Source organism: Populus nigra, chromosome 12 (assembly GCF_951802175.1).
Source record: "Populus nigra chromosome 12, ddPopNigr1.1, whole genome shotgun sequence".
Classification (NCBI taxonomy): domain Eukaryota; kingdom Viridiplantae; phylum Streptophyta; class Magnoliopsida; order Malpighiales; family Salicaceae; genus Populus; species Populus nigra.
This window is the reverse complement of record NC_084863.1, coordinates 11,590,198-11,647,545: the sequence shown is the minus strand read 5'-3', so window position 1 is coordinate 11,647,545 and position 57,348 is coordinate 11,590,198. Positions and strand designations below refer to the sequence as shown.

Sequence of the window (57,348 nt, the reverse complement as noted above, 5' to 3'; positions counted from 1 at the left end):
TTTTTTATTTTAAAAAACTAATATTGAACAATGAAAAAAAAAAGACAAAAGGTAAAAGAAGATGTCAAGGAAAGTAAATTTTTCAAACTCGTAATCTAGATTATGAGATCGAAATACCTTATATGGAAAAGCAGTGAAATTCAATTCCCAACAAATCTAACATTAAATGATGAATCATCACTATTATTATTATAACTATTACTAGTCTCATCATTATTATTATCATTACTATTACTATTACTATCATTATAGTTATCACCGTTAATATTATTATCAATAAGTAATATTATTATTATTATTATATTATTATTATTTCTGTGATCACTATCACTATTATTATTATCGTTATTATTATCATCGTTATTATTATTATTGTTAATACTACTATTATAATAATAATTATTATTATTACTACAACCATTAATATTACTATTATTTTTATTCTTATCACTATTATTATTGTTGTTGTTATAATCACTACTACTATTATTACCATTATTATTATTGCTAATAATATTATTATTAGTATTGTTATCATTGTTACAATTATTAGCACTACCATCATTTTCATTATTACTACTATTATAACTACTACTGCTGCTTCTGTTGCTATCGTTATTATTATCATTACTACCATAACTATTATTATAATTATAATTATACTATTGTTATCATTATCACAATTATTATTGTTCTTGTTATTGTTACATTTGTCATTATTATCATCATCACCATCACCACTACTATTGTTATTTTAATAAACTATTATTATCACCACTATTATCACTATTATAATGGCAATTAGTAGTATTATTATTATCATAATTATTATTGCAATCCTACTAATATTATCATTTATTACTATTATTACTACCGCCATTAACATTACCATTACTATTAATAATATTATTACTATTACTATCATACTTTTTACTATTATTATTATAATCACAATTATTACAACAATTATTATTGTCATAAAAAACTATTAATATTACTACAATTATTATCACTATTATTAGCATTATTATTGGTTTCATCGTTACTATTACTTTTATTACTATTATTATTTTAATTTTAATTATAATTATTATTATCACTATCACTATTATTATTATTATTATTATTATTATTATCACCACTATTACTATCATATTAAACTATTATCATTACACCATTATTAATATTACTATCACTATTAGTACTATTACTATTATTACAACTACTATAATTACCATTATTATTATTATTATTATTATTATTATTATTAAAATAATAAAAATCATAAACTTGATTTGAAGGATAAAATTAAAAACTATAAAAACTTTGACAAAAGAGCAAAGGAAACAAATAAGAAATTAAAAGAAGAAGGACCAAACTGAAATAAATATTATTACTATTGAAAACAAAATCATAAATTTGATTTTAAGGTTAAAATTAAAAATTATAAAAACTTTGACAAAAGAGCAAAAAAAAAAAAAACCAAAAAAAAAATACAAAAGTTGAAGGACCGAATCAATAAACATTATATACACAAATTAGAATTGAAGGAGTAAATTGAATACAAATAAAACTCTAACAAAAAAGAAAATGACTAAAATCAAAAATAAAAACTAAGAGGATTGATTCTGAAACACCAACACAAATCAAGGATAAATTTAGTTTTTTGGAGATAGGAGAGAAAAATGAAGGGAAAAAAGGGGAAAGAGTTACCAGTGATAAACTAACTTTCTTTAGATGACATGCACCACCTATAAAGGAAAAGGACACGGTGGAAAACAAAATGATACGACAAAAACATAATTTTTAGCATGGGGGGACTCCACATGCACTATCATTCCCAAAATGCACGACACCTCTCACTCATTAACATGTGCAAGATAGCTTTTTCAACTAAAAAAATAATAATAAAATGGTAAATTATGTTATCACCCTTGACAAACCTAACAACTACAAAAAAAAAACCAAAAACAAAATACAAATATACCCCTGTGACAATGACTTAAAATTTTGTAACTCCAAGGTTAAATTTATAATTTTACTGTATATCAAAATGTAAATGCTTGAAAAGACCCTTAACCAGAGTTAAATGATTTTTTGTTATAAGGGTAGAAAAGTAATTTTACTGTGTATAACCATGATAAAAGACAATAAAATCTTTGAACAATTATTAAATGATAAATTGACCAAAGAAAAATATTATTTTACCCCTATAAAGACAACATTTTAATAGTTTTTTCAATGGTAAAATCCATAGTTTTCAGACCCGACCCCGTGGCCGACCTGGTCCAAGGCCCGGGTCCCAGGTTTTGACTGGGTCACCGAGTCGCTTCTTCATCTTAGTTGGGTGTGAAAATCCAGTCCAATAAAATGAGCCAAGTAATGGCTTTCTTTGTCTCAACCATCAGATTCTCCTTTGGGTCTCTCAACTAGTTCCTTTGGTGTTTTTGCTAGATCTATCACCGAGATATCTATTCATGACTTCTCTGTGAAGGTTGTAATTATTTTGAGAAACTTTTTTATTAGTTTCTGTCCCCAAGATTATAGTGTTTGTGGTTGTAAGATTTGAAGTTTTTGATTCATAATTGGCTATGAAGTGTAAAGAGTGGAATGACTTTCTATTTACTCAAAGTCTACACATGTTGACAAACAAAATGGAAGCATTGGAAAGCATATGAGAGGTTCCTCTTGTTGATCTCATAATCTTCACTTATAGAATGCAATAACTCTTTATCTTTTATTATTGAATGATTTTAATGTCAAGATATTTTCTTTATGCTTTATTATATATTCCTATAAAGAAACTCCATATAGATTTTCTTTAAATCGGTTAAAGAAAGCTATTTTTTTATTGAGTTGAATTTACTATTCAATACTTTTTATTGGGTTTAGGGTTTGATTATGCTTATAGGTTAGAAATTTTAAAAGGGTTGTTGTATTTTTTTTTGTGATTATGACAATTGAGGTTTTTGATAGCTATTATGACATAATATGTGTTTTTATTTTTTAAGCACCATCCTCATGGAAATGTTTAGGAGTAGCTATTTTTTCTTTGAATTTTAGCTATTATTACACCACCTTAATCTTGTAAGATTATCATAGATTATGTTTGTATATCATAGACGAAGTCTTCAAAGTTTGAATGTTTGTAAGATTGGTCCATAGTGTTTGAGATAAACAGCTTATATCAGGTTCTCACTTCTCTAATAAAACTAGAATTTTCATAGAAAGTAAATTGGTTCATAGTTTGTAATGATCATATATTTATCTTAGTGGAAAGCATGGTTGATGCTAGTAAAATTAGTGGTAAAGTTGGTAGTTACATGGAGTTGCTAAGAGGTAATGAGTAGGGAAATCGATCTATAACCTCTATTGAGGACCAAATCATATGCAAGGAAATGACTATCTACAAAATGTGTGACAAGTGAATGCTCTTAATATTTGTTGATTTTTTTTTAATGAATGATGGTTTAATGATTGAAACATTGTTAACGGTAATGAAATCAAATGATTTATTCTTAGTAAACTTAACTAAACTTATAAAAAACATGTTGTCAAGGATATGATATTATATATATTAAGGTGGATTAGGATCTGAGGTCTCTTTTCCCACTAAGATTAGGAAGAATATATCTATTTTTCCTCGTATCCTAGCCATAATATATCATTTCAAAGTAAAAGTAGTAGTTATATTTTTAGTTTTTATAAACTAGTTTAACTATAAACTTGAATTTGGTGTAATTGATTCCATACCTGTTCATCCGTTGTACTAACAGGTTACATGGTAAAATTATGAGCTACTTCTTCTAAGCTATTTCAATTTTAAAGGATATATCAGTTTTAGTGGGATGGAGTAGAGGATCAATTTCTAGATAAAGCTTTCAAGTGAAAAATACTGGAAATTAAATGAAAAAAAGATGTAATTATGCGCATTAGATTGTAAATGGACTTTTTGAGTTTTATTGTTCTCTAACTCTCAGCATGATATTGGATCACATTCATAACATTCTCAAGATGAGAATAGTTTAGATTCTTAAACATATCTCATTATTATGGTTGGATATTTTTAAATTAAATCACTTAAAACATTATGTTGGTCCAGATGTTTTGCATAGTGGATCCTCTTTATGACAAGTCAGTCTAATAGTTGCAATGTTTTGTTTTTATCAAGTTTAGTTTATGAAGAGAAGTTAAAACTAAGAAATGAGGATGTAAAAGTTGGTATTCTTGTAATTCACCCATCAACTCATGAAATAATGAACACTTTTATTATTGTCTCATTATAGTTTTAGTGTTCAAATGTAAAAAGACTAATAATTCAAGATGATAAAAGACTCCTTATCATTATTGTGCATAGTTCTTTAACCAGACCATATAATAAGTGCCAAGGCCATCTTTTTGTCTACAGTTCTTTAAATATATAGTTGCTTAATATATCATTAATACCTCTAAGATGAGGAATGTTATTTTTTGAATGAAATTAAAATTCATTGAGATAGAAGATAAAAATGGCTTAGCATTTGATAGTTTTTTTTTTCATGAGGATGTTAGGTTTTTATACAATTATCATAGCATGTTAGAGTTCATAAGAATTTATCGGACTTTCTTTTCAATATTAAGTGCACATTTTATATTAACATATTTTTATGTTCTACATAATTTGAGCCTTAATTGTTCTTCTAGAATAAAAAAACCTAAAATGCATATGGCGTGTTGATCTTACTCTTAATGGTTCTTTTGTTGACATGGTTCTTTTACCTAGTGGTGGTGTGATGGGAACTTCAAGCACTTTGGTATTAAGAACATGTTTGTTTTTGTGTTTTAAAAATATTTTTGCTTTTTTTATTTTTTTTACTTCAAATTAATATTTTTTTTAGTATTTTTTTAATGTGCCGATATAAAAATAAATTTAAAAAATATTATCTTGATTCATTTCTAAGCGAAAATCATTTTGAAAAACAATCAATAGATAGAAAAGTAACAAAAAAGTAAGTTAAAAAAAGTTAATGGTAGCACAAGTTCTTATGTTGGATCGATCTTAGAAGACTACAAAGAATATAAAATGAAAATGAAATGTAAGAAGATGAGAATTTATGGAAAAAAAATGTTTTAAAGAGAAAGAAAGCAAAAGCAAAACATTGCATGACAAAGACAGAATAAGACAAGATTGATATTATAAAAGAAGAATTTTTATTGAAAAAAAAACAAGATAAAAAGAGAATAATGATGATAGATACAAAAGGCATGCCTCAATATTTGTGAATATTATAAGATACCTTAGATAGAGATATTAATTAAATGATGTATTAGTAGTTTTAATTAGCTTGCATTATTTAAATTTTAATTATTTCTTTAAGTGTATGCATGTCCTTTAAAAAAACATTATCCTATAATAAAAATAATAATTTTCAGAAATGGATCACTAAATAATTAGAATTTTTTAACATAATTTGGAAGAAATTAACAACTTAAAATAACACATCTTACATATAATTTGATTATGAAAAAATAATAATAAAATATTCATGACTCCTTATTTTAGAGATCACGAATATATTTTTTAGAGGGATAGCTAAAATGACTTTCTAGCTATTTTAGTTGAAATCTTGCTAAAAAATAGTCGGTGACAATGTGGATGCTTTAAATATTGTTATAAGACTGATCTCGGTTCATGATTTAAATTAAGTTTTGGATCATAAGTTAGGTGGGTTGATCCATGGATTATAGCCCGAATTATTAGTTGAACGGGGTAAATGGTTCAATCCAAAGTATTGTTTTGATAAAAAAAATTCTTTATTTTAAAAAAGTTAATGCATGTTCCTAACTGGATATAACTAATGAACTCACAACCTAAACTAATAATCAAGCAAGTATATTACCAAATTGACCTGCCGGATCAAGTTTAATTAACACCTTCAAGGCAATTTACACGGTGGCTCATGGGCAGCTAACTAGTTATGAGCGTACCAAAACTATATTTCCTGCTCCAGCTAGCAATTAGGTGAGAGTGGAGGATATACTTAAGAAGAGACCGCGTGGGTGATGTCAATTTCGTGGGAGGAAGGAACAACGAATTTCTTCTTTGCTTCCTGTAAGAAAACACCAAACAAATAGGTCAAAGAAAAACTAATTATTCTTATTATCCGAAAAAAGAAAAAAAACTTATTCTTTGGTACGAAGCTGGTAGAATACTTGCAACGTGCTTGCTATTATTATTTTCCTTACTTTACTCCATTTAATTCACATTTGATTCTTTTTATCCTTTCTTCCTGATGTAATATCCATAAGATATTATTTCTACCAAATTTGAATCCATGTATAAATTAATAATATAAATTATATTTTAAAATTTTATTTAATAATTTAAGTTTAAAATATTTTTTAATATAGTATTAGAGTCTTGTTAATCAACCGATTACAAGTTCAAACCTCGTCACCTCAATTCTATTTAATGAAAGATAAGTAAAAGTAATGCAGTGTAGATCATAAAACTAAAAGTAAGCTCATATTTTGGTGAACTAGGACAGGAGATGATTGCTAGGGCCAATTAAATCTCATTCTTTGGTAAGCTCATTCTTCCCGATTTAGATCTAATATTCATAAGATATAATTTTTACAGATTTCAAACCCTCATATCTAAATCATATCTTAAAATTGCATTAAATAATTAATGTTTAGAAGGTTCTTCAACATGGTATTAAAATATTATTAATCAACTGATTATAGTTCGAATCTCATCATCTCAATTTTATTTGATAAAAAATAAATATAAAATAATACAGTATTGACATGTTCAAGTTTCTAGTAAGAAAACTTTTATTTAAAAAAATATATAAAAAAATAATATACCATCACGATTGTAAAACTTAGATTAAAGAATTCAAAATACCATCACGATCGTAAAACTTCTCAATGGGTATAAATAAATAAGCTCATTCTTTGGTTAACGAGGACAGGAGATGATTGCTAGGGCTAAATCTTTGACTTTTCTTCTCTCTTCCTGCCTTTGAGTAACCATAGCTCTCCTACAAATTATGTGTGCGCAATCAGGCCAGGGCGGGGTCTAAGCTTATGGATACAAAATCCTTGCCCAAGCAATTATATGGGGTTGACCTGTTGGGCTGCCTAATATACATACATTTATTTACTTTAGTTCAAATCAAAATTAAAAAAAGTACTAAAATATATGGGGTTTGTCATATGTGCTTCACTATTCATGTATAAATAAGGAAGAACCGTAACATTTTTTTTTAATTTTTTTTGGCTATTTTTAAATGTATTTTTAGCATGATTCTATTATATTTATTAATTTTTTAGCCTTCAATCACATACGAAATATGTACACATTGTTTTGATAAATATTTTTAAACTTACTTTGACAACAATTAAATATTTTTTGTTTAATGGTGACTCTAGTTAAAAAAATATTGTTACTAAAATAATCAAGAGATATGTTAATAATAAAATTGAATTTAGATTTGAGAAATATATGTTCCAGGCCCGGGTCAGCCGGTCCGGATTTCAAAACTATACCTTTTATTTTAAATATTGCTCTTTTTTATTAGAAAAGTGTGTTTCTAATTAAAAAAAAGCAAAAATTAAAGGATAAAGATGAAAAATGCCAAAATACTGAAAGGAAGAAAAATATAAAAAGCATGTCATAAACAGTAATAAAAATTCAGCGGTTTTACATCTAATATCAAATTCGATCCCTGAAGTTTCAACATTTTTAAGGCAACAAAATTGAGTGATTTTGACTATTGAGCATAAAAAATCGAGACTTTTTTCTAATATCTCAAGAATTCCATGGCAAGCTAACATAAACTATTTCTAAGGTCCAAATTCTAAATAACACAGCGTGAGAGGATTAAAAAACAAATGGTTACCCAAATAGAAAAGGCATAAAAAAATAAAAAAAGGAGGAATTATTTTGGTGAACAATGCACTGTGAGAAAAAATTCAAAGAGTTTTCGCCATCCCAATTAATTTTTATTCTTACAAGTGTAAAGTTCTCAAGCTCTATAGCAATTGCTAAGCAAAGCAAAGCAATCCAAGGGGGATTGATTGAGTCGCACCACTTATATTGGGCAAGAAGGACGTTGGATTCCCAAGAAAATCTTCTTTGTCGAAATTTGTATGGAAATGGTTAAGATTTTTGTGGCTCTCAATTACACACAACTCAGAAATCATTTTTTTTTAATTTTTTTTTAAAGGTAAGGTATAATATATTCTTTCACTATAAGATTTCACAGTTTTACCGACGGAAATATTTCATCGGTGTGTGATTACCAGTTCTTCAGTGATTTATTTACTGACGTCTTCACCGATAGATTACATCCGTTGGCTTTACCTTCGTCAGTGATTCCACATTCCATCGCTATATCGGTCGGAAATACAAAAAAATCATTTGCCGATGGTTTTACAGACGGAATTCGCGCGCCAAAAAAAAAGTTTCCCGCTTGAAATATACTGACGGATTTTATTCCGTTGGTGATATCGTGATTTACCGACGGCTAAATTTGTCGGTGAGTGTTTGAAATACCGACTGAATATATCCGTCTTTAAATTCGTCGGTAATTGTGCCAGCTGCTGTCAAATGCCAACAGATTCATTTTGTCAGTAAAGCTGTCGGTGAGTGTATGAAATACCGATCGAATATATCCGTATGTAAATGTGTCAGTGAATGCTACTATCAAATGCCGACGGATTCATCCCGTCGGTAAAACCCTTTGTAATAGTTTTTTTCTAAATTTGTTTTTAAAAAATTATTTAGAATAAATAATACAAAATTATATAAATTAATGGTAATAAAAACCAATTATGCAAATAAAATTTATATTAAACATCAAAAACAAAAAATCAAAGTTAAATAATATTCATTACAAACTAAATGTATTTCAAAAAAAATATTAAATGAAATTTTAAAGGTAAATAATGTTTATTTCAAATTAATATAAAGGAGGAGCTCCTGGAGGAGGAGGTTGGTGGTTATGCGGCCAAAAAGGATTAGGCGCACATGTTCCACTCTATGTTGCCATGTTCATGACCATTTCACGAAGCTGTTCATAAGCCGCTTTTTGTTGTTTAGACTCCGCTCTTTGTTGTGCATGAAACGCTTTGAATTGTGTGTACTTCGCTGATAGGTGGTCGTAGTGAGCTGAGTTGTGTGTTGCTGCAAGGCCATGAACTCCTTAGATTGGGAGCTCGATATTGATTGGGAGCTCCCAACGGTTGAAATACTACGGGCCATCCGCAAGTTGTCGGCCGTAGTGTTGGAGAGCATGTACACCCGATTTTTATCGGGTCCACCTGATGATCCAACCTCCATCCACAAATCCGGATTGAATTTTGGATGGGTCAAAATATCATCCCCGTATCTCTCCCTCAACCGATTATTATAGATCTCCTAAAAAAAAAAGTAATCATCATATTCAATTCAATAAACATAATAACTTACAAAATAAAATGGTTGAACAAACATACCACAAAATATTAAGCACGGTTATCAACGAACTATTGCGCCCCCTTTTGGCTCTTGACTCCGCACGTGTGTCTCCACAAACAGCTCCATCGGGCTCGGCTCACGTCCAAGAGATGTAGCCTATAATGAAAAAAGATTTATTAACAATAACTTAATTCAACGATATATTTCATTTAAATGAAAAAAGATTTATTAACAATAACTTAATTCAACGATATATTTCATTTAAATTAATCTTACCATCCGTTTTGCATGTGCAACAAATGGAACGGAGCTGCTAGTGTGCGTTGTCACCGAGCCATGAATTGGCTGATTCCGGTTGCCAGCACCGGACTGTGAGAGTTGTGTAAACCACTCAGACGTCACGTGCTCAAGATAGTGCGGCCATATATCTTCCGGGATGTATATCGATTTGAAATCCCTCCAAACCGCAACATCGTTCCAGCCTTGAAAACCCCTATCTCTCGTGTTTTTTTGCCTTTTTTTGTGTTTCATACCAAAAATCACGCAACCTACTTCACGCAACCAAAAATTACATTTCAAAACATAAATTTTTGTCTAAAAAAAATCTTGTATTGTTTTCGATGTTACCTAGTTGTCGCGTGATTTTCCCACACCCTCCTCACAACAGTGTTATGCTCACTGTCCCAGCAGAATTTGTCCTGTGTATAAATAATTAATTTTAAATAAAAATAAATAATTTATTTACAATTATATTAATAATTTATTAGAAATAAGCTGAAAATTATAAATTAACACCAACCTCAAATCTGTCAAACCATGCATTGATTTGAGGGATCCATTCATGATGCTTGGATAACTGACTCCATTGAAACAATGGAATCTCTATTGATGATTTAAATGCCGATGATATTACTCGGGCAACCTCAATGTTTGTGAACCTTAAAATAAATGAAATAAATTCAATAGTGATTACTTCATAAATTATGTTGTAATTTTTTTTAAAAAAAAGTAAAACCTTAACAAACTTACATTGAAAGGGTGTCCTTCCATTGTGCCTTGTACTTGCAGGTAAATTGATTGCGTTGTGAAGGCACGCTGTCTCTGTGCTGTGAAGTAGCGTTGGAAGAGGCAGCATCGGTTGACGGCGCAGGTGGTGTAGGTGCCACTTCTTCGCTACTAAGGAAATATCATCTTCGCTGCTAGACGAACTAGCTGCGACCATACGTGAGCGACCAGCTCTGGTTTTCATTCTACGCATCTACATAATTTTATACAAATAATTATATAATTAAATTCAAATGTTAAAAAAAAATTTCGACAGCATCTCCCTATACTGGATACTACTCAAATCCACAAACCTGCACATATTAACAATAGCCACAACCAATTGACTCAATCTATACTAATTATTCCAACATATTCAAGTACTAATCCTAAGGTAAATTCAACATTAAGAATTACAATTCAACAAATTATTCAATAATTATACCAATACAACAATAAAATATATTCAATAAATAAAAAAAACTCTAGATTAACAATTAAAATTAATGGAAAAAATTAAACATAAATTATGCAATAATAGACTAAAATTAACAATTATTCTGAAATATTCAATTACTAATACTAAGGTAAATTCAACATTAACAATTACAATTCAAAAAATTATTCAATAATTATGCCAATACAACAAATTAAACAATAAATTCAAAAAAAACTCTAGACTAACAATCAAAATAAATGGAAAAAATTAAACACAAATCATGCAATAATAGAGTAAAATTAATAATTATTCCAACATATTCAATTACTAATTCTAAGGTAAATTCAAAATTAACAATAAATATTCAACAAATTAACTAATAATAATTATGCCAATACAACAATAAAAAATATTCAATAAATTCAAAAAAAAAACTATAGACTTTAGAAATGAAATATGTTTACTTTAATAATGTGTTGAATTCAATAATTTATCTACATTACAAAAAATACACCAAAACAAAAAAATTGCAAAAAAAAAAACCTTTAAAGTAAAATGAAATAGAAGAAACACATACATTTTAAACTGATGAAGATTCACAAGAAAACTTGCTAGAGATTGTAGGTGAAAGCATTGAAGAATGGAGAGGAAAAGAATTGAAATTTAAGGTGAAAAAAAGAGGAGAAGAAAAAATGAACTGAATGGGCGATCGCTGGAACTTATATGCCAGTTTTACCGACGGATATAAAATTAATTATTATTTTAATTTATTCCGTCGGTGAAGTGTCAAAAAGCCGTTGGTAATTTTTGAATTTCACATCAAAATTTTTAATGACCCTCCATATTTTTCGTGGTCCGTTGGTAATTCCGTCGACTGATGACCCAATCAAAGATGCATTTAATGCACAACTCTTTGGAATTTGCACAGTCTGTCGATAATTTTGTCGGTAAAATTGACCCGCCGACAACTTACCGATGGACATATATCCGTCGGTATAAACATCGGTGATTGTGGCATTTCAAGTAATTATTTTCAAACTCTCTATGAAATGTCGACAGACTTATTTCGTTGGTATGTACATCGGTGATTGTGGCATTTAAAGTAATTATTTTTTAACTCTCTGTGAAATGCTGACAGACCTATTCTGTTAGTATGGACATAGGTGATTGTGGCATTTCAAGTAATTATTTCAAGTAAAAAATATTTCATGTTACAAAATATATCATCCATAATCTAAATTACATGAAAAAAAGGGTTTTACACAGGGCTTCATTTTGATAGTTAGTCAGGATTTTCTTCTTCTTCATCATCAATTGAATAGTCATCACCTTCATCGCAATCTTTAATATGAATATCATATTCTTCATCGACATTTGCTTATCCGCTAGACCTAAAAACAACATTCAACTTCTCTGCATCAACATCAACAAGACTATCATCGAAAACATGAAAATTTGAATTTTCTTCCAATTCAATCAAAGGAGCAACTTGATATGGTTCAACAAACTCACTAACTTGAAAGACTTCATCTCGCATACTTGTGTCTTCGTTCTCATCCTGAACAACCTCGACACGACCCCGGGGTTTCGTTTTTAAAACGAACAACCAATCCACTCTTAATCAATCCTTTTTAAATGAAGGGGTGTATGTGTAATAAACTTGTTGATATTGCTTTGCGAAAACAAAGACATCGTTTATGTTGCGGAGTCTAGCTTTTGAGTTGATTTCGACCAGACCATAGTGCAGATCAACTCTGATTCCTCTGTCAGTCGTGTCATACCAATAGCATTTGAATAAAAACACTATATTCTGCTCGTTATGATATTGCAGTTCGACGACCTCTTCTAATCTACCATAGTAGTCAACTTCTAACTCATTACTAGTGGATCCCTTAACACAAACACCGCTGTTGTATGTCTTTTTTCCTTGCCCGTATTCTTCAGTATGGAAAACATATCCATTGACAAAATACTCGTTGTAGCACTTACATTTTCTTTCAGACCCCAGGCTTAGTGAAGACAATGACTTAGGCACACTCCTTCCCATTTGATAAACCTTGTACGTAATGTCATCAATAAACAATAAATGAACAAGAATCTCGTAATGACATGCATACGTACAGTAATTTTGCAAGTTAGAATGAGTTTGTGATAGTGCTTACATGTGTTCTGAACCACGTGGCAAATTGTTAATCTTGTAATTGAAAGATCTGGGATTCGGTCAGCTGTGAGTTATTGGAGAGCAAATATTTTCGATGTTGCCTGCAAGTGATAATGAGTGTATGATATTACAATATATAATTAACAATATATTACTAACAAAGTTTAATTAGTATTATATATATATATATATATATATATATATATATAAACTTACTGAATAAAATGTCTCAGCTCATCACAGTTAAATAGAACATAGTTGTGTGTTTGTTTGAACTCTATTTCCGACAAATATCTTCCTCTTACGGCATTTTAAGGTGTGGGTCGTCCAGTATTGGAGAATATTGACAAGTTCCCACTAGAAGGCACTTCACCGCCATCATCATGTCGTGGAACGCGATTGATTCTCGTTCTTAGATGAGGTTCGAAATAGTACAAGATAAATGTTGAAATCTCCTCAACAATATAGGCCTCACATATCGAAGCCTCAACATGTGCCTTGTTATTAACCTTTTTCTTAAGATTAAACAAGTACCTGTATTGAATTAATCAAGTATTTTCAATTAAGAAAAACATAGAAAATACTTTTATATATGAATTACATTGCAACTGTAATATCTAACCATTCGAATGGGTATATCCATCTATATTGAACCGGTCCTCCAGCTTTTGCCTCGAACGGTAGATGTATATGGAGAAGCTCCATTAAGTCAAAAAATAATAGAGTGAATATCATCTCAAGTTTGCATAGTGTCTCGACGATATTCGTTTGAAGCCTCTCAATGTGCTCAACATTCAACTTGCTGGAGCATATATCTCTGAAGAAATGATTGATCTCCATGAGTGCATCCCATATTCCCTTTAGCAACAAATCATGAAAAGCTCATGGGATGAGTGTTTGCATAAACACGTGACAGTCATGACTCTTCATTCCATACAATCTGCAGTCCTCTATATTAACCAGTCTTGATATGTTCGATGCATATCCATCCGGAAAACACAGACTCTTAAACCATTTGTAAATTAGCAGTTGTGCGTTTTTCTCTAACACGAAGCTTGCTCTTGGTTTTGCGACCCGTGACTCATCATAAACCAACTCCATATTTTTACGGTTACAGTATAAAGCTTTATCCAATCTAGCCTTGATGTTGTCCTTTGTCTTCCCCTTCACATCCATGACGGTGTTGAAAATGTTCTTAAACATGTTCTTTTCGATGTGCAAGACGTCAAGGTCATGGCGGAGCAGATTGGTCTTCCAATAAGGAAGCTCCCAAAAGATACTTCGTTTTACCCAATTATGGGTCAAACCAAAACCAGGAAAATTTTGCTTACCTGATTAAAGGCCAAACACAATGTCACCGTACTCTGATACAACATCATGCAATTCTTCACCAGAAAGACGCGGGGATGCAACATCTTTTTCAACTCTGCTAACAAAGAAATCTTTTCTGTGCTTTCTGTACCTGTGATTAAGTGGCAAGAAGCGACGGTGACAGTAAAAAAAAGAAGCTTTACCTCCGTTTGCTAGCGTGAATACCTTGTTGTTTTCCATGCAGTATGGACATGCAAGTTTCCCATGCGTGCTCCAACCAGAAAGCATTCCATAAGCTGGAAAATCATTGATAGTCCACATCAAAGCCGCCCTCATAAGAAAATTTTGTTTCCTCGATATATTATAAGTCAGAGCTCCGGAGGACCACAATTGCGCCAACTCATCAATCAACGGTTGAAGACAAACATCTATATTCTGCCCTGGGCTGCTTGGATCGGGTATGACAGTAGATAAAAACATGAACTCTGGCCTCATACACATTCCCGGTGGCAAGTTATAAACTGTGAGTATGACCGGCCAACAAGAATAAGGAGCAGCAAATGACCCAAATGGGTTGAATCTGTCTGTACACAACCCAAGACACATTTTTCTTGATTCAGCTGAAAAGTGAGGATGAACACTGTTAAAGCGTTTCCACGCTTCACCGTCAGAAGGATGCACCATCACACCATTAACCGCATCATGTGCTTGGTGCCATGTCATATGCTCAGCAGTCCTTGGTGACATGAATAACCTCTGCAGTCTAGGTGTGATCGGGAAGTATCTAAGTTTTTTATATACCACTAGAGTCTTTCCCCTGCCAGTTCTAGGTTTGTAACAGGAATGCCCATATGTCATGCACTCGGTCATCTCAGCATTTTCAAGGTAGTATAACATGCAGAAGTTATGGCACATGTTAATTTTTTGGTATCCTAAACTAAGGGGATTCATCATTGACTTTGCAGCATAGAAGTTCTCTTTCAGCCTGTTCCCTTCAGGTAAAATGCTTCTCGCCCATTCAATAATCTTGTTATACCCGGCCTCACTCAACCCATGATCTGACTTGATGGTGAACACCTGTGCTACAGCTGATAATTTACTATGGTTCATGTAACCATCCCATAATAGTTCGTCAGAATCTTTCAATAAATCAAAAAACCTAGTTGCATCTGCATTAGGTTCTTCTTCTACGATTGGACATTGACTGACATTACCTTGATTCATTCTCATTGCATTCATAACTATATTTCTGTAAGGATTAGTGTTGTCATTTGCCGCTTCATGCACGTTGCTAGCACTAGAAGTAGACCCAACCATCGTTTCTCTTATTCTCCTCTTACTAACAAATACTTCTCCATGTGTATACCAACACTGGTAATTCTCCATAAACCCTTTGTGTAGAAGATGTATCATTAAAACATGGATGCAGATATTTTTTATTTTGACACTTCCTGCATGGACATCTAATACCGCCTCCAGTAAAATTTCTGAGAATAGATGTTGCAAAATTAATAAAACCCTGAACCCCGTTACAATAATCAATCCTCCGCAATCCTTGGGGTAAATCTCGATACATCCATGACTTATATCGAACCTCTATAAAATTATGATGACATCATGTATTAATTAACTAAGTTAGGTAAATAAACTTGCAAAAATATTACTTTACCTCAATATTATCCAACAAACCAATCACAACTTCTCAAAAAATATTAAATATTCATCATCATTTATCAACGTCCATACAAATTAATATATATAAATTTACAGAAATTACCACTCGGCAATGCCATTGATAAAACTTTAAACAAACCCATTAAGCAAGCTATTAATTATTTCAAAACAGCACATGTAATTCGGTAATTCCATAAAGTTTTAACAATTTACAAACAAATACAATCTTATAAAATCTAAAACAAACCATAACAGGTATAGAATTATACATTCATATACTACAAGTTTGTTTGAAAAATAACAATAAAACATGTACATCTACTAACAAAATACATATACTAAAAAAACAATAAAATTGACATTTAATTAAATGTTAAAATTTAAAAGATAGAATTACTTACAAAAATTGAGAAAATCCGTCGGTAAATCAGAACACGGATGCTTTGACCACAAAACTTCAAGAAATATAACTTGTTGTGCTGAGATGAGGGAGATTTTTGTTTAGGAGGGAGGGGGGCTGGTTGTTTGCAGATGGAAAGAGTTGAGATTTGAAAGAAGAAGGAGAAATAGGGGAGGAGAGGGTCGGTAGAGAGGACATATATTAACTTTTTCCGACGGTTTCACCGACAGAAGATCTGTCAGTGATTCCGTCAGCTATTCTAACGAAAAAATCGACACGTCACCGTACAGATCTGCCATTTCGAATCCCTCGGTGATTCCGTCAGCATTTTAAATGGTGAACCGGTCACGTCACTGTACGAGCTGTCGTTTTGAATCCGTCAGTGATTCTATCAGTAAAAATAACCCCGCCAAAACCTTCACGTCAGCGACCCGTCTTTTTTTTAATTCGAAATGTTTTCCATTTGTAATTCAGTCAGTAACTACCGACGGACACTTTTCGTCGGTAGTTATCGACTGAATTACGGATAGAAAAGTTTCCGTCGGTAATTTTGACCTCAAATTACCAACAGAAATATTCAATCGGTAAATCCGTTGCTATTGAGCGAATTTCTGGTAGTGTTTTATTTTTAGTATATTAAACTTAGGTTCTTCTATTCATGAGTTTAAAGTATTAAATAACCCATTTATCTTGTTTTATTTATTAAGAATAAAATTATATTTTTAGTTTAACCTATATATAAGTTTTTATATTTAGGTTAAATGTGGTACTTTTTCACAAAATAAACAAAGAAGAATTCTAGCTTCCTTTTCTTTTGTGTTCGTAATTTTTTTTGTGTTAATTGAATTATTTTAACATAAAAAAGATCATTTACATTCAAATCCATCATTTTCAAAAGATTAATTTTTTTATAATCACTCGTAAGATTTTAAAGATTCATCTCACCTAAAATTTTATAGGTAAGATCTCTAGATATAATTTATATATTTATTTAATATATTTCTTCAAGTGAAAGTCTTTTAAACTTAAAACTTGCACGAACTCATACTATCTTGCACTTATTTTTATCAAATAAAATAGCAGTGATGGATTTGAATTCGTGACCGTTCGGTCAATATACAAGGCTTTTATATCATGTCAAGTAATTATCTCACTTAAAAATTTAAATTACTAAACAAGATTACAATATATAATTTATATAATTGTCTCGTGATGATAAAACCAAATGTGTTGCTACCATTTATGAGACCAGCAAATAAGCTTCAAATTGGTAATTAAGGCATAAAAAATGTACGAGTTCTTGTTGGTAATTCAGTTACACCATTATAGCCTTCATCTACACGTCCTAACTAGTGCACATAATACGTGGAAAAGCAGCACCAAACCCTAATCTTCCAAAGACATTTTCCTCTTCACATGAAGTGTCGGATCAATCTCTCAATCAGCACATCAACCATTATTTCAGCTAGAACAACCACATTTCATTTCATCTAGGTTTTTGAAAAAAAACACCAAATTCCCATGTCCCTTGTGAGAAATCCAATTTTTCACTCTTTCACTGCCCTCTTTTTGAAAAGTTAAGAGAAGAAAACAACAACAACAACAACAACAACAATAATAATAATAATCTCTTTTCTCTTCTTGTTTCTATGTCTAGATAGACGAAGGAAAGTAGAGGCTATAAATAGGGCAGAAGAGTCTTGAAGTCATAATAAGCACTTCCACTTTTTTCAGAAATCTAAACATTTTTCCGAAAGCTGAAGTGGCCGGAGATTAAGCCTGCAGGTCTGTGCTCCTTTCTTCTAAAAATATGCAAATGTTCTTATAAATGCATGGTTTCGTGCATAAATAAGCAAAGATTTTATCATAGATTTTTCTGCCAGTGAAAAAAACTCAAAACAGAATCTTCTTCTTTACCTTACATGTGAACACCTCCCCCCCCCCCCCCCCCCCCCCAGTTTTTTCTCTTTGCTTCAGTACCCATTCCCTAGATTTGCTTCATTTAACGTTATTCCCTTTTGTTTTCTTTCCCTTTTCTTCTGTGCAAAATCCATGTGTTGTTTAATTTGACCTGGTTTCTTCAGCTGACCTTTTTCCCCTTCTGTGTTTCTCTTTTGTACTAAAAAAACATTGAAGAAGCATACAGTTAAGAATGAGAGGGAAGATTAAAGAGAAGGGTTTCTTTCTTTATTTTTTCCATGTGTTTTTGAAGCTCTCTATCTTCAGTTCGACTTCTAGATCAGCTGGTCTTAAGTGATGCGCTTGAGGTTTTATTTTTTGAGGCAATTAATTCATGTCATTTTCACTCCAGCCACATATACAGTCATCATCAACATGGCTGGATAAATACTTGAGAGGAGAAACAGAAGTGACAAGAAATGGGATAGGAAAATAATTAGTAACTAAATCTTGTTTAACTCATGCTAGATTCTGCTCTGATTTTCATCAGATGAGGGTGTGCATCCACTTTTCTTGTAGCCCTTCTTCATATTTCTTATTGTGGTTTAAGTCTCTCTGAACCTAGATCTTTTGAGCTCAACCTCTTGCTCGAGATCTCCCGGCCCCGCCTCTATTTCCTCCCCTTTCTTAGTCATTCTTCACAGATCTTCATTAAACACCTTAAGCTTCTAATATATATATATATATATATATATATATATATATATATATATATATATATATATATATATATATATATATTTATTTCTTTATTTCTTTGTAGTTCTTTTTGACAATTTTCTTAAACATTTTCCCTCACCTCATAGCTTCTTCTTGAAATCAAGTTTCGTTCTTTGTTTTTTTGGGAGATTCTTGTTAGCCTAGCTAACTACTTCATATTTCTTAGTGGTTTACATCTTTCTGCACCTAGATCTTTTGAGCTAAAACGCATTGCTCAAACTCTCCCCCGTTCCCTTTTCTTAATCATTTTTACACATCCTTCTGATATTTCTTTCTTTAATTTGTAGTTCTTCTTTGCATTTTTATTGAACATTTTTCCTCGCCCCACCTTCTTAAAATCAAGTTTCTTTCTTTGTTTTTGGGGGACAATATTGTAGTGTGAACTCGTTGATTTATTTCGTCCAAAAAAATATTCTTTGACTATATTTAGCATAGGAAAAATGCAAGTGAAATTCTTGGAAACAGCTTTGCACTTCCTTAAACTGGAATAATACACTCTCTTTTGTTTTTATTTGCCTAGCTATTCCATGCTTTTTTTGGTAGACATGAAATGTAAAAGTCAGATAAGCTAGCTATTAGGTCAAGAAAATTGCTTGATAAGAGCATATATAATATAGAAGCTTCTTTGGGTTGTGAAAGAATTAATCTTTTGTGTAGACATGGGAAGAGGAAAGATTGAGATCAAGAGGATCGAGAACACTACGAATCGTCAGGTTACTTTCTGCAAGAGAAGAAATGGGCTGTTGAAGAAAGCCTATGAATTATCTGTCCTTTGTGATGCTGAAGTTTCCCTCATCGTCTTCTCTAGCCGTGGCCGTCTCTATGAGTACGCCAACAACAAGTAACTTTACCTTCCCTAAATCTTCATACCATAGGGTTTGTTCTCTCTTTTTTTTTTCGATCCTGAGATTTTCTTTTTTCACAAATCATTAGGTCTTGTTTCTTTTGTAATACTATACGTACATTTACTTCTTTTATAGAAGAAGAAGAGACAATGAAGGGTGAAATATTAGGAGGGTAGATCCTAAATCATGCAAACTGTCCGTGAGTTTTGGCTTTTCAAGGAGTTGTTTGTCAGATCAGAACATTTGACTAATTAGATCTTAGTTGGCTGGAACTCATATGTTCTTTTCTTCTTTATGCTGATGTAGAATAGTGGCATCATCACTTTCTTTCTACTCCATTTTGGTGGTTTATCTGCAATATTAAGCGCATGCTTTCGTTTCATGATTTTTCCGCCTCAAGTTCCTTCAAATTTATCAAATGGGATCTAGTGATAATAAACATTTTGGCTGTTTGTAAACTGTAATCATGATTTTCATATGAAAGGTGCTTCCTAAATTTAGGTTTGCCCTCTGCTATTTTACTATTTATAATGACCATTATGTTCTAAGGATGATAGTGATTTGCATATATAGATGCATTATAGAGGCTTTCCATCTTGGAAATTATGCAAATGTAAGTATGCTAGTTGATTGAGTCCATGACAGGTATTCTCTTTTATTAGTCATCTGCCATGTTTTTTCAATCCACCCTGCTTATTTAAATGATCAATAAGGGTCTTAAGGTTTCAAAGTTTAATTAGGGCTTCCATGAGCAATTAGTATAGTTATATTATTGAGAATTATAAATTGACTAGATGCTAATTAGTAATTTATAAGACTAATTTAACAGCAAAAACTATGTTTAGTACTTCATTTAAAACATTTGCTACCTTGTTGAAGAAAAGTTAATAACAAATTTATCAACAACAACACATAATACAGTACAATAATAATAATAAAGCATAGTATGGTCAGCTGCATGCATGATGAGGCTTTGCCAGGGATGAAAAGAAAGCAACACGTTCTTTCTAATCTCTTAACATAACTCTTCTTCCCATGGATCTAGACCTGGGATTGTAAAGCAAGCCCTCGCTATTGTCTTGATTCTCTTTTCTCCTTTTGGTGCTGCCCTATTAGAGGTTCCATAATGTATAGCAGTACAGACACAGAACTTTGAATGATTAAGCCTGATCCTTTCCCATTCCATTGCTAGTATGGGTTCTCAGTTTTTCATTACCTTCTGTTTCCACTTTGAGCTCTCACTGCCAGCATGCAGCTTAGACTTTTATCTTTTGACAGGACTCTTGTTCATTCTATACGAGAAGTTTTATAACAAGTCAGTGAGGACAAACAAAAATGAAAGCTCAAAGTGAAGACTAACCTAGACATATTTTAAAAGTTTCTTTAATGATCCATTCTATCTTTCTTCGCTTAGATTCAATTGTGGGGGTTGAATATGCTCTACCAACCAAATAAAAAAAAAGAACCATGGACGAAGTAGAAAGTAGAGCACTTTTAGGTCCTTGTGAAAAGGCACGTGGGGAGATACATTTGCCATTGTCTTTCCTACAAAGAAACCTGAACTGAATTTGATCAGTCCCATGATAACCTTTTTGTTCAATCTCTTGTAGTGTCTTCATTGATCACTCCTCTAAAGTTTAAATACTTAAATCAAAAAACAAGTCGTGGTGTAATTGATTGCAGTCTATGGGCTCTCAAGCTGCTTAAAATCCCCCCTCCAATGACCACAAGAGAGAAATCATTATTCATCTAAACTCTTCTTTCACTTGCTACAGAACTATCTATCAAAAATATATCCTTACTTTCAACTCACAACTGGACATGTAACTAAGAAAAAGATGTCAACTAATGCAGTACTGGTTTGGCGTCCTGTTTACGTACAGATAACTCCTTTCTCTTCCTTCAGTGGTGTAATTGATTACAGTCTTTACTTTTCACAGCACAGTATTTAAACAAATCTCTGATCGTTTTCCTCTCCCATTGATTGCAGATCCCATCTCTTTTTGGTCTTCCTGTTTCTATTTTCAGCTTTGAAACTTTCACATCTTTTGCTTGTTTCCCATGCATGTTTTACTTTCAGTATCCTCCTTGCTTGTCTTCTGTTTTTCCTTTCTTATGTTGGGGTGTAATAAATGAAGCAGAAAAGTAAAAACACTGCTTTTGCTAGGGTTTCTTCATCTTAGTGATAGAAAGTAAGAAGTCAAGGCAAGGTTTTGCAATAGTTAACTGGCACGTCAGGTGCAAGAAACTACAGGAATGGAATAATATTGTTTCTCTGTGCATATGAACTGAGCTGTCTTGGAAAGTTGACAATAACATTAGCTGATGTTTCACTGCTGTGTGATCTTTTTCTATATCTTCTCCACGTAGAATGATATACTAGGTTTGGGTCGGTTGACTAGGAAATCCTGTAAAGAAACCTTTCCATGCACTGCTTTTCATTATTATTTTTCATGTGATTTGATTTTCAATTTTAAATTGACAATAGGTCAAGTTGTGTATTTCATGCACGTGAATTAACATGGTGAAAACAAATCAATATGTTCATGATGATCAGTTTGAAACCCTAATGATGCTTCGAAGAATTTGAAACAGTGATGATGTAAAAACTAACCATGCATCTCAGTCCTGTTCTTTTGTGGTTTGAACTTAGAAACTTCTTCGTTTTTGGTAGCAGTATAAGATCAACTATAGATAGGTACAAGAAGGTCAGTTCAGATAGTTCAAATACTGCCTCTATCACAGAAATCAATGCCCAGGTATGCTTTTTGTTCCTCCCCTGTATTCTAATCTTTATCAATTTTTCCAAGTCCTTGAATTTTTGCTCAATTCATTTCCTGACTTACTTTTTCCTGTATTAAATGGATGAAATATAGTATTATCAACAAGAATCAGCAAAGATCCGTCAACAAATTCAGTTGCTACAGAATTCTAACAGGTACAATCTACACGGTACAAATTTACATTATTAATTGATTCAGTTTTTGTAATAAAAAATTAAAGGTAAACTTTTTAATTGATATATATATATATATATATATATATATATATATATATATATATATATATATATATATTATGAAATACGAGAGATTTATTAATCAACTTCTATAACTATTAAGAGGATTAGTTAGAAAAGTACAAAAAAAACTTAAAAGAGTAAGAAAACGTGCTAACAAAATTAAACCAATAATCAAAATCAAGCATAAAAGAGCCTGAATAAAAAAAAAATCCAAATAGTTTGCAATATAATTTTTCTTTTTATAAACATGATCAAAACATAAAAAAAAAAAACCCTATTGCATGCATTAAAAATATCATTGAATTCAGTTTGCAAACATCAAGGCTGCATAACATTTTATCTTTTAATCCAAGTAATGGTATTATAAGAATTTGATTCAACAACTCATTGATTTGTAAAAGCATAGCAATAGTCAATACTCAAAAGCATAGCTTTTTAAATAGCCAAGAACTTAGCTTCATTAAAATTCTTATTTCTTATTGGACAAGAAAAAATACAAAGGAATTTTCCTTTATGGTCTTTCAGAACACCACTAATTCCTTAAGGTCTTAGTTTATTATTTGAAGACGCATCAACACTCCACTTTAGCATACCTATAAAAGGAGGTAGTTAAGGAGAATCACTTCTCATATTTCTCCTCTTTTTTTTTTGGATAATCATCGAGAGGATATTGAAAAGGCTATTAAACCAATAGCCAAAGTAAAATATAGGGACAAGATAAAAAGAAAAAAGGAAAAAAAACTGATCTGCTACAAAAAAACACAAAGAGACCACCTAAGATTTCTTATTACACCATAATTTGATGTCATCAGAAGATTTTAAAAGGTCATTTCCTGTATAAATGAAGTTTGAATTCAGATTATGCAACCAAATAACAATCCGATGAAGGATGGTGGAGAAACAATCAAACAAACTTATAGTTCCCTTCTCATAAACAATTTTGTTCCTCAACAACCAAATACCCCAAGTAGTACTGCTGAAGATTAGTCTCCAAGCTAATCTTTGGAATTTACCCTGCACCATTCCAGGCCATTGCAGAAGCAGCGAGTCTATAGTGCTTGGCAAACAACATTGAATACCCCATCAAACCAAAACTTTCATCCAAACACTTCTAGAAAAGTTACAGTGTATAAAAAGGTGCTCTGAAGTTTTCAAATCTGATTTGCAAAAGACACGTGAAGCTTGTATGGCGGGCAAAACATTCTGATGATGGAGAAAAGCTTTTGTATTGACTTTGTCTTGGACTGTCAACCAGAGGAACACCTGAACTTTTGGAGGAGCCCCTCTAATCCAGGCATTAGCTTCAAAAACTCTATCATTAGCAGAAGAGGTACTATCAATTAGGGTGCTACAAGACGTAACTGAAAAACTTCCATCAGAATTATATGGCCATATGATTTTGTCCTATTAATTCATATAAAAAAATCATTTGATGAACAAAGTAAATCTGACTCGGTATAACAGAAACTCCCCTCGTCATATTTTGCTTAAATAGAAACTCAATGAAAAAGAGAATAGTACACATCAACCCAATATGTTTATTTCTTATTAAAAATCAGATTATTGCAATCATTTATTCCAAATAGACCAAACTATACCAAAGAAGAACAAACACCACACCTTTTTTTGCATAGGTTCTCATACCATGCCATTCCATAATAAGAAAAAGTCATCAAAAGATTAAGGCAAGATCAATTATTGTCCCAACCAATTTATAACTTGAGACCACGACTTCCAAATCAGTTCACTGTAAAGTAAAATATGAGTTGCAGTTTTAATTTTTTTTTCAAGAAAAAAACAATTTAAATCATTACCTTGAAACCTACCTTTTAGATACAAAAAATATTTTGTAAACCTATCTTTTGTGAGCACCAAAGTTTATCTTAAATGAATTTGCACAATATTTTTTTTGGTAATAGTCAAAATTTTTATTAAGAAAATGACTACAAAAATAATAGCCTAACTTACATTAGATGAACAAGTAGAGAAAAGAAAACAAAGAAAAGAAAAGCACAAAAGTTATTGCATGAAACAGGGGAGTGTAACAATTAGGGGAACAAAAAAACATAAGTAATCAACTCCTCCCTACTGAACATTCTCTATATTAAGCTCTAAAGAGCTGGAATCAAGCCTCATCCATAAAACAATAATTTAACACACCATGGAGAAACAGATTTGAAGGTTAGGGGCAGCATCATTAAAAATAACATCATTTTGGTGGAGCCAAAGATTCCATATAACACATGAGAAAAAAAGCTGTCATGAGAGATTTTGCTGCTTGTCTTTAACCATTGGTATCACATATCGTCAACAGATTTTGAAAAAACATTGTAAAGGCCCCGATTAGAAAGTAGTTTCATCCATATATTCCAAGTGAAGTGGTAGTGAATGAAGAGGTGAAGAGGTGACTTGAAGATTCCAAGCTTTTATTATAGAAAGCGCATTTTGATTCCTAAAGGGTGAGGTAGTCATGCTTAAATAGAAAATCTTTTGTGGTTACTTTATCTTAGATAAGGAGCCAAAGGAAAAGTTGCACTTTTGATGGGGTTAGTTTTATCCAAACAAAAAATTGAAATGGTTTGGCTCCACCATAGAGCAACTGGTCCATCATTTTGGAGCAAGATTTTACACTGAAGAGGTCATCGTTATTGAGAGTCTAGATTTTCGTATCCATCTTGTGGCAGAACAAAGGCTTGGAATCCAACAAAGATGATAAAAGTGATAGTTGTTCTTGTTCAATATGAAATAAAGGTTTGCGTCATTACAGAGACCAGAGCCAGATTCCATTGCTCCATCTACCCATGCCAGCCACCATAGCAGATTTAGAGGAAAACAAAAGATATAGCCTGGGCAAGGCTGTTTTGAGAGGGTAGTCACCAATCCAGTTGTCTAGCAAAACAGATGTTAAACTGCCATCCCCCACCATGAATTTGCAATGATTCGTGAAGACATGGTGAACGTCAGTTTGAACAATAGATATAATATCCTTCTAAATCTTGGAGGGTTGGTTGCAGAAAATCAGAATCTCATTCGTATAAACTGGATTGTACATTGAAGAGATAATTATTTTTTATAAACATGTACCTGGGGAAGAGAGTCTCCAAATCCATTTTAGCAGCAGGGCTCTGTTTTTCGATATAAAAAAGCCTACACCGAGGCCTCCTTGTTTCTTATCGTGTATTACTAGTCTCCATTGGATCTTGCAAAAAAATTTCCTCTTGGTACATCCGCACCACAAGAAACGTCTTTGGATGGATGAAAAAAGCTTGCCTACCCTTTTCGGCATCTTGAATACATACATAAAATATATAGGCAAAGAAGTAAGGACACTTTTAATAAGACAAAGATGTTCAACCATGCTTAATAATCTCAATTTCCACATATGAAGCCTTTTACAAAACTTCTCTATCATTGGCTTCCATGTGGAGATACGGGATGGATTGGCTCCTAGCTAGTGACATGTTGAGATATTTGCTTGAAAAGGAGTCTGATCTGCAAAAAATATATGTAGCGAAGCAAAAGCACAAGTGATCGTCGACATTGATACCAATAATGGAGCTTTTATGAAAGTTTATGTGAAGGCTTAAACTTAGAGCAAACCATCTCAGAATTCTCTTGACTTGAACTAACTTATCAATATCTATCGGGGATGAATATTAGCATGTCATCTGCATATTGCAGGTAGCTAATGAATTCCTAATGCGAATTTGCACAATATTAACTCAACATGTGAATTATGATACAAAGTTTATAGCTTAAATGAATTTGTCAGACTATTCCCTTTCCATAATCCATCCCATTTTAGGTGTAATGATATCCATGGCATTTAGAAAATGTACCAAAAGACTTTACCAAATTCGCATGCTTTCCCATTTAATTAGAACCCATACACGGATTAAATGGTCCTTTCATCATTTACACAATCTTCATCACAGTATGGTGCTGCTCATGCTTTCCTTTTTTTCTTGTAGGCACTTAATGGGAGAAGCCGTGAGTAATCTGTCGGTGAAGGAGCTAAAGCAGCTGGAGAATAGGCTCGAAAGAGGCATGACTAGAATCAGGTCAAAGAAGGTATGAACTTGTACAATTGGAAGCAAATATAGGAACAAATTTCTTGTCATTGTTGCTTAAAATTTTACGTCTTTCCTTTCTTTTTGACATGCACATAATTAACACGTACATCAGTGTATCGGCTTTCTACATATTTTCTGTATCACAGTTTTTTATATGTCCTCAATAGTTTTTGTGCTTTCTACTTGTCTATTGCAACAGCATGAATTGCTGCTAGCTGAAATTGAGTATATGCAGAAAAGGGTAATTCCTATCTTGCTCTCACTTTCATATTTTGGAAACTTTTTTTCTCTGATTCATGTTCAAATTGTTTTAAACGCCTCTTTTTAGGAGATTGAGCTGGAAAATGAAAGTGTCTGTCTTCGAACCAAGGTATGGCAGAAAACTAAATTTTCTTATGTTTCAAATGTAGTTGAGGTTCTGTTGATTTTTGTTTATCCTTGACAAATATAGCAGCATTTGACTCAAATGGCTAGCTTGTTCTTTACTCTTAATAACTTCAGATAGCGGAAGTTGAGAGGCTTCAACAAGCTAACATGGTCACCGGAGAAGAGCTGAATGCAATCCAGGCATTAGCAGCCTCTCGCAATTTTTTTGCTCCTCATTTTCTTGAGGGTGGAACTGCATACCCGCACACGTATAACAAGAAGATTCTCCATCTTGGGTAATCATCCTTTTCCATTTTCTCTTGTCATTGTTTTGCATTCTATGTTATCTATTACTTTTTCACTTATATTTGAATTGAAAAACAGATTTACATGATCAAATGAGAACGTGTTTCACTAGCCGAAAAAGCGTGCTCCTTCAATGGGATGATTAAACGTTGAATGTTGACTTGATATTGTTTTCTGCATTATTCATGCAGGTAAGAAACTGGAGAACTGATGTATTTTGATACATATGTAATCCAGAAAATGAAGACAGTACGTACGATATTATCTGATAGTGTGTGCCCTAGTTAAGATCAGTCCTTGAAGTACTGCTGGTCAATGTAAGCTGGATGTGTTCTAGCTAGATAAGATATCAACATTATTAATTGGCACTGCTTTAATTTGTATGGATTTTTTGTATGAACTCTACTAAATCACTGTTGAAAGGCAGTGGTTATGCTAGTTCTAGTCTGAAGGATTTCTATCAGATAAATAAAGTTCATATATAGATATAAACATCGTCTTAATTACTTGCGAAAAGAAAAACCTTTAAAAGGGCACCTATTATTTTCACGATAATAAAAAAAAAAAAAATGAACTTTATTTATCTCTTATTAAGCTGAATCAGTTCTATTCGTTGCTATTCCTCAAGATTATAACCATTTCTTCGCGTAGCAGATTTTTCTGCAATTTGGTTTTCATTATGCTGTATAAATAGATGGTTTGTTGCTCAATGAAATTAATCCTCTGCAGACTCGAAAATTAGCTCTCTCTCTCGTTATCTTTAAACTCTGGTTTGATAAAAAACCATCATCCACAAACTAAAACTAATCCAAGAATACCACGTAGTCTGAGAAATGAAAGAATATGTAGCATGCACCGACCATTGACTACGAACGAAGATAGGGCAAAAATGGATAGGGATGGAAAGCTACCGATCGATATCCACCGGCTCCCTGGAAAATGGGGTAATCGAGACATGCCATGCGAGAGAGCATGAATCCAAACCAATACCTACTGGGAGAGAAATGGAGGGTCCTAAACCGGACCCGGCCCAACTCACTTCCATTGCCATTCAAAAGTACGAGTACAAGAAACTCCACAATATTACAAATTAGTTTGATTCGGATTGTTAATGCTTTTTTACCATTAAATAATTTTTTTCTGTAAATTTAAAAAGTTTATTGTAATTATTTAATTAAATAAATTAAGAATTATATGTATTAATAAATAATAATAAATTTATTAATTATAATATAAAAACTGAATGAAAGCTTAGCTAGAAAATATTGAATATTGAAATTAAATCTTAAAAATTTTAATTGGTTTAAATTAATAAAATTTAATTTAATTTAGACAAAACAGGCATTAACTCAAAATCAAAATAACATTAAATAAAATATCAAATTCTAATTAAATTAAAAATAAAAAATTTAAATGACAATAAAATTAAAAAAAAAAACATTGTTACATTTTCATTATATATATATATATATATATATATATATATATATATATATATATATATATATATATATATAGTTTACCAATTTTTCGAATCCACACTATAATGGTTAAGTGAAAAGTAAGAAAAAAGAGAAGGAATGAATAAATAAAAAGGGGTTAAGAATTGTTAAATAAAAAAGCAAAGAAGAAAAAACTTGAATGAAAGAAAATAAGATGGTTCACTTTTATATACGCAATGTTTCCATTTCAAAAAATATTATATATATATATATATATATATATATATATATATATATATATATAACAGAGAAACTCCACAATATTATATCCGCGTCCCACATCCACTAAAGGTGCTTTAACCACTATGGCAATCTTCAACCATAGTAAAATTCTTCAAATGAGCAGGATATATCAATCAATTATATTATGTATGTATTACTAATAAAATATTTATCTTAAGTCATTACTATATTCCTGCAAAAATAAAAATACAAGTTTGAGGATCAGCACAAATCCCGAATAAAACTAATCTCATCCTTTAAAAGAATGTGAGGATACCGGATAAAAAAAAATATATATATATATATTATGTATGTATTACTTGGAACCGTATCATTTCAGGCATCATGTACTATTACAAAGAAGCATTTGCAGCGAGAGCACTGCATGCATAAACCACAATATAAACACCAAACACAATAGCATTCTCGTACGTTTTCAATCAACTGAACATGGTCTGTCGATTGTGTCAGAGAATGGCACAGCCTCCCTTCTTACGGAGCTCCTCCTGAGCCTTCTCTAGACTCTCTCTTAGCATGCGAATTTCTTCGTTTGATTTCCTTTGCTCTGATTGTGCATTCTCTTCTGCGCGAAGTCGAGCAGCATGCTCTTCTGCCAACCGCCGCTCAAGATTACCGGTTGCCTCTTTAAGCTTCATCTCAACCTACACGTCAACATAGAAATCAAAAAATAATTGATACACTTGTGCCCAGCCAAAATTATGTGATTAGGGGTTTCCTTCTTTTCAAAATGCTTTCAAAATAGCTAATCTAACTTGTAGCCACTTAATTTTCACTGCAGCAAGATTTCATTATTTGTTCACAACAACTGCGTTATTCATTAAAATCATGAGTATCTATATACTGTCTCTAAATCTTGAGCTATGGTAAGTGCATTGTGAATTAAATCAATGGCAGCATGCAGTTTCCCAGTAACAAGAGTTCATAAAATGTCAGATTGAATAAATCACACACAAGGGTGTACTTCCTCTTTTTTCTATGAAAAGCAGGAGGATTCAAGAATATATTACAAACAAAATTATAATGTTTGTAATCATACAATTACAATCTGAGAATTTGACCAGTACCATTAAACATAGAATAAGGATTTCCTGAGGAATAAATGAATCTTGATTTTGCTGAGAGAGATCTTTTAAAAACATAGGAGGCACATGACCGTTTTAAAGACTAACTAAATCTTCAGATCCTACAAACAAGAGAACATGGGAAGCCTGTGAAAACAAGGGAATCGAGCAATACCATCTCAGTTACTCGTTTCAGCTGTTCTTCATATTGTATTTGCATCTGCTCCTTCAACTCTGATATTTCTCGTATAGAAATGTTCCCTTTCATGGAATTAACCTCTTCTTGTTGATCACGGAAGTTCATTTCCCCTTTCTATCATATCAATCAAGTTATCCTCCCAAAAATTTTACAATGAAGTACAAAAACATAGCCAAAGTTTACAAAAAACTAACCTGTATTTCAGCAAATAATTCATCACTGTATGGTTGCCCAGCATTCTGTTCTATGACCCTGTTTACAAGGGAGAGAAGCTCCTGCATCTGCTCAGCTCTCTTAGATAAATCTTTAGTTTTGTTATCGAAAAGAACTCGTCGATTCTCACACAACTTGAGAACTTCCTGCAAAAAAAATTTCAATAAATTGTCATGTATTTAAATAAACTACAAAATTTTGCATGAGTTATCCTGCATTTAATCACTATAGGTAAATATCCGGCCATTCACTCAAGTGCAGAAACATTCCATCTCTCACCTGAATAACAATCTTACTTTTGACATTGACAAAATCTGTTGGTAGTGTCATCATTATTGGTGACAACAAAGAAAAAAAATTAACTTCAAAAGATGCTCATCTGACAGACAATTTTTCAGTAAACTAACTAAACTAGTTCGCTCATTCAACCAAATGTCAGCTATTTCTTAAACTAGTTAATAACATTTTCAAGGTCTTAAAGCATGATCAGCACTGGCCAGCCAAGACTTTTTTGTATAAGGCTGCCCTGCAAATATTAAGCTTTGCATTTATACTTATTTTCAACTAATAATCATGTCAACATCATAACATCACACCAACCTGAGCATTTGGATCTGCACGATTTAGCAATAGCTCAAATCTAGTAAATCCATCTTATCTCTAACTTCATAACAATTTAAATTAAAAATCAATAGCACTAATAAGCAAGTCGATGATAAGGAATGCAATGGAAATAAGTAAGCTTGCATCTAAACTCATTTTTCAACCATGTAATAGGCATAGCATCTAAACTCATTTTTCAACCATGTAATAGGCATAAGTTCGTAAGTTGCAATAAAAAATCTTATAACTCAGAAAGGTGGCACACCAACCAAGAGCATTTGGATCTATATGATTTAGCAAAAGTACACATGTTATTTATTTTCAATCAATAACGAGTCAATTCTTGTAGCAACTTTACTGACACTTTTGGAAAACCAAATCAAAAGTATAGATTTAAGTAACAAAAGTAATAAATTTTTGCACAATATTTATTATAGTTCCCACTAACTAAAAGAAAGACACAGAATCATGACTAAATAACACAAGTGAAATTACAGAATGCAGAAAAACAAAAAGAAGAGAGAAGTTAAAGAAAACTCTGGGAAGATATTCAATAAGAAGATAAACCATTTACTAAAATGAATATATTCCTAGAACTTTTAATTAAAATTCAGAATCTAATAAATTTCCCAGCTTTATAAAGATAGCATCTTTAAATTTTAGTTTGTTGAAGGGCAGCTGTAATGCATAGTAATCTTTAAATTTAGCAAACTTGAACAATAACTCTCTCTGGAGACCAACAAAGAGGGAGAACATGCAAACTTTCACCTCTAAACAACATGGAGTTGTATGCTACAAGCTACGTTCAAATCCAACATACTAAAGATACCATTAATCTTCCAGACAATAAAGAGCTTAAGATCTTGAGATACCATACTTGCACAACTCAAACAATAAGCCAAAGTAACAAATGAAATCATACTAAGTTTCCAATTGATAAATGTAATAGGTGAAAAAATAAAAACAAAAACAAAATGAGTAACCTTTAAAGGTTGTGGACACTCGCGGCCCAAATAATCTTCTAATGTCTCATCATTATCTTCAAGCTCATCTCCCCCAGTGAAGACTACAATCATGTAGTCAAGAATCTTACTTCCAAACAAAGTTTGTAAGCTGCGAAGGGCTGCTTCTTCTTCCTGTGAAAAGCGGGTCCTAACTGAGAAGACTACAAGGACTGCGTGGATCCCATCCTTTGCCATATTAATACATTTGACAATTTCTCTGCCAACAAATTCAGATCCAGCAGAAAAATCAAAGAGTCCTGTAATGGCTAATTTGTTAGTTCTTATGCACCATGAAGCCATATACAAATTATGCGGTACATAACTAACAAATAGGATGAAGTGGAATGATTTGTAGGACCAAGTTTTCTGGAAAATGTTAAGATTAATTAATCTTAACATTTTCCAGAAAACTTGGTCCAAGCAAAATAGCTTACTGTCCATACCAGGAGTATCAATGACATTGATAATTTGACCATCTCCCAGTACAGTACTCTGCAATTCACAAGTACTGGTAATACCAGATGAGCTAGCTCTTGACTTGAAGGCCTTTCTTCCAAGAATACTGTTACCGGTTGCACTTTTTCCATTGCCTGTGCGTCCAACTAAAACAACTGTTCGAACCCCATTGGATGGTGAAGCAAGCTCCCAATCATCATCTATTGCACTTCCACCCATCATGCCAGATCAGATTACCTACAACATATAAATGTTTACACGGTCTGGTTGGAGAATTTCATGTTTTTTTAAAGTAACAACGCAACTAATCATACAAAGCTTATTCTTAAAACAAGCTTCTTATGTTCCATTACCAAGCAAAACTTATAGGACTATCTATATCCATAAAGTAATTATACTACAAAAGCTGCTCCACAATTACACAGAGACAAGAGCAATGCGTAAATTATTCTGCAGTAGTACAAATTTTCTTCGCTTTAGCATGCCACTAAGGCTATCAATCCAAACCCCAGGTGACATAAACAGTGCTCGAACCGTGGTTTGTTACACATCAAATTCATAAGCTCTTCCGATAAATGAAACATTAATGACCAAAAATACATAATCACAAAGAGAGTGAGATCTCCATCAATATAGCCCACAAACCCAAAATAAACCAAAGAACCAAGTAAACCTGGTTAGGAAATTTCAAATCTCATTTGTGATTTCATAAAAATAAAACCCAGATATAAAAGATTCAAACAAGAAAAAGGTAAAGTCTTTTCCTTTTTTCTTATACACTGTTACCTCTGCAACCAAACCAAACGAAGAGAACCCACAAATCAAAGAACTCCAAAGGCAAACATAACAGTGCACCTGTAAGGATAGATTTGAAAACTTTGATCGCCGTATAAGATAAAAGGTAAGGAGATTACTTACTTAGTCAGTAAGCGAAAGGAAGAGACAAGAGAGAAGATAAAGAGTCTTTAATCTAATCTATTGAGCTGTGTATGGAGACAAATAACTAGTCTGTAGAAGACCAAAGACTACAGGGACAAGGAAAATTATTGTTATTTGTTAAGAGTATTTCTCTTTAGTCCCTGGATTTTGGACCTAATTATTTACTACTCCCTTTTATTTGAGATCTTATAACTTGATCCCTTTTCTTAAAACCATAGTTTTTAAACCTAGCCCGGTGGCCGGCCCGGTTCAAGACTCGGGTTCTGGGTTTTGACCGGGTCACCAGGTTGCCCAGGTCTATCTCTATTTTAAAAAAAATTCAAAACGATATCGTTTTAGTAAAAAAAAAAATCAACAGGTTTCAACCAGATTTTTAACTGGGTTTTGCCAGGTCATACCGGATCATGATTTTTTCTATTTTTTCTTCCACCCAGCCTGGTCCTAATCTCGGGTCGGCCGAATCCTAGATCGACCCACCAGGTCGGGTTTCAAAACTATGCTTAAAACATTACTCAACGAGTGTCAAAAGAATTGAAGGTTCTCAAACATAAATTACTAAGCTATAGTTAATTTCAAAATCTAGAGACTAAAGAATAGTTTGCTCCATTTGTTAAACATGAAGACTTTTTTAAAAGAAGGATAAAATGCTACGAGTAATGATTCTCGCATACATAAACATGGCTTGGATTTATAATATATTTATATCTTATAAATTTTGAACAAATCTTAAAAGGTATAATTTATAATTAAATTTTAGATTTATTATCTAAAAATTATTAGTTTGAGTCCCACAAGATTCAGGATCATTAGAGATTTATATGGTCATTAATTTAAAAATTCATAGAATTAATTGAAATGTGTATAAGTTGATCTAGACATCTACATTAATATATATATATATATATATATATATATATATATATCTTACTGATTGAATAATAATAATAATAATAATAATAAAGAAAACACTTGATGGAAGCCATTGAATGGAATTTTAAAAATAAATCATGATGGACAATATGATAAGAGCGTCTGCTGGTATTATAAAAGTAGTACTATAATTTTATTTGAACATAAAATAAAAATCAAATGGCATTTTTTAAAATACAAAAATGACCAGACCTAGAAATCAAGCAAAAATAAAACCTGTGGAATATTATCCTCTCAAGCCGAACCATAAATTTAAATGAAGTCATGGATGAAGAAATTAAGGAATTGGTTTGGAAATTAAGGAATTGGTTTGGACTTTGTCTAGAAGAGGATGAAAGACATATGAATTTAATAGGGATCTGTTTGGATAATCTTTTTTAACAAAAAATGGGAAACGAATGGTGACGAAACCTGGAAACAAAAGGACATCATTGCCTGTCATACACCAATGAGTTCCTATCTTCTAAGCCATCTCTTCTTGTTTCATTTAAATCTTTGCTCCCTTGTTCATTATTTTGATTTGCATGGTCTTACTTATCTAATATGTCATAAAATATTCCAGGGTTGAATTATTTATCGATTTTATGAAATATAATTTTTTGCTATTACTAGAAAAATTAAAAGATCATGGACCAAAAATAACATAAAAAACATAGCTCTTTTTTTCTCATTTATATTTTTCAAAATGAGCTTCAAACATAAATTTAGTCCCTCTTATTTTATCCCTATTCTCGTATGTTTTTATAAATTGATTCTAAACTATATTTGAAGAGAGATAATGTTTTTGAAAAGAAATAGAGGAGACTATATACTAAATAAGTTGAGCTATTAGTCTCATTTAACTATTCACTCTTAAATTCACCATTTTTTTTTCTTTTAGGTCCTTCAAGTGTTTTTGCACTTCAATCACTGGATTTTATTAATTTTCAATTTAATCCTTGCAAGTTATGCTGGCATAGTTGTATGTGTTGGATATATTTTGATTTGCATCAAGGGTGATTATTTTTTGTTTCGGTTCGGTTTTGGGCAAAAAAAGACAACCAAACTAAAAATTTAGTTTTTAAAGGTTTTGAACCAAACCAAACCGAAAATTGATTCAAACCAACTAGTTTTGACTTGGTTTGTTTTTTTTTTTGTTTCAAAATCAGTTCAAACCAATATTACTTTCAGCTTGGTTTGATTCAATCTTTTTTGTTTCAAAATCGGTTCAAACCAATATTACTTTAATTGAGCTTTTTTTATTAGGTCTCACTTCTTAGGTTCTTGTGAGTCATTCCACATTCTACTTCATTTCCTTTTTTATCATAATTTTGTTTTTTGGTTCTTTATTTTCGTATTTCATTTATTTTTCATGATTTTCAATATAATCCATAAATATTGTATTTCCTACAAATCATATATTGCATATCAACAATCTTACATATCTTATTATACATTTTGGTTATTAAATACAATACAACCTTAAACTACTATCATCTATGATACTATTTAATTCCAGCTAAACCTTACGATTGCCAATAACTCTAGCAAACCCCTTTCAGTATCCAATAATTATGGCAAACCCTTTTTGGTTGCTAATAATATGGTTATCTCTTATGGATGCCAATCAATCCGACAAACTATTTTGGTTGCCAATAATCTAGTTATCCTTTATGAATGTCAATAACTCCAGCAAACCCATTTTGGTTGCTAATAACTCTAGCAACCCTTTTTTAGTTACTAATAATAAGCTTATCCTTTATGGATGCCAATTAATCTAGCGAACCATTGCGGTTGCCAATAATTTAGCTATCTTTAATGGATGTCATTCAATCTAGCGAACCTTTTTAGTTTCAATAACCCAACTATCCTTTATGAATGCGAATAAATCTAGTGAACCCTTTCGGTTGCCAATAATTCGGTTATCCCTTATAGATACCAATAACTCTGGCAAACTCCTTTGGTTGCCAATAACTCTTTTTATCTTCTTACTTCATTCCTACTTCCCCTTTATACTTTTAACATTCACCATATGATAATACATTTAAAGGATTTGAAATTATGAAACTATGATAAACTCCATAAATAGTTCAAGATACTGAGAACCTATCTATAAAGTGTGTAGTTCCTACTACACTCGCACACTGTTTAACTTTAATAATATCTCATGTATCAATAGAACTGCAAACTATTATAAAACACATTAAATCAACCTAAGAACATTATCCCAGTTCCTATTTAACGTGTATTTATAAATTAACAAGTAAATTCACAAGGTTCAACACACATCCATACTCTCTATTGTTCTCATCATCTATAAAACCTAATTCTACCATTTACTCAAGGTATATTGATCTATTAACGCACAACTATGGAATTAATCACATAAATTAACATCCATTCACTCCATGTAGCCAAATTCCACACTTGAAAATACCTTTTATATATAGTACTTTAATCCGTTTGACCAAAACCCTTTTTACACATGTTATATCATTATAGAACGTTAATTATTAGCATAATTTCGCTTAGTACAATGACTTGTATCCTTATTTTTCTTTTTATCATGTATTTTAGGCCGAAACTAACATTTAATTTTCCAAAATATATACTATTAGTCCCTTATTAAAAGATCCTTCTAACATATTCTAATTCAAGTTTAAAAAAATGTTTCAAGATATTGAACTGTCCAAAAGCCCATTTCCCATTATTTTCCTAAAATAACTAAAACCTTCAAGTCATTTGCTCATGAGTTTTATCTTTCATCTTTCTTTTAAGTTTTCCACTTAAATCATCTAAAACACACTTTAAATCTATAAATTCAATTGATTTAAACCTAAACCTTTTTCTATATATTATGGTCAAAACCTTCACTAAAAAATCCTTCTTTTTTTTTCAATTCCTTGTTCAAAACTCATCTAACTTGTTTAATTATATGATGAACAATCATTTTCAAGTAAGCATTAATACATAAATCAATTTTCTCCCTAAATTACTAGCTTAGTCGAACCTCCCCCTTAACAAACCAAGGGTTACTTTTCCAATTCCAACATCATCCAACCAGGTTTAGCATATTTCAATCGTAAAACAATTACTTTACGTACATTAAACTCATCATTAATATTAATTTTTTTCCAAACCCTAGGTTTTACACAAACCTATAATCAACCAATTTATGAAAATCATGTAAAAACTTAATAGAATTTGAAAAGAATCTTTATTCTCACTTACCCACACTAAATTAAAGAGAAATTTCAAGTTTAGACTATAGTTCAACATAACTTCACATTCAAAATCCCTTCTCTACCATCTTCTATTTTGGTAGAATGCCACAAGGGAATAAATCCATGGATTTTCCTTCAACTTTCCCTATAATTTCACATTATCCATTCCTAAAATACATCCAATGATACATTTTATCACAAGTTTAACAACATTAATTCATCATTCAAGTCAAAACTCAAGTTTAAACACACACCCATCTCATTCCCCCATAACCAAAGCCAACTAAAAATTGCATATAAATGAAGAAGAAGGCTTGCTTACCATTTTAAACACCATTTCCATGAAGTTTGATGTAAGAAAACCCAAAGTCTTCTTTATTCTCTTAAAGATTTTTTACTTTCTCTCTCTACACATTCATCTTTTTTTCTTGATTTTTCACTCCAAAACTTACTTAGATCATGTTTATTTTTTTAATTGAATGATTAATCCTTACAAAAATCTCTCAATTAAATAAGAAATCACTCAAAATCTGATGAAAAATGGAGGGTCTTACATTCTCCCTAGCCATTGGAACTTTCTACCAGCTTTCTTTTGTTTATAGAGAAGAAGTTTGCTTATTTTACCATTTTACCCCTCATAATGCTTTCCTGTATTTTTTTTGTGTAACATACTTGGTTGTTGAACTAAATTGTGAGGTTTTTCTAAAATTCAGTTGACTTAAAATTTTAACCCAAGGTAAAAAAATATGTCAGGAGATTTCAAAACAAAATTTTTGCCCCATCCGATGGTTGGATTGCAAGTTATGCGTGATAATGTAAAAATGATCGGTTTGTGATTTTTCATCAAACAAATCCAATTTTTCTTGTTCAATCCTTGCATATATAATATCAAGCATTCCACTAAATCCTAGGGACCATTATTTATTCCAAAATATATTTATTATTTACTTATTTCTTTTTTTGTACTTGTAACTATTTCAAGCTAACATTACTGATTTTTAGTTGGGTTTACACTAACAATTTTTTGTATCATTCTTTATTAACTTTTATTCCTCATTTCCATCATAATTTCTCAGAATTATTTTTTCATTCTCAAAACATATTTATTTTAGATTTTTTTTATTCTTCTATCCATCAAAACTTGTTACTGTTTTCGTCGTTATTATGAGTTGTAAACTAAAGTTCATAATTCTTATTCTAGCTTCAACTACACCTTTAAACTCATTTATGGAGGTCACTACCTCCATTACATATCAACTTTACTATTATTTTCACCATTTATTCATTTCCTTTTGTTTTGAGTTTTTATTTCTCAAGATCTCATTACTTTCGACTCTATGTTTATGAGGGGGTTTCCAGATGTAGTATCTCTTGTCTAGAATAATTGAACAAGCACATAACATCACCCTTCAAGTATATTTCAAAATCTTTTATTAAAAAACAAATCATCAAGAAAATTATAAAAAGATAAAGAAGATCACTTTAAAGACCCATAATACATAAAATTTTAGCAAAATTCTTCTGACTACAATATAAAGCTAGTATTGTATAGTATAATCACATTTATGAAAATCAAATCCATGTGCAAGAAAACAAGTAAAATATATGAAGATCTCATCTAACTCATAGCCATATAACGACTCTTCAAACAACCGTACAAGTGGTTCATAAAAAGATTTGGACCCGTGGAAAAAAAATCCATGTGCAAGACTAATATATGAAAACTAAAAATAATTACTAGGTTAGCTCCCTAGCCTATAAAAAACCAACACATGAAAACTGAAAAGGAAAAGTTATTGTTACCTATCCAGATATATTGGTGCTTTTATCAAAGACCAAATGGAAGGCTGGTTATGGATGGAGTAGCTCGAGAGGATAAAGAGATAGGAACCAACGATGGAGAATAGAGAGACAAATAAGAGACAGGGAGAAAGCTTGGGAATAGGTAGGAACAACTTCTTTTTGTTTTGATTTAGGGCTAAAAGAAAATTTACTTTTTATACCTGTTTGTTTTTTCAAATGAGTTTAGTGCTGGTTTAATCAATTTAGTTCAATTGGTTCTAGACTTTTGAAACTAGAACCAAACTAAATTAGATTTTTTTTTGTTTTCTAATCAATTAATTCAATTTTTTTTCTTAGTTTGATTTTTTCAGTTAATTTTTTTTATTTAATTGATTTTTTTATTCATCTCTAATTTGCATGCTCTTGCTTATATAATATGTTATATATATTCTGATGTTAAATTAAAAATTGATTTGAAAAAAATTATGTGATAGTTAGGTATTGTTTGATATTGTGATTTATACATGTTTTTGAAAAGTTTTGAATTGTTTTTTAGTTTTAAATTAAATATTTTTTTATTTTTAAATCGTTTTAATATGTTAATATAAAAAATAAATTTTAAAAAATAAAAAAAATATTATTTTAATATATTTTTAAATAAAAAAAATATTATAAAAAATAATTTTTAACACGCGTTCAAACTCCTCGAGTCTCCGTGCCGTTACATACTCAAAGAGATGAGCAGTGGAAAAACGATAAATAGCAAAACATTTCAGCTAAAGTTTTACACTAGTTTTTGTTTTTTAGGGCATTTATAGCCATCTTCTCCTTCACCTGTATCCCACCTACTCTTCCTCTCAAATATTCCATTAAAAAAAAATTCATTAAAGAATTTCTCTGCTGTCGTAGTGAAGACTATCATTTCTTTATCTTTTTCTTTTTTTGCAGGAAAACATGCTACTTTCCATGAAAATTTCTTGACCCTCTCTAGCTTTCTGTCAAAACTACCTCCAAAGATTTCTGGATTGTTAAAAAACGAGGTTTTGCAATCATGGGTAATTTAATTTGCATGACAAAGAAGGACACTAGAGATAATAATCATGGATCAAAAAGCAAGAGAATGGGTAGGTCTCAAAGGAAGTTGTTGGCAGAGGAGGAGTTCTTGCATAGACAAGCTCTTTCTATGGCACTACAACAGCACCAATTGTCTCAGAGATTTGATGGATCCATGTCCAGGAGGATTGGTTCAACTAGCTCTAGAAGAAGAAATCTCTCTGATCCTTTCTCTAATGGCAAACAGGTTGCTCACTTGCTCTTTGTAAAGACTCTTGTTTGATACTTTTGCTTTTACTTTGTTTCCTTTTCTTCATGTTAAACTGGTGAGTTAATTATTGTTCCTTACATGATTGGATCTAATATGGAAAGTAGATGGTGTAAACATGATTAATTATGGGCACAGTTGAGAAAAAGGTCCCCCAATCATGAGTGCAAGCAACCTTGTCAACAGTCAAGTTTCATGAATGCATTTGTTTAAAAAGACGAAGGGGAAAAGGGATTCTTTTACTTTTATTTGTTTGATTGATTTCTTTAAAAGTGCATCCGGAAAAGTATGTTTAGTTAATTCCCTGCGCTCTTCAAGGCCAATAAGGAACCAAAAGAGGATTCGACTTTTTCATTTTTTAATAGTTAATGCTAGCTGGGGCTACTGTGTTTTTTTTTCTAGTCCACTCTTAGTTACTAAGAGTACAGAATCTTGAACCAGTTAACTATGATCTAAAGCTCTAGTATATCTATTGGGAATGGACTAGACTGTGCAACTTACGCTAATAGGATTAAATGAGATTCTAAATGAATCCGAGTAGTTGGGAAGTTAAGAACTGTAACTTTTAGTTACTAAAGTGAAGCATAAGATATGATAAATGCATAAGCTATGGAAAGAAGCGAAAATTGACGAGGAAATGTATCAATTTCTGAATGTTATTGTTACAGTTAAGGTCCTTCTGAAAATTTTTTGTCACGGCTCCATGTTGTTGTTATCATAACGGCTCCAACATAGAAAAACCTGTCGTGCAGCTTGTGCTTGCACCTGGAGAATTCCTTATTCTGTAAGGAAGGCAAATGAGTTTTTTCCAGGAAAAAAAAGGGAGAAAAAGCTGAGTTCTTGTTGATTAGGGTTAAAATTCAACTGCCTAGCTTAAATTCTCTTCTATTGTGTGTTCAAGACAAAAATAAGCTTAACTGTGGTGTACTGTTTTTATTGAAACATAAAAAATTCTATGCAATGCATTTTATAATTCCCAGTACAACACCTGAAATCTATTTTGATGATCCATAAAGTGTTCTCCACAGTTTTTTGCAATTAGCTTTTCTTTTAGCTTCTGTTTGTTATTTCCTCATAAGCAATGTGTCAGATAAATAGCATTCTGATCTGTCATAGTTATTGACCGTCACTGGTGACCTTCTTATTTTCTTTTCAACTTAACAGGGTGCTGTCAGATATGTTCTTAATTGTGTTGTAAATTTTTTCCTAGGCACCAGACTTTCTGGAGAATATGAAGTTAAATAAGTTTGTTCTGGTGCATGGAGAAGGTTTTGGAGCATGGTGTTGGTACAAAACGATTGCTTTGTTGGAGGAAGCAGGATTGGTTCCTATTGCCATAGATCTAACAGGATCTGGTATTGATCTGGCAGATACAAACAGTGTCACAACATTGGCAGAGTACTCAAAACCATTGATTAGTTATTTAGAAAACTTGCCTGAGGATGAACAGGTAAGTGATAGGCATCTTATCCCTGTCATTCCTATTTACCTTCCATGTACTTAGCCAGTCTGTTCTTTGCTATATTTTTTTATGTAATACTATTCATGTGCAGGTTATTTTGGTTGGCCATAGTACTGGAGGTGCATGTGTCTCTTATGCACTTGAGCATTGCCCCCAAAAGATCTCGAAAGCTATTTTTCTCTGTGCTACAATGGTGTCTGATGGTCAGAGGCCTTTTGATGTGTTTGCTGAAGAGGTATAGCATCAAAGCTTACTTGCTTAGTCTATGTGAAAATCTATTAAGCTCAATTAAATGCTGATCCAATTAATAAATCATGATGGTTTGCTACCATGCTTGTCATTGATGACTCTTGAACTTACTGAGACAAATAGTAATTCTGCCATGATGCTACTCATGGATTTTGAAGGAGATGGATTAATCAGAGTTCAATCTTTTTAATTTGAATGTGAAAAATGAATCTGAATGGGTTCAAATCATTGTATTTGTCTGCAGCTAGAAGAGAAAAAACTATATAGAATCAAGAAAGCCAATTGAAATTTGGCTTCATCCCCGGGTCCTAAAGCCAAAACTGTAAAGCTTCCTTTGTTACTGAACTGTTGACTATTCAGGTTTGTTACCCTTACTATGGAAGAGAAAGTTCGGAGATCTTTCATCATTTATGCTTTGTATGCATTTTTGTGGGGTTAGATGTCATACCCTATGGATTTGCATGCGTCCTGTATTTTGTGATGACCAAGATTCTTACATCTGAAACTTAAACTGCAGTTTGACACTATGTTATCTAGCTACCTTTTATCTATCTAAGTGTCTTATGTGAAGATCCCATCTCTGATAGGAAGCTTCCTAATCTGCTCCTTGAAACTATTACTCAAACCTGACAATTCCAGACTAGTTAAAGGATGGGATTGCACACTCTAATCAGTTCCTAACAGAGCTAAGAGCTTCTATAAAAGGCCTGGAATTGTTGTTCTTGTCCCACTGGAATGGGGTTACGAAAATGAAAATTGTGACAAAACCTTTTACTTTCTAGCTATCCCAAGACCATTACAGTTGCACCAAGCAATGACACTTTTTTTTATATATATTAAAAAAATGATTCTTTTGAACACTTTTTGTTGCTTTCGATTCTGAGTTGGATCTAATAACTATAGAATTTTATTGCAGCTTGGATCTACAGAACGTTTTATGCAAGAATCACAGTTTCTGATTCATGGAAATGGTAAAGACAAGCCTCCTACAGGATTTATGTTTGAGAAACAGCAAATGAAAGGTTTATATTTCAATCAATCACCAACAAAGGTATGCTACAAGTCAATCCAATCATATAGCCATTGTTTCTATAATCATCCAGCCACTTTTGCAATGTATTTTATGGAAATCCATTCTGATACCTTGACACAAATAAATATGGGAAATAGTTCTCAACATTGTATGGCATCCTTCTGGCCAACGTTTCCAGCTACTTTGGTTTATAACAAGTTGCTCCTTGTTGAGTGGAAGCCTACCATAGTCTGCAAAGAACTTGAATTGTCTCTGCTCTCACTACAATATGTCCATTGCTAGAGCAAGTCAAACTCATTGAGGAATATTGGTTACTTTCAGGATGTTGCGTTGGCCATGGTTTCAATGAGACCCATTCCACTTGGTCCCGTCATGGAGAAGCTATCATTGTCCCCTGAAAAATATGGAACTGGCCGGCGGTTCTTCATTCAGACACTGGACGATCATGCTCTTTCACTAGATGTCCAAGAAAAGCTAGTGAGGGATAGTCCACCAGAAAGAGTCTTCAAGATTAAAGGAAGTGATCACTGCCCATTCTTTTCAAAGCCTCAGTCCCTTCATAAAATATTGTTGGAAATTGCTCGAATTCCATAGATTATATTTCAGAAAATTGAGTTCAAGCCGTTTACAATGTGAAGGTCCAGTATAGTAGGTAACACTTGGGCCATATGCCTACTGTTATTTATCTCCTTTTCAGGTATGTTTACAAGAAGTTAAATTTATCAACTTTTTTCTTAGACAAATCTCAATATCATTTATTTATTATGACTGAAAGGAAGAGGGTTCCTCGTCATATTTTTTGAAGGCTGATTATGGTCATTTTTACTAGTTTGTGAAGAATTTGGTTTGATCCTCTGTTTGCTCTTTTGCTGGTGGATAAACAAAAAATAAACAAAATAAATAAATAAAGAGTGGACATAACAATAGTTTCCCTCAGAACTAATAGTATAAGCTAGATAGTATGTCCACTCTATGTAGTGAGGTCATTTTCAAAATTTATTTGTATTTAATTATATAGTAATTAAAATATATATTCTTATATATCTGAAACGAAATTATGGAGAAAAGAATGTATTTTTCAATCAATTTTTTTAATTTATGTATTTTTTTTTGTTTTGAAGAAAGCATGTTTATTTATTTATTCCCTAGTTTTTTCAATAAAAAACGTGATTAAAATAAATATTTATAAGAATTCAAATTATTTATATTGAGTAGAAAACAAAAGTGGTTCTTTAGTCAAAATTCAAAAACCCCTTTTTATTATTCATGTTTTTTTTCACAAAAATATATTATTTTACTGCTAGCATGTTTTTTTTTAAATAAAAACTTATTATAATATGAAAAACAAGTTATAATAAAAACAAAAATAAATGAATAAATAATTTAAAAAATTTATATAAAAAAATCTGTATTAAATAAATAATTTATTCTTATTGAATATTCAGAATTTTCTTTATTCATAATTACCATAAAAGCTCAATAAAAAAAATAAAAAAGAGAAAAAAAATGAAGGGACAAGAGAATCAAATATAGACACACTTGGCCTTTTTTTTAAAAGTCAAAATACACCAAGACTTGAAAGGTGAAGCCCACACACCTACCATTAACAAAAAAAATACATTTAGGCTTTAAAGGAAAACATTGGATTTTAAAGGAAAACATTGGATGACATGTCGTTTGTCTTAATCATCCTTTACAACAATTTCAATGGTGGTAATTTCTTATTATTTGTTATTACTAAAAAATTAGGGTTTAAGTTTTTTTACCTATAAAATCTAAATTGACTTATTTTTACCTATAAACACAAAAAAAAATCTTTCATAAACACATTTTTATTAGTACATCTCATATCAAATCAAGTGAAAATAAATTTTTTATATTTTTTTATTGTGAGTAACTATCTTTATTAACTCTTTTTTTTATGATGAATAAAGTGACATTAAGATTAGGATTTTTGGTGGTAGAATATGGCCAATCAAAAGTTTTCTCTCTCCTTCCTCCATTTTCAGGGACTAAAAAGTGATAGAAATAAAGTTTCATAACCAAGTTGTAAGTGTTGAAATTACAAGGACCAAAGTGTGAAATAGTCTCATTCACTACTTAATAAACCGTGCAATGAATATGAGCACAGAGTAAAGCGTTACCGTTAATTTTCGTTGGTTCCATCTGTTGTCAAGTGATGGTAACCAAGACTTGGATGAATGCCTGGGAAGACCTGATGGAAAAGAAAATAGATCGTAACCTTTCTTACCATCAAAAGCCTCATAGCGGCTTGAATATTGCTCCAAGATCAGCGGCGAGAAGCTTTTCTATTAAATCTTACGTTCATATTTATAATTGTAAAGCACAACCAAGTAAAAATGTTCAATTATGTTCTGCAAGTTGAAATCAGCATAAGCATCTGACAATGACCAGGCAGCATTCTTTCTGGCATCCCAGAGCCCGATTCTTGGAAGCTCAAAGCAATCAGCTAGGACTCTGTTGAAGCGTGCTTGCAGTTGCAGCAGAAGACAATGAGCACCAAACCAAGATTATCCCTGAACCTTGCATAGCTGCTTGAATAGCAGAGCAACCACTAGCTGCAGTCTACAGATCAAGGCAGGTGCCAGTATCCAGCCTAACTCATAATCTCTCCAAACAATGAATACATGGAACTGGTAGATACCATGTAGTGTGCAGCACGCATTGAAATCATGTGGTTCCTTTAGGCAGGAAGTGCTTCTGAGCATGTATCCGAGATTGAATCGTCTGATAGAAAGAATTCCAGCATCATACAGTAACTGCAAACTCCAATAAGGTGTGTAGGACTTTGCAATGAACTGTAACATGCTATAAAGGGCTAAAGCCTGTTCCAGGGGATGCAAATGGCAATTCTAGATTACCTGAAAAGTGAGCAATCAGTTTTAATCAAAGGAATCTAAGGTGGACATTACATATCAAGTTATTCAAATGGTAATACAACTCACTGCAACTTATCAAACGTTAAAAACACACACACACACACAACCCCTCGCAAGCTAACTTAAGAAAAAACATTCAGAATACTTTAGAATACTAACAGTGTCTTCTGAGATACACATGGAAATAGAGATCACAATTGCATGAACCATGCAGACTGTTTCATAGTTCCAGTCCAGTAGTCTTGACTGACTACTGGGAACCTTGTATATCAGGGCATTGGTTGTGGGTAGTATCTACATCTGCAGCAACTCAACAAATGTGCATCGCCAGACAACATCAGCGCTTTTGAAATATAATCACCACCACTTTTTTTGAATCTGTAATGCCAATACTTATCATCATTACAAATAAAAATAAATGTTAAGACTACATCTTCCCAGCATTTCGTTTTTTCTTTCTGAGAGAGTATGTGAAAGTGTCCTCATGTAGAAACTGGAAATACAAAAGGTTTATCTTCTTCCATCATTAGTTTTCGAGATTTAGCTAGGTGAACAATTTCATTGAACAGTTCAATGCTGTCAAGGCTCTATCTATTCAATAAACTTTCTTGTGCATGTTGTTCAGAGTTCCTCTTTGATTTTCAATACAAAACTAACAGGTATCTTCTGTATGATAGCTAAAAATGAAACATAAAAATGGTATTCATGAAGTGGATATAGATATAAGCTTACCAGATTTATCCTGATGAGTGATTTTAACAACCTTAGGACTTCTGAACCCATACGTGTTTCTGCAAACCCAAATACATAAATATTCCACCTCTAGATTAGTCAACTCTAAATATCCGGGTTTTGAAATTTCTTCAGGGCCCAGGCAGTTGTTGAAGGAAGAATACTTTTTTATCAGCCTCTCACTAGCTTCATGCCTCTGATACTGTTTAGCAGCAGTAGAAGCATAACTTCCAACATTAGATGCGAGGCTCAACTGCTGCAACATGCCCTCAGTTTCCTGGGCAATAAAATGCTTTATTGCTAGCATCAGGAAAGATGAGACTACATTTTTTATTCAGTCCATCAGAATCGTAGTTTTCAAAAAAAAAAAAAAAGTCCATCAGAATCGTCCATGCTGAGTGGTTTGGTTGCGTGCGCGAGCGTGTACATGAGAGCAAGGGCACAAGTCACAAGAAGAAAACGAAGATCGTAAATGAATCAACAAAAGGGAAGAGAAAAATATTTAAAAGATTCCCTTTTCATTTAAAAAATCAGATTTTTTTTCCTTTCCGGACTGAGCACCCAGAGAAATTTTAGAAACAGCACCTTCAACTCCAGAAAATGCATATAGAAAACACATACACACCACAGATCCTGAAATTTTGTTCAGACAACAAAGTTCTATATCATTTCCCATGCAACTTGCTTGAAACAAAGTATCTTGTTTCCTAATAGATTGCGTTCTTTCTTTATTTCCCCTGTCCATTTATTGTTTACAATAAAAGCCAAATCTAAATGTTCACAGGACAAGTTTTATGGAAACGCCATCCCTGATGGGAATAAAAAGAATACTGTTCTTAAGAATTTGGTAAATCACTTAATCCCCCCCCCCCTCAAATTTTTTATATTATATATTTAGCAAAAAAATTAAAATATTATTCTTATTAAACCTCAGAGTCCATGACTTGAGAAGGACATAACTTTTTAAGAAAGGTTTCATGTTTAATGTTTTTTTAAGGCATTAGGTTTATTTTCAACTGATCTTCGTGATATTTCTAGTATTTGTCTTTGTATGATTAATTTGTTCTAATTTACTTTTTACAGGATTATTACAATTTCATGACCTGTGTCTTCAGAGTGGAGCAAGAATTATGCCATCCACCTGCAATAACAGAGGAGATAATATGAAGTTGCACAAGAATTATGCCATCTTGACTTAAACTTCAAGATAATTTATTCATTCAATGTTAAAGCCAAGAACTAATCATGCTATCAATCAGTTAACTGCAGACTAAATCATGACAGAAAAACAAGGTACAACAAGCACATTTAATTCCTAACACTGATAACGTTTGCTCGAAACAGATTGTGGCTATAATTCTGGAAAAAACCTTCTTCTTAGCAGAGCCTCGTTTGGTTTTACTTGAACCAGAAATGGTCGGAGATGCTGACCCAGCTCTTTTCCCACCCTTAACAACAGCCGAACCCTACAGCTGCCATGGATGTAGAGTTTGTTAAGATAACATTGTTATAAACCTAAGAGGAAATGGAGATGATTAAGAAAATCGCATTCTATCACTTTCCTTGTAATTTAAGATATCCTGAAATAACAATTTTCACTTCCTTTGAGCATTTATTGTCATTACTAGCAGTTGATAGTCAAAACTTAAAATAATAATTTCAAGCTTGCTAGTATCTCCTTAGATGGACAGAATCTTTCACTGATGGATGCATTTATTCATAGTTAGAAGGGAAGATATTGATCATAAGATGTCGTCCAAATTTGAATCGTATTTCTTATGCAAGGCCTGGTAAGAATATCTGAAAAATGCCTTCCATTTCAGGCTTTATGTAGTTATACTGTAGACGATTTGCAGAATCATCTGATTTTACTAAATAGAAAGAAAGTAGAAGAAAGTACCTTTAAAATGCACCTTGTTTCCAACCTTATCAGCTCGTTTCTGACGAACAAATTCCATCAAGGGTGTAGAAATAGAAATAGGAGTTTCTTTTGTAGCTTCTGAGAGCCCTTTAAGCACAAATTTCTTAAGCAAATAAATCCTCATTGTTAACAAATAGTTAAAGAACATTTGGCCACATGTAAAGAAAGCGAGCATTCTCACTGACCAGATTCCTCTGCATCTTGGATTTCAGCACAAGGAAGATTCCGCGCAGGTTTAGCAATAAGTTTGAGGAACTCCAGATAATCAGGATCTGGTTTTAGAGAGAATTATAATTAACCATAAAAACTCAAGTTGTTTGATTTTTGTTTTTTTTTAATCTCAATTTTATCTTTCAATATTGGTTTGAATGAGAATTAAGTTTCATAATTTGTTTCGATTTATTTTTTATGGTGTTATCTCGGACTCATAATTTAGGTTGTGGATTTAATAGGTTGACCTGAATTGATCCAATATATTTTCATTTTAATATTAAAAAAAAGTTATCTAGAAACTTTTTTGGTCAAATTATATTTTTAATAGACATTTAGATCGTATTTGAACTTGTCAAATTGATCGGGTCATATTAAGTTAACTTTCACACGGTTTAATTTTTTTTTTCTATTGAAAAACATGTTAACAATACTTGAAAATATTTTTATGGTAAAAAAATTGATTTGACCCTCAGCGTAGCGCAAACCAATGATTTCATTTAATTGATTTTTCTTTAATTTCATCATTTAACATTGACTTGATTGAGAATTGAGTTTTTATATTTTATTTTTATTTACTTTTTATGTAGTTATCTTAGTCACATAACTCAGGTTGCAGATTTGACAGATTAACCTAGGTTAACTCAAATTGTTTGTATTTTGATCTTTGTTTTAATTGAATTATTTTTTAATTTTATTTTTTAATAATAAGTTGATTAAAAATAGTGTTTCATGATTTGCTTCGATTTGTTTTTTATTGGGTTATTCTAGTCTCGTGATTTGGATCGTAGATTTGACAAGTTGACCTATATCGATCCAATTTATTGTCTTTTCAATATTATTCTTTTATAAAAAAAAGAAGATGTTTTCTTGAATTTTTGTGAATCAAATTATAATTTTTAAACTAATTCAGTCGATCAGATCACATTAAATCAACTCTTAAATGGTTTAAATTTATTTCTACTAAAAAAATATATATTAACAACACTTAAATATATTTTTAAATTAAAAAAATCAATCTTACCAGCAACAAATTACATGATAATCATCTAGTACACATTAAAAATGATTAAGTGATAATCATTATATTCGATAATTGTTTTGGCTTTTTAATGAAATACAGATTACGTGTCTTTGTTAATAAAAATGGGATGATGAGAGCACAAAAAAAAATTGATTATTATTTGTTCCTCCTTCTCTTTTGCTATTTTTTTAAAAATATTTGATGTCTTCTAGAATGATTATTTTCTATAAATAGAATAAATTGTTTGATTTATGATTCTCATATTATTATTTTAATTTTTTTTAATATATTTTCCATGAAAAAAGAGGTTTTGATACCTATATATTCACACGTCTTTTCTGATGAATATAATTTATCATGAGCAACTTAGATTAAAGGGTAGTTCTAAGAGTTCAAGGTTTGGCTATGCAAATCAATCATATGTTTTTTCGTATAACAAAGTGCTGTATTTCTGGTATGAAAAAAGAAAAAAAGAAAACTGGACTGAAACTATTAGCAAGTCAACTGTCAATATTTATTTTTCATATTTAGCATCCTTAGTTTACTGCTTGATTTGTATTGATTTATATCATATTTTAGTTTCCTTGATTTAAGATAGTTTCCTTGATTTAAGAGCTAATTGAAGCTTCTTCTTGTATACAAGAATATCATTCATCAGTAATGAAATATAAGAGTTGAATAACTCTCATTTTGTAATTTCTCATAATATCAGAGTAGTTAAAATCCTAAATTTTCCATGGCCGAAGAAAATTCTTTGAGCAATGCTCAATCAAATACTACCCAAATTAACCTTGATGCCTCATCACCATACATCCTTCATGCTTCTGGTAACCAAGGAACAACGTTAGTGACCTGTCTCCTATAAGAAGAAAATTATCCCATATGGCGTCGTGCTATGACTAATGCACTCCAAGGCAAAAGCAAATTTGGCTTCGTAGATGGATCTATTACTCGTCCATCATCTGGTTCAAAAGAAGAGTCTGCATGGATCAAATGCAATTCAATGGTCCTTTATTGGATTTTTAATTCTCTTCATCCTACGCTACATGATAGTGTTTCATTTTTTATGACAGCAGAAGAATTATGGAAAGACTTAGAAGAACGTTTTTCACAAGGTAATGCTTCTCAAATTCATCAATTGAAAACTGAGATGATGAATACCTTGCAACGAGGAATGACTATCTCAGCATATTATACCAAATTAAAAGGCATTTGGGATGAACTCAACACTTATTCACAAATTCCACCATGTACCTGCGGTTCAGCAAAGGCGCTTGCTGCAGAAAGAGAAAAAGAAAAGGTGCACCAGTTTTTAATGGGTTTGAATGACAAATACAAAACTGCCCGTTCTCAAATCTTGAATACAGATCCCTTGCCTTCTTTATCTCGTGTTTATGCACAGGTAGCCCAAGAAGAATGACAACAGTTAATAGTAGAGACGCGATTGCCTTCTGTTGATGCAGCAACATTCTTGACAAACAGCTTCAGCAAATTCAATAACAATCGCAAATTCACAAGTAACCACGACCTCTCCAAGCTATTTCGTGACCATTCCAAAAGGATGAAGCACATCAAAGAAACTTGTTTTGAACTACATGGCTATCCGGAATGGTGGGACAAAGGCAAGAAATCATTAAAGCCAAAGACAGCCAACAATACGCAACACATGGAGAAAACTGAGGGTAACAATATTGTTCCAATTACTGGATTGACGAATGAACAGTATGCCCAACTCATATTATGCTTAACCTTGACAAAAGTCATGCCTCTACAGCCAACTTTGTGGGTACAACTAACTTTACGGGTAATGCAATATTTCTACCCGGCAATAAAAATGAATGGGTCTTGGATTCTGGTGCTTCTGACCATATGACTTTTCAAGAAAAATTCATCTCTTCCCACACAACTATTCCTAATTTCATGCTAATTAAAATTCCAGATGGATCCTTTGTGCCAGCAAAGTCACTTGGAGATGTTTCTGTTACCTCTCTTATTACTTTAAAAGATGTCCTTCACATACCATCATTTTCCTACAATCTCATTTCTATCAGCAAATTAACTAAAGCATTAAATTGCGTTGCTCATTTTTTTCCTTCCTTCTGTGTTTTACAGGACCTGCTCACGAGAAAGCTGATTGGAATGGGTGAATTGCAAGATGGTCTTTATTACTTTCGAGCACTTAAAATTCCTGTAGCAGCAACCAGCATTACTTCTAATTTGCATATTACTCTGTGGCATCAACGTCTTGGACATTTGTCTTTTGATAGGCTGTCTCTTCTCAAGGATTTAGGTTCGTTTTCTTTTAAGTCTTTTAATAAATGTTGTGACTCTTGTCATCGCACTAAACAAGCTCGATCTTCCTTTCCTGTTAGTGCTATCAAAACACATGAACCTTTTGAGTTAATTCATTGTGATGTTTGGAGGCCATATCAAACTCCATCTTTATCCGGGACTCATTATTTTTTAAGTATTATAGATGATTACACCAGAACTACATGGGTTTATTTGATGCAAGCTAAATCAGAAGTTTATACTAGGTTGGTTTTCTTCATGGCCATGATAGTTCGATAATTTAAAAAAACAGTAAAGACAATTTGTAGTGACAATGGAACTGAATTTACTAATCATAAGCTTCACTTATATTGTCAACAACATGGGATCGTAACTCAATTTTCTTGTGTTTCTACACCCCCAACAAAATGGAGTCGTGGAACGTAAGCATAATGGAGTCGTAGAACGTAAGCATAGACATATTCTTGACGTTGCAAGAGCCTTATAATTCCAAGCAAATTTACCCATTAAGTTCTGGGGGGAATGCATTCTAATAGCCGTGTATCTAATTAATTATACTCTTACCCCACTTTTGTTTCGCCAGAGTCCATATGAGTTTCTATTTTCCCGCAAACCTAATTACTCACATCTTCGTGTGTTTGGATGCCTTTGTTATGCATCTGTTCTGCTTCAATCAAAAGACAAATTTTTTGAACGTGCCAAAGCATGTCTCTTTATTGGATATCCCTATGGTCACAAAGGATATAAAGTCTATGACTTACATACATATAAGAGTTTTATCTCTAAAGATGTTGTGTTTTACAAACATATTTTTCCTTACAATCACCAACATCTCCCATCACATTCCTCATCTTCTTAATCTACGAATGTACCCATACCTCTACTTGTTCTTGACCATGACTCCATTGAACCTATTCCAAATACTACCATTGAACATATAGAACCACCCTCTCCACACACAGATATACATGCATTACCTATCGACACACCTGCCATTTCCACTACCATTCAACCTCCTATACCACCAACCATACGCTCCTCACGCATTATAAAATTGCCATCTCGCTTCCATGACTTTCGTGTTGAGTTGCCAAAGCTATATACATCTTAGTTCACCTCTTCCAATCATGCATCCTCAAGTATGTTTTATCCATTATCACACTTTCTTTCATATTCTAATTTCACTACTTTACATGCTAGCTTTCTGGCGGCCATCACTCAACATAATGAGCCAAAATTCTATACACAGACCATTAAAGATGTTCATTGGCGAGGAGCAATGCAGCAAAAAGTAAAGGCACTTGAACAAAATCATACATGGACTTTAGAGCCTTTGCCATTTGGAAAGAAACCCATTGGTTCCAAATGGGTTTACAAGATAAAATACCATTCTGACGGAACAATTGAGTGATACAAAGCTCGCTTAGTGGCTAAGGCTTATACACAGATTGACGGACTTGACTATATCGAAACTTTTGCTCAGTAGCAAAACTCACCACAGTCCGAACTTTATTAGCAGTAGCAGTAGCCAAATCATGGGAATTACACCAACAGGATGTTCATAATGCTTTCTTACATGGAGATCTCGATGAGGAGGTGTACATGACACCACCACCTGGATACTTGTCTTCCACTGACAATCATGTGTGCCGCCTTCGCAAATCCCTTTATGGTCTGAAGCAGGCATCACGCCAATGGTTTGCTAAATTTTCCAATGTTATCCTTCAGTTTGGGTTTACTTAATCAAAATCAGATACTTCTTTTTTTACGCATAGTCAAGGTACTTCCTTTACTGCATTGCTTGTATATGTGGATGATGTTATTATTGCTAGCAATAATAGTGCTCATACTAAAGCACTTAAGGATTACCTGGATGCTTGGTTTCACATTAAAGATCTTGGCCCTCTAAAATATTTCCTTGGGCTAGAGGTGGCTCGATCTCCTGATGGCATAGTCTTGTCCCAACGCAAATATGCCTTGGATATTTTGCACGAGACAGGTCTCATTGGCAGCAAAACTTTCACTTTTCCTATGGAATAGAATCACAAATTGGCTTTGGATGATAGTGTTATTCTTGATAATCCAGGTGCATATCGTCGACTTGTTGGATGACTCATCTATTTGACCATCACTCGACCAGATATTTGTTACTCAATTCATATTCTCTCTTAATTCATGCATCAACCCCATCATGGCCATTGGGCAGCAGCTATTCGTGTCCTTCGATACCTTAAATCTGCCCCTGGACAAGGGATTTTTCTACCATCAAAATTCGATCTTCAACTTCATGCTTACTGTGATTCCGATTGGGCTGGTTGTTCGGTTACTCAGCGCTCACTTACTGGTTACTTTATTACTTTGGGTTGCTCTCCTATTTCTTGGAAAACCAAGAAACAAACTACTATTTCCCGCTCATCAGTTGAAGCTGAATATCGTTCTATGGCTACTACAACTTGTGAAATTATTTGGCTTCGCACTTTACTACATGATTTGATGGTTCCTATTTCTTCATCTGCTCAGTTATACTGTGACAATCGTGCTGCCATTCATATTGCTGCTAATCCAGTGCATCATGAACGCACAAAGCATATCGAGATCGACTGTCACTTTATTCGAGACTGTATCAAATCAGGGTCCATTACTACAACACACATTTCTTCTAAACTACAGCTTGCTGATCTCTTCACCAAAGCTCTCGGTTCCCATCAATTCTCATTTCTTGTTGGCCAGTTGGGCATTCGTAACCTCTATGCTCCAACTTAAGGGGGCATATTAGCAAGTCAACTGTCAATATTTATTTTCCATATTTAGCATCCTTGGTTTACTGCTTGATTTTTATTTATTTATATCCTATTTTAGTTTCCTTGATTTAAGATAGTTTCCTTGATTTAAGAGCTAATTGAAGCTTCTTCTTGTATATAAGAATATCATTCATCAGTAATGAAATACAAGAGTTGAATAACTCTCATTTTATAATTTCTAAGAAACAAAGAATGAAAACCCTAAACACCCGACGTAGTACAACACCATGCATTTCTCTTTTTTTACACTTTTGGATGTCTGCAAAGATGGCTAGTAAGAAGACCGATAAAGGAACAATTGCATGGAGAAAAAGTTTAACAGACGCGAAGAAGATTGGAATAGAAATGAGGAAGAATAGGAGAGAAAGCAGGAATGCAAAGAGGGAGGACAGAATAATATTTCCTTTCTTTGATAATCCTATTCTGTTACAACTGCCTCTGTATATAGACCTGAATAGAAACTGAGAGCAGGGTCTCGTGCCTTCTAGATTACAAATATATAGAAACGGTGCGTATTAAGTAAAGTAAAACTTAAGTAAAGTAAAATGGTGTGAATCACTTGTAATGATAACTTCTCTTTTAAATGCCTTTCCCATGTTGAACCTTTTCACGTAAAGCTTACCTGCAACAATTCTCCTCCCTTAATAACCACCTTGTCCTCAAGGTTAAAGGTTGGGAACCTGAGTTTTACTTCATCCATGAACTCTCAGGTGGCTTTTACCGGGGACAACCCTTGCCAATCCATGATTGCTTGTGGCTGTAACAAGGGCTCTCTGGGTTCGTTTGGTAAGCTTTTATGCACCACCCTATTTCCCACACTCTTTTTCAATAGAGAGACATGAAAGACTGGATGGATGTTTGACGAAGATAGAAGGTCCAACTTGTAGGCTACTTCCCCAATCCTCTTGATTACTACATACGGGCAGTAGTATTTAGCTGCTAACTTGTGATGATGTTGAAGCATTGATTTCTGTTTGTAGGGCTGTAGCTTTAAGTAAATTAAATCACCCACTTGCAGGACCCTGTCGCTTCTCTTCTTGTTAGCCAATTACCTCATTCTGTTCTGGGATTGGACTAGATTTTATTTTACCGTCTGTAGCATTTTCTCCCTTGTTTGAAGATAATGATCAACTGCCTCTGCTGCTGAATTTTTGGGGAAATATGGCATGTGTATTGGAGGTGGAAACCCATATAGTATTTCATAAGGGGTGAACTTTATAGCCATGTGGAAGTTTGTGTTGTACCATCATTCACTCAAAGCCAACCATCTACACCATTGTGAAGGAACCTCCCCTGTCATACATCTGAGATAGCCTTCTATGCACCTATCGACGACCTTAGTTTGCCCATCTAATTGAGGATGATATGTTGTGGAGTAATGAAGGTTGATCCCTTGTAGGCTGAATAATTCCTTCCAAAACTGACTAAGGAAAATGGAGTCTTGATCGCTTACTATGGTGGTTGGCAATCCATGCAGTTTGTAGATTGATTCCATGAAGGTTT

The 57,348-nt window shown here is 32.4% G+C and overlaps 3 protein-coding genes across 5 annotated transcripts; 2 read left to right on the top strand and 1 right to left on the bottom strand.

Moving 5' to 3' along the window:
• The first annotated feature begins 19,812 nt into the window (after positions 1-19,812).
• LOC133669071 (agamous-like MADS-box protein AGL11) lies at positions 19,813-27,759 on the top strand. Its single transcript, XM_062089083.1, has 7 exons — positions 19,813-19,994; positions 22,676-22,757; positions 22,875-22,936; positions 26,992-27,091; positions 27,293-27,334; positions 27,422-27,463; positions 27,595-27,759. The coding sequence occupies exons 1-7, from the start codon at positions 19,813-19,815 to the stop codon at positions 27,757-27,759; spliced, it is 675 nt and encodes a 224-aa protein (XP_061945067.1).
• A 2,011-nt stretch (positions 27,760-29,770) lies between these two features.
• On the bottom strand, positions 29,771-34,090 carry LOC133670038 (immune-associated nucleotide-binding protein 9-like). 3 transcript variants are annotated; one of them, XM_062090441.1, is made up of 6 exons: positions 33,965-34,090; positions 33,034-33,283; positions 32,570-32,847; positions 30,965-31,129; positions 30,747-30,884; positions 29,771-30,151 (listed from the first exon to the last, which is right to left on the bottom strand). In XM_062090441.1, the coding sequence occupies exons 2-6, from the start codon at positions 33,266-33,268 to the stop codon at positions 29,957-29,959; spliced, it is 1,011 nt and encodes a 336-aa protein (XP_061946425.1). In that variant the 5' UTR covers positions 33,269-33,283; positions 33,965-34,090; the 3' UTR covers positions 29,771-29,956. The 3 variants fall into 3 exon arrangements, with proteins under 3 accessions (XP_061946425.1, XP_061946424.1, XP_061946423.1); XM_062090440.1 differs by having other exon boundaries at positions 33,833-33,971; XM_062090439.1 differs by lacking the exon at positions 33,965-34,090 and adding an exon at positions 33,902-33,925.
• Positions 34,091-40,673: 6,583 nt separating this feature from the next.
• LOC133669324 (putative methylesterase 14, chloroplastic) lies at positions 40,674-44,739 on the top strand. Its single transcript, XM_062089415.1, has 5 exons — positions 40,674-41,200; positions 42,432-42,671; positions 42,775-42,918; positions 43,849-43,983; positions 44,287-44,739. Exons 1-5 carry the CDS (start codon positions 40,952-40,954, stop codon positions 44,557-44,559), a joined length of 1,041 nt encoding a protein of 346 aa, XP_061945399.1. The 5' UTR covers positions 40,674-40,951; the 3' UTR covers positions 44,560-44,739.
• The last annotated feature ends 12,609 nt before the right edge of the window (positions 44,740-57,348 follow it).

Coding starts and splice junctions, on each gene's coding strand:
- LOC133669071 (XM_062089083.1), top strand. CDS start 19,813: ATGGGAAGAGGAAAGATTGAGATCAAGAGGATCGAGAACACTACGAAT. Junction 19,995..22,675: donor TATGAGTACGCCAACAACAA/GTAACTTTACCT, acceptor TTTTGGTAGCAG/TATAAGATCAACTATAGATA. Junction 22,758..22,874: donor TCACAGAAATCAATGCCCAG/GTATGCTTTTTG, acceptor GATGAAATATAG/TATTATCAACAAGAATCAGC.
- LOC133670038 (XM_062090441.1), bottom strand. CDS start 33,268: ATGATGGGTGGAAGTGCAATAGATGATGATTGGGAGCTTGCTTCACCA. Junction 31,130..32,569: donor AGTGTCCACAACCTTTAAAG/GTTACTCATTTT, acceptor TTTTTTTTGCAG/GAAGTTCTCAAGTTGTGTGA. Junction 30,152..30,746: donor TGAAACGAGTAACTGAGATG/GTATTGCTCGAT, acceptor GTTGACGTGTAG/GTTGAGATGAAGCTTAAAGA.
- LOC133669324 (XM_062089415.1), top strand. CDS start 40,952: ATGGGTAATTTAATTTGCATGACAAAGAAGGACACTAGAGATAATAAT. Junction 42,672..42,774: donor ACTTGCCTGAGGATGAACAG/GTAAGTGATAGG, acceptor ATTCATGTGCAG/GTTATTTTGGTTGGCCATAG. Junction 43,984..44,286: donor TCAATCAATCACCAACAAAG/GTATGCTACAAG, acceptor GGTTACTTTCAG/GATGTTGCGTTGGCCATGGT.